Genomic DNA, 61431 nt, shown 5'->3' on the forward strand with positions numbered 1-61431 from the left:
CCAAATGGTCACTGAAATCCCTCCCGACTCCAAAACGCTGCCCTCCGGGGATTCTGTGACTCAGAACCGGTGACCTCGCTACCTCCCTACTGGAGAGGGAAAAGGAAAAAAATCCAAGACAGAAATAAGGGATGGTCACATCGGGGGAGGAAAGGGAACATTGGGGGTCACGAGGAAAACCAGGCACATGCAGTGCCCTGGCAGCCCAAGGAGGGAAGTTGGTGCCCCAGAGTCTGAGGCTTCAGGGAGGGCAACGAGGAGGAGGACTAAGAGACCTCCATTGGAGGCAGGACCTGCGGTTGGGAGGATCCGCATTCACTTCTGGCTGTCCGTACTGTCCCACAGCCATGGGACCTTGGGCAGGTCATTTCATTTTCCACTGAAAGTTTCCTCACATGTAAAGTGGGGATCAATATATATAATAAATAGTTGGAAAAATACTACTGAAAATTGAAAAATACACAACACGTATTGTCATTATGAGGGAATCACATGGTGATCCTTAAAGCATTACATATATATATGTTACATACATATACATATACAAGTTATTCTCATTGGTGACCTTGGAAAGAGAAATTTTATGGTAACAGGAGGATGTCAGAGATCAAGGGGTTAGGGATCCAAAGAATGGACAAGAACAAAAGACAGATCCTTTAAGGAGTTTAGTAATTAAAGGAAGACCCCAAACTTATTTTTTTAAGGTAGGGAAGGGGGACAGCTAGGTGGGTACAGTGGATAGAGTACTGGCTCTGGAGTCAGGAGGACCTGAATTCAAATCTGACCTCAGATACGTAGTATCTGTGTGATCCTAGGTAAGTCGCTTCACCCCGTTTGCCTCAATTTTCTCATCTGTAAAATGAGCTGGAGAAAGAAATGGCGAACCACTCCAACATCTTTGTCACCAAAACTCCAAATAGAGTCACAGAGAGTTGGACGTGATTCAACAACAGTAAGGAAGGGAAGATCTGAGCATGTTGGAAGGAAGAAAGAAAAGGGATTTTTAACAAAAGAAAGATCGATATTTGAACAGGTAATTGTGAGAGTGAGGTCTTAGAGTTTTGAACATTTTGTCCTAAAAGGAAGTGAACAAACACTTATTAAGTGCCTACTATGTGCCAGATACTGTATAGTCTCATTTGATCTTCACAAGACCCAATATGAGTGCTATTACTATTCCATGTGACAGTTTAGGAAATTGAGGCAGTCAGAAGTTAATGATTTGTGCAGAATCAACAGCGCTAGTAGGTGTTTGAAGTTTTTCTTAGGTATCCCTTCATGGTATTCTTTGGTAGTTTGATGAAACTTATGGACCTCATCTCAAAATAATGTATTTAAATAAGTCATTGAAAGAAACACTAAAATTGTGTGATGATCAATTACGAAAGACATAGCTCTTCTCAGCAATACAGGGATCTGAGACAATTCCAATAAACTTGGGTTGGAAAATGCCATCTGCATCTGGAGAGAGAACTATGGAGACTGAATGTGGATCGAAGCCCACTATTTTCACCGTTTTTTGCTTTTTTTGTGGCTTTCCCCTTTTGTACTGATTTTTCTTTCATAACATGACTAATACAGAAATATGTTAAAAATGACTGCATATGTATAACCCAAATGAGATTGCTTCCTGTTTTGGGGAGGAAAAGAAAAAAAATTGGAACTCTAAATCTTACAGGGATGAATGTTAAGAACTACCTTTGCATGTAGTTGGAAAAAATACCATTGAAACTTAAAAAAAAATTAATATATGAGAAACCAGGTTTTAACTTTGCAAGTAGAGATTCTTTCTGGAAATTAGAGCTGAAATAGGCTATTTTGAAAGGTAATAAGTGATGTCTATTTTTAAATTTATGAAAACACTAATATATATATATATATATATATATATATATATATATATATATATATATATATATATAGAGAGAGAGAGAGAGAGAGAGAGAGAGAGAGAGAGAGAGAGAGAGAGAGAGAGAGAAATGTGAAATTTCAGTTAGAATTATCTTGAAAAGAGAGCTATATTCCCAGGTGGAGAAGTCAATTTTGCCATGTGTGTGGCTTTAGATAAGTGATTTCCCCTGTTGTGGAGGAATTCCCTCCCTCTCCCTCTTCTAGAAAGTGAAGGGACTGGGTGCTCTTTAAGTTCCCTCTGGTTTCTTGTTCTCTGATCCTAAGTTGTGGGCTTCTCATAACCCCAGATCCCCAAGGGCGTCCTCCGTGCTTGCAGTACTCATATCGATGTCAAGGTGGCAGCAAAGCCTCATCACTGAATCCTCAGAGAAGGTTGAGACTCCCTCCCTGTATCCCTTTCTCTCCCCCCTGCATCCCATACATTTGTGGCTGGAGCCCAGAGAGCAGATACCTTCCTCACTCCCCAGTTCCAGAATCTTAGTTCTGAGATCACTGTTTTGCTCTCTGAGGTTTCAGGGGAAAAAACTCTCCAAGTGAGTCCCAAATACACAAGCCTGAAGTAGTTTAGCTGAGACTGTTTTGGCACAAAAAATCTTCCTGGTTTTAATATGATGGGGGGGGGGTGTTGAGGAGCAGGGAGAGATGGGCAAGGAGCCAGAAGCTTTGCTTGTTTCCCAGATTCTCTTTGTGGAGGGAATAGTCTCTTTGAGTACTTCTTCCTTTAGAAACGATTAAGGGTCTCTTTCAATGACTGGACTGAAAGGAGGGACTGTGGTCTGGTTTGTAAGTTTCTGGGACTTCAGTTTTTTGGGGGGAAGAGAAACTTAAAATTTGTTGTTGTTCTTCTTGTAATAGAGCGGGGGAAACCCAAATAGGAAAAATGTCTCTCATTCCCCAAACCCAAAACTGGGGCTTTGATTTCTTCCTCTTATCCCTTTGATTCCTTCCTCTTATCCTAAGGTCAGGGACCCTTTTCCGGACCTGCAGGAACTCCTTCAGGCCAGTCCAGGGTAGTGCCGTCTGGAAAGAGTGTTGGCCCCTGGAGTTCCGTCTGAAAGGGATCTGAGAAGTTATTTAGCCTAGTATAACTCCCTCGTTTTACAAATGAGGGAAATTGAGGCAAAGAGAAGTTAGATCTAAGTATAATAGTAGAATTCATATGGAGCTCTTCTGCCTCTACCTAACTTCCCCAGAGTCTGAGAGTTTGGGTTCTAATCCTGGCCCTCCAGAGTCCTCAGTTTCCTTCTCTGTAAAATGAGGGGACTGGAGGACCTGGGAGATCCGCTCTAGTTCTGTGTGATCGTCCTCAGAGGAGCCGTCGCGATGGGATCCAGCACGATTCTGGGGTGTTCTCTGCCTGTCAGCTTCGGGGTTCCTGCTCCCTAGAGCTGCCCCAAGCGCCTCCTTGCAGCCACCCACCGCTAGGAGGAAATCACAGCGGCAGCCGTGGTGAAACATAAAGTTTATTCAGCTAAAAGTGACGCAAAAATTCTTCAAGAGCTCTTTGGCAGCCGATTATCTGGAAATCAGACCATGTGAGGGGCCTGGAGTACAAAAAGCTCCCCCTCTCCATGGGCAGCTCGCGCGCTCCAGGTCAGGCGGCAGAGTGACTTCAGGGCCGAGGCACTTGGAGAGCTCCCCGGGGAGAAGGCGCTCCGGAGCAGCGGGCGCCCGCGCAGGTACTGGCTCCCTCCGCCCCGCAGCCCTCCGCTCTCCCCATTCCGCGGGCGCTCCTCCCCAAGCCCCCTCTCTGGATCGCCTGGGAGAGAGGCAGTAAGTGGACCCAAAGATCCCAGCGCTGTCCCTGGCCGCTTTTCTGGGCAGCCTTAAGTTTCCAGAGTGCTCCAGGGACAGGAGAGGAAAGGAGAGAAGATGGGAGGAGAAGAAAAGAAAGGAGAGGAGAGGAAAAGAAAGGAAAGGAAAGAAAAGAAAAAAGGAAAGGAAAGAAGAAAAAGGAAAGGAAAGGAAAGGAAAGGAAAGAAAAAAGGAAAGGAAAGGAAAGGAAAGGAAAGGAAAGGAAAGGAAAGGAAAGGAAAGGAAAGGAAAGGAAAGGAAAGGAAAGGAAAGGAAGGAAAGGAAAGGAAAGGAAAGGAAAGGAAGGAAAGGAAAGGAAAAGAAAGGAAAGAGAAAAGGAAAGAAAAAAAAGAAAAGAAAGGAGAGAGGAAAGGAAAAGAACCGTAAGCAAAGGAAAGGAAAAGAAAGGAAAGGGGAAAGGAAAAGTAAGGAAAGGAAAGGAAAAGAAAGGAGAGGAGAGGAGAGAAAAGGGAAGAAATGGAAAGAAGAGAAAAAAGGAAAGGAAACAAATGGAAAGAAGAAAAGAAAAAATAAGAGGAGAGGAGAGAGGAGGGAAGCAGGGTCAGGGGCTTGGCTGGGGGATGCTTGCAGCTGCAGGTGTCTCTGTAATGGGTGAAACGGGGAAAGGGACACTGCAGAAACAAGTTCTCGGTATGGTTGGGGCACTGGGAGAGAAATGCTTTCCGTCTCGTTTGGCTTTGACTTTGACTTTGCACCTTAAGGGAAAATTTAGGTTTTCTGTGGTCGCCTGTTGCCTCACCCGGGCTTCGCCAGGGACCATTGGACACAAACAAATGTCCGAGCGCTGAGAGAAGTGAATGAATGCTGGGGTCAGCTCCCCGAGTCTGCATCCCCCGAGCAGGGGTCGGGCAGGGAGGCAGCCTGCTCCCAGCTTCCTCGGGGCATTTGGACTTTCTGTCAAATTCAAATCCTTGTTCAACACGGCTGAAACTGATGAACTTAATATGGATTTTTTTTTTTTTCCTATAAAGCCAGAGTCTGCGTGTTGTGGGTAGAAAGTGCTAGACCCGCAGTCAGGGGAAAACTGGGTTTAGATCTTGTGCAGAGGCACGACTCACTTTACTTTTCTGAGCCTCAGTTTCCTTATTGACAGATAAGGCTCTCAATGCCTGGAGTAACTCCCGGGATCGTTGGGAAGCTCAGAGGAGGCACGTGAAAGCTCTTTGTCAGCTCTCAAATCGCGTGCATGTTATTATGAGTTTGTGGGTCTCTTTAGGAGTTTACAAAACTCCCTGAAGCCAGAGGGCTCCAGGCCGTTGCTTCCTTTCCCCCTGACCTACTGCATATTAAAAAGAACATTTGCTGCTCTGGGAGGGATCGGTCCCTTTATTTTGAAAGCCGAAGCTCAGGAAAGCTGAACCACTTGCTCAGAGACGGCACTTGTAAGTGTCAGAGGCAGGATTTGAATCCAGATCTTCCTGTCGCCAGATCCCACAGTCTCCCACAGCTAGGCTGTCTTTTTTTCCTTGGTAAATGTGTATATGATCTGTTTTGACTGGATGAACCAGGTCAGTGGATTATTTATGAGTTTGCTTAGCTCCCTTTGTGGCGAGAGAAGGGCAGCTGGTCCATATAGTGAATGGCTTTTGCTTTCCATCCCTTCAGGAAACGCCTAAGAAAACTAACGCGGGGGGTTCGTGGGGACCGTGAAAGGGCAGGGGTGCTGAGCCCCGGGGAGGAGCGGTGTCTCCCTCGGCTCAGGAGGGACGGGGTCTAGAAATGTGCACCCAGTTCCCTGTTAGAAGCTTTTGGACCAAGCCCGTCGGGTCAAAAGGGCCATGATCTTCCTCTGAGAGTCTCTGCCACAGGGAGTGACCCGCCTGCTCGTGACTGTGGGCGCAGAAAGCCCACAGCCAGGGAGATGCAAGCTACTTTGTGTGTTTTCTCAGGGAACCAGGGTGAGAGATGGTTTTGACATGGCTCCATCAATGAATGTCCCTGCCTCCTACTAACTGGGTATAAGCAGTCCAATTAGGAAACCTCAGGGATGTTGCCTGCCAACAGTGTCATCCAGATCTATTTTTCATTACTACTTGCTCTGTAAGACTCTGAATGTGCTGTGGGGAGCAGGGAAGGAAGGGCCCTGTGGGCAGTTGTTGAGGGGCATGAGCAGGAGCAAGGATGAATATTCAGTCTCGCTGTCCCCCTGAGCAAGGGAGGGCAGATGGGTTTCTCAAAAATCTTCAGTGAAGACCATTCATGGTCAGGGGCCTGCTGAATTCCTTTCAGTAAATATATCAGAAGCTCCCACTCTTACTGGAGAATGTCTCTCTGTGTGTCAGGCACTGATTAAGTTTAAAAAAAAAAAAAGCAATCCTTGCCTTTGGGGAGATTGCAAAATATTTATAAATTGATGCAAAATGACTTCAAGAGGAAGAGTGGTACCTGGGTGGATCTGGGAAGGTTTGCTGAAGGAGAAACCCTAAAGGAAAGTGGGGCTCCTGAAGCAAAGGAAAGAAAAGGAAAGAAGAAAAAAGGAGAGGAAAGGAAAGGAAAGGAAAGAAAAAGGAAAGAGAAAAGGAAAGAAGAAAAAAGGAGAGGAAAGGAAAGGAAAGAAAAAGAAAAAGAAAGGAAAGACAAAAGGAAAGAAGAAAAAAGGAGAGGAAAGGAAAGGAAAGAAAAAGAAAGGAAAGACAAAAGGAAAGAAGAAAAAAGGAGAGGAGAGGGCAATGCTGCATGGGATAGAACAGTTAGCTTGGAATCAAAGTTCTAGCTTCAAATTCTGCCTCAGACACTTACTAGCTGCCTGAGCCTGGGGGAGAGGGTCACCTTACTTTTGTAGGATCCAGTTGTAAAATCGAAGTGCTTTTTAACTCTATATATATGGACTGATAAGGATGATGAAATAGGGGTGAAAAGGGAGTGGACTCCAAGCATGACACTAGGGAGTACTTGTGCAAAGTTATGGAGGGAGGAGATGTTGTGTTGCACATCTGGCTGTTTCATCATACTTCCTTTGGGGTTGGCGCACTGGAAACTCTTTCCTACGGCCACCTGGCCAAAATATCCTGAATGTACCAAGTCAGTCCAGGAGGTACCTAGGAAATGAAATCATGCAAGGGTCGCCTTAGAAAACAGCCCGGGAGGTTTGGCTCTTGCTGTGTTGAGAAGCTAGACACAGCAGGGAGAGGTTACAAGTCTTTGCCTCTATGTAAAGATGTCTGGGCGACAAAAGTTCCTTGGGAAAGTCTGAAGACAGTGTGTTCTGAGTAAATGGTTTTCAGGGTGTGAGTCCTTGTTCTTCTTGACTTTCCATCCTCTCCCATCCTCTTTCTTTTGGTACTTGGCAACCACAGAATCCCAGCTCCACAGATATCCACAGCAGGATTGATAGTACATCCATGTAGGGATGCTCTGAAGGGGTCCATGACCACCTTGTAGCCCCTTCTTCAGATGTTGTGCTGTCTCCAAGAGCAAGTCAATCTCTGTACTATTTGGTAGGACATTCTTTTAAAAAAAATTTTTATTATAACTTTTTATATACAAAACATATGCATGGGTAATTTTTCAATATTGACCTTTGTAAAAACTTGTTTCAACTTTTCCCCTTCTTCCCCCCATGCCCTCTCCTAGATGGCAGGTAGTCCCATACATGTTAAATATGCTAAAGCATATATTAAATACAATATATGTATAAATATGTATTTATACATATAAATATATATTACATATACATACATATTTATGCAGTTTCTTGTTGCACAAGAAAGATCAGATTTAGAAAGAAGGTAAAAATAACCTAGGAAGAAAAACAAAAATGCGGCAAACAATAACAGAAAGAGTGGAAATGCTATGTTGTGGTCCACACGCATTTCCCAGTGTTCTTTCGCTGGGTGTGGCTGGTTCTGTTCATTTCTGTAGAACATTCTTAAGCCAAAATCACTCTACTCCAAATCTGGAACCAGTGGTCCCAGCTTTCCTACATAAAGTAAGATTTACAAAGTGCTCTCCTCCCAGTAGTTCTGCAGGATGGATAAAGCAGTATCCAGTTTTTTTTTTTTTTTCAGTAAGCTCTATCTGTGACTACTTGGCTAGTAAATATATTAGTCAAGGTTTGAACCCAGGTCTCCCAACTCTACCCTAATATGCTCCTTCCATTGTACCTTGATGTCTAGAATATTTGAGTGTACATTATTTATGGAGCCTGGGTAGGCTGCTTCCCTCTTGGGATCTCAACTTCCTCTAGCTTTCAACTGGCTAGAGAGGGAGAGATTGGATTTGATGAGCTCTAAATTCCCTTCCCCCATCGAAAACCTCCAATCTCACTCTCTGATGTTCTTTTCTCAAGACACACAATGATTTTATTTGGTAGAAATGGGCTGGACACAACAAACAGTTCAGGGCGTTTTATTTTCCTTCCAGATCCTGCTAATTCACTTTAACCTAGTAACCATGGCAGATTTCAGGGTGTGGGTGGAATGGGATCAGGTGCTGAGCACACCACCAGAGAACTGGATCTGGCTCACTTAGGAACACCTATGATGTGTGGGAATCAGCCGACGGGCCTTTGTCCCTGGTGGGTGTAGAGGTACTTAGCACAACTTTGTGAATAAATATAAAGAACTGACCAGTCCATATATTTTCTTCTCTGCTTACAAAATCGCACTCTCTACTCAAATACTTTACTCATTTATAGATTTGACTCAATATCAGCCAAAGTGTCTTCAGGATCCTCAATGGAACTTGAAAGTCATAACAAAATTAATACATAAAAGGAGAAGGGAAAAACTATCAGGGGAAACTATTTAAAAACAAAAAACAAAAAACAACTGTGGTTCGGCATCAGCGGGCAAACTGTTGCCCAAACTGGCTGTTGTGTCTCAAAATGTACTTTAAAAAGGTTATTATAAAAATGGCTAATATTGGACCAAGATTTTTTAAGTAAAGGAAAAAACTATAAATCAATGGAACTTAATGGAAAGTCCAGAAACAGAACCCAATACACATGAGATTAGTGTCTGAGAAATCAAAGCCTGAAATATAGCAAGTATGGGAAAGCTTATTTAATAAAAAACTGTTGGGAAAAGGGAACATAGTGTAAAGTGACATACATTTTATGCCACATCATCTCTGATTGGCTCAATTATCTAAATATTTTAAATTACCAAAAAATTAAGAGAAAAAGGAATAATCGATTAATTTCAACCGCAACAAGGAAGAACAAATTTATTGGCAAATAGGAAAAATGTTGGAGACAAAATTGAGGGAGCTGATTATAAGAAGATAAAAGGATTTTGTATGACAAAGCACATCTTTACAGTAGATGGATTAGGAAAAATATTTGAAGTAAACAGCTCTGATAAAAATCTGACAGCATTTACAAGAAATTAATACTGACTTATAAAAGTAAAACTCATATTTATAGGAATATCCCCACATTGATGCATTCCTTCAAATGGAGAAATTATCAAAGGATATGCTAAGGCAGTTTTTGAAGAAGAAATACAAATTGGTAATAACAATTAATTAGATGTTTGAACTAATAATTGGGAAAATGAAAAATCAAAACTTGAAGAAACCACTTTCATTACCATCCAATTAGCAAAAATAGCTCAAAACAATAAGATTCAGTATTGGAAACAGACTCCCTATTATATTATTGGTGGCTTCATAGATTGCTATAAACGTTTTGGGGAGAAACCTGGCTACATACACGAAGGCAGCTGGTTAATCATTCTACTCCTAGGACTTTATCCTACAGATATTATTTTTAAAAAGAGGGGGGACCCATTTCTTTGAAAGTAGCTTCTATATTTATAAAAGAGAAAAAATTGAAAACAATCCTTCTATCCAGTGTATCTGTAGTAGGTGAATGTAATGGGACATTATAGCACCATAAATGATAAATATGAAGAATTTAAAGATATATGGAAAGACTTTCATGAAATGATACAAATCTAGCTCAGAGAATGACAACAACAAAATTAAAAAAAAAAACAATAAGAGTGACCAAATTTTATAAGTACACAGATGGAAAGGGGATTAGAAAGAGATACAGAACAAATAAATCACTTGCTATTATTTTGTTAAATTTTATATGTTTTCTAAGCCATTGGGCTTAAATAATTTGGATTTTAAGAATTTGTTTAGAGATATTTTCCATATTTTGATTGTGAATTTTATGTGCTTGAGAGGATTACTAAGTTTATAAGAAAAAAAGTGAAATTAAAAACACTCTTACCTTATCTCTAGAGGGTACTCCCAAAACAATTATGTGAAACTTATTCAGTTTTTATTTTTCTAATATTTTTATTTTAAATGCATTTATTATGATTAGTTACTTTAAAACTATTCACTTGCTATTAATTGCTTCTTGCTCCAGGAAGGTCTGCAGATTGTTTTTATAAATCTTATCCTAGGAAATATGGAGACATGCATGACCCCCAGAATCTCACAAGAGCTAATGAGGTGGCCTGGAAGGAGCCCTGAGTCTGGGCTCAAGGAGATGGGTTCAAATCATGACTCTGCCTCTTTTATTCCCTCTGTGACCCGGGCAAGGATTTCACTTCCATTTCCTTGCTCACAAAACAAGGGAGTTGGACCATATGATCTCAATGGGTCTCTTAGACTTGGTATCTCTGATCATTTTGATTTAGTTTTTTTCCTTAGAATTTTAGTCCAAACTTCAGTTTTTGTTCCTCTGTGCGTGCAAAGAGAGACCGATGTCATGCAGTGGGGAGATTCTGTCTGGGAGAGGAACACTAGAGAATCCAGGGCTTTGGGTCATCAAGTGTTCTACCACCAGCTAGCTCTGTGGTTTTAGGAAAGTCCCCTCCCCTCATTGGACCTCCTTGTTTTCCTCCTTTGTAAAATGGGGAGACGATGTGCTAGATGAATTTAAATCCAGCCTCAGACACTTACTAGCTGTGTGATCCTGAGCACGTCACAAAAATCATTGTCTGCCTCAGTTTTCTCATCTGCACATTGGGGATAATGATAGCATCTATATTGTTGGGAGGATAAAATGAGATATTTGTAAAATACTTTTCAAACTCTAAAGTGCTATATAAATTCTAGTTATGATTATTATTTTGAACTGAGAGCCACAAACCATTGGATCTGGCCAATTAGGATTTGAACTCAGATCTTTTTGACTCTAACTCTCAATCACTACACTTGGCTCTCTGAGTTCTGACATACTACAATCCTTGTAGATCCATAAGATTTGGGGCTCAGGGAGTGCTTAGCCATGATTTTTCCAATCCCTTATTTTGTATGAAGACTCATCCTAGTTTTTAGATATAATGGCAGAAGAGCTAGCAGCTGAGTGGGGGAAGAAAAGGCCTCTGAGTTCTGGATCCCGATACGCTGCTGTCCTGCATCAATATGTATTTATTGAATGTCAACGATATCCTTTCAAAGTTTGCCTGCTGTTTTTCAGCAGTCTGATGGGGCGACAACTTAGACAGGGATAAGACCGGTGAGAAGGTGCCCATGGGAGGCTGTTCCCTAACTGTAGTACAGGACAGAATTGTGACAGTGAAGGCGGTGAGTATCACTGCAAATAATCAGAGAGGTGGCGTTAAACCGTAATCTGAACGACAAGACTGGATGGGCTTCTGGGCTAAATATTCATGGAGGACACAGTGAACTGTAGGAGAGCTCCCAGAGCAGAAAAGGGGACAGAAATGTTAACATCATGGGGATGTGGGGAAGAAGCCATGCTGGACCTGGGGGGATCTGAGGTCTCCAGATCACTGACAGGGGGATGGGAGGAACAGAAAAGGCTTCCCACAGTGTTGTCACACTCAAAAACAGTCTGAGCCTCGGGATCTAGGGAGAGAAGGGGAGCAGAAAAAGGAAAAGTACTGAAGAGAAGAGAGGAGGAGAAAGAGAAAAAGAAGAGAGAAGGAAGAAAGAGAAAGAGGAGAGACAAGAAAAAAAGGAAAAGATGGAAGAGAGAATGAGAGAGAAGAAAAAAGAGGAGAGATAGAAAGAAAAGAATGAAAAAGGAGGAGAGGAGAGGAAAGGAAGACTGAGAAATGAAGAGAGAAAAGAGGGAGAATAAATAGATGAGGGAGGAGAAATAAGAGAGAGAACAGGGAAAGGGGAAGGAGAGAGAAAAAAGAAAGAAGGGAGAGGAAAGGGAAATTGAAATGAGAAGGATAGAAAAAGGAAAGAGAGAAAGATAAGAGAAGAGGAAGGGGGAAAGAAAGGGGAGAAGAGAAGAGAGGATGAGAAACAGACACTCAGACCAAGGCCAGGCTCTAGGTTAAGAACTCTAGCTGAGGGAAGGAGTCTGGATGCTGATAGGTAGAAAGAGCCAGAGTTTATATGGCGTATGTGGGGAGAGCAGGGGTTGGGGGGCACAGGGAGGGGAGCAGAACAGTTTAGTGTTTGTGCTTTAGACCCTCAAGGTTTGCAAAGAAGCAAAGAATCTGAGAATTGGGAAAGCCCTGGAGGGTTGTCCAGTACAACTGTGTTGAAAAGTTTCCAAATAGGAACATGTTGTTTTTTTACTCCTGACGTGGATAAATGGTTTATGTCATGTTTCTGCAGCTAACGATCAAATTCTTAAAAAAAAAAAATCCGACAACACAAAAAAAGCCCAAACAAACCCAAAATGTTCGTCTCAGTTCTAGGCAACCGTTTCTTTCTGTGTCCGACGCTGTCTTCCTGGGGACACATAATGGCAGGGTTCCTCTAGAGTGGAACACTCTCTTTTGTGAGTTTCCCAGACCCCCTGGCAGCAGCCCAGGGATCCCCTCTCAGACTGGTTTTTAAATGCAAGAGATTATGATTACGAAGGAGACTGGTTGAATTGAAATGAAGTTATTGGAGTTGTCAGTAGAAATAAGTTCAATGACCCTCGGTTTTTAGATCTGTACACACACACACACACACACACGGAGGGGGAAGGAGGGGGGAGGAAGGGAGCGAAAGAGAGGGAGAGAGGGAGGGAGGGAAAGAGTGAGGGAGGGAAAAAGACTCAGAGACACAGATAGAGACAGAGACAGAGAGAAATACAGAAAGACATAAAGAGGCAGAAAGAAGAGAGAAAAACAGAGATAGACACACACACAGAGATACAGACAGAGAAAGAAAGATACAGACAGAAACACAGAAACAAGAGACACAGAGAGTGACAAACACACACACCAGATACAGAGACACGGAGAGAGAGGCAGAGACAGGGGGAAAAAACCATAAAGAGAGGAGCAGGGGAGGGGAGTGGGGAGAGGAGAGAGACAGAGACAGAGACAGAGACAGAGACAGAGACAGAGACAGAGAGAGACAGAGACAGAGACAGAGAGAATGAAAACAGATGAGTTATCTTTCTTCAATTCAGGATGGAAGCTAGGGGGAAATCTCTCCCTCTTCTCCTTTTCCCCTTCTCCTTTTTTTTTTCTCCTCCTCTTCCCCCCTTTCTCTCTCTTTTTTCCTGCTCTTTTCTCTCACTTCTCTCTACCCTCTTCTTCATTCCATGGTGAGCCAAGAATGACCCTAATTATGGCTGATAAAATTAAGGGGGCTGCTTGGGATCCACCTACATCCAGGAGGAGAAAAACCATAAAGGGCTAAAATGAAAAGTGACAGAAGCAAGGACCAGCTGGTGAACCTCCAAAGCCCTCAAACACTCCCACGAGTCCCCTTCTGAATTCCCACCAAGGTTTTTGTCTCCATCTCCTCCTCTAATTAGATCGGCATTTCCTCAAGCACCAGCATTCAGGACAAACAATTCCTTATTCAGTCCCATTATTTCCTCCATGTTGTTTAATTACCAGTATTGTAACCACCATTTTCTCCTCTTTTGCAACAGATCCACAGTATTTCATTAATATAACAGGTTCAAGAAGCTTTTGTGGGCTGGCCTGGGAACCCAACCATGTATAACATTGTTTCTATGGGAAAGTGCATTCTGGGCTTTCAGAAACTACTTAAAACTGGCCTTTTGAAACACTAGACAGACATTTGCAAGTTAGGAAGCACCTGTACTTTACAGAACCACAGCAGTTTTGAGTGAAAGGGAATCAAGGAATCCATAGAGTTAGAGCTGCAAAGGAGCTCACAGGATCATAGTCCAACCCCTTCATTTTACAGATGAAGAAACTGAGGTGCAGAGAGGGTTGTGATTTATTCCAAGTCACAAGGGAGTGTCGAGGGGACATTTGAACCCACATAGTCTGATGCTAGAGACAGCGTACCGTGATCCTTTAGCCCTGCTGGGTTAAGGCAGAAAAGACATTCACCAAGCAAAACACTCAACAAGTCATTTATAATTTGCTTAAAGACCTTGAAAGAATGAAACCCATGAAACCCATTATATCCTGAGGCCGCTCATTCTGCTTTTTTGGTGACTCTCATTATTAGAAAGTTTTCCTGGTTACTTTTTAAAGCCTAAGTCCATCCCTCCGCCTACCCATTGCTTTGGGTTTGGGGCCAGTCCCTCTTTCACATGAGAGCTTTTAAAATACAGGTTTGTTTCCAGGCAAGTGTAAAAGGCCATTTGAAAAGCGGTGTCAATCTTTTTCAGTTCATAATGATTATTGAAATAATAATTCTGACAGATCCCTGGGGTTCTGCTATGACCCACTTGATGTGTGAGCATACATGTGTCTGTATTGTGTATGAGGAAGGGAGAGAGAGAGGGAGAGAAAAAGAGAGAAAGAGTCGGAGACAGAGACAGACAGAGACAAAGAGAAAGAAACAGAGAAAAGGAGAGAGAGACAAAGATGGGAGAGACAGAGGGAGACAGAGAGAGACAGAAACAGAGAAAGAGAGAGATGGAGGTGGGGAAGGGAAAGGGGAAGAGAGAGAGAGAGAGAGAGAGAGAGAGAGAGAGAGAGAGAGAGAGAGAGAGAGAGAGAGAGAGAAGGAGGGAAGGAGACAGAGAGCTATGGTGATGGACTAGGCAACAGAGGTTAAGTTTATCTCTTGTCATCTTCTGACCAAACAATATCCTCCCTAGCTCTCCAACCTGTCCCCTCCCAACTGGACAGGATACGTACGGGTTTACGGAAGGCATAATGTTCAGAAATCATTGATCACTCACACGGGACTCAGGCAGTTTGCGTTTCCAATCCCTATTCCCCAGTGCTGATCATATGCATGACTCCTCAGGAGTAACAAATCTGTGTAAAATACAAGTTCCTCCTTGCTCCTTCCCCCAGGAACGTACGAGGAGAACGATCTTTGGACTGGGAAAAAATAACAAAAATAGTTATCAGAGAACTCACACCCAAGATAAGTGAGACGCCGGAGCTATTCACACAGTGTGAACTGCTCGCTGGGGTGCAGGTGGTGAGCTCTGAAATCTCGGGAGAACGGGAGCAGGGCCGCAGGACCAGAGACTGACTCTCTCCCTTTTCAGAAGGGAGAACAATTACAAGGTGTAATATAAAGAATGGTGAACTTGACATCATGGGGCCCGAGTTCAAATCCTGTCTCTGATACCTTATTGCCTCTATGTCAGTCACTCTTGTTGGGTCTGTTTCCTCATCCATAAGAAAATGGGGGGAGGTACATCCAGCTCTAGATCTATTCTTCTATTTAACTCCTTGGGTCTTGTTTTCCTTATCTGTAACATGAAGACTAGGTGAAATTATATGAGGCAACCTCTAAAGTCTCTTTCAGTTCTTGATCAGTGATCTCATGATCTTATAAGGGGCAGAAGGAAGATTTTTGGTTGTGTCGGGAAAAATGGCAATAAGTTGGAGCTGTTCAAATGGAAGGTGGTGATCTTGTGTGGGGAGGAGTAGACAGGGAGTTTCCCATCCCTGGAAGTCCTCAAGCAGGGACCTCGTGAGCACATATTGGGGTTGTTCTAGGGCAGGAGTTCTCAATCTGCTGTAGGTTGAGTGAAATTAAGCATTTTCTTCAATTATTTAGACTTCATCAGACCATCAAAGAGGTCCAGGACTCACAAAACAGGTTGGGAACCCCTGTTGTAGAGGGAATATCTTTCCAGTTAAACTCCATGACTTACAAGATCACTGCTAAGTCTAAGATTCTGGGATTCTATAGTTCAGGAGCTATAAATATCTAAAAAAAAGCTAAGATGAGTAAGGCGGTGTGTGAGAAGTACCTCTGGGGAAGACGTCATGGAGAAGGTAGGCCTTGAGTTTGTGTTAACAGGATAAACCAGTGAAGATTCAAGCAGAAGGAACTGATTGGGCCAGCCTGCAGAGATGGGGCCATTGTAGGTATGGGCAGGGGACAATTAGTCTGGCTGAATCTTAGGTTTCACCTGTGGAAAAAGGGAAGTTAACATTCCAATGCTCACCTAGATCACTGGTATTAGTAGGGAGAATACCGAATGGAGGCCTATGTCCTCATTCTAGCTAAGGTCAGCAAGTCTCTTAACCCTATAGACCTCAGTTTGCTGCGTACATGGAGAAGTGAATACTAATTGGACAAAAAATGGGAAAGTGTTTTGAAAATAAAAGCAAAAACTAACAGCAAGTGGGGAACCCGTAGGTACTTCATGATTGTGTCCCCTTCCAGAAAGAATAGAAAGAGGCCGTTGTGATGGCAAATATCCAAATGGTTCCCAGGCCAGACCAATACCCTGTCTTATAGGCCCAGGCTTCCTTCTTTCCTTCCTTTGGAATTGAATGGCTTCTCTTCATTCTGATACAGTTTTACCCACATGTCTAATCTAGTCCAATACAGTCCAACAAACATTTATTTATCTATTATGTTCAGGGGGCTGTATTGGGCTAATAAAAATACAAAGACAAAAAATTCAAGGACAACTCCAAGGTTGCAAACTTGGAAACTCTAAATAGATGTTGATGCCCTCAACCAAAAGGGAGAAATTTGGAGGAGAGGGGAGAGAAGAATCCATAACATAGGAAATGGCTTCCAGGCAGTTGCTGATACAGGAATGGAAAGAGACTGAGGTAGACACGGAGGGGGGTCTCCAAAGCCTTAATGCAGTTTTAAGATTGCCTTCCTGTTTTACTTTTATTTTTAAAATATTTTCTCATTTTTTTGGTCCTTTTGGCATTCACTTCTTCATTTAGAGAAAACTGAGGTCTATAGGATGAAGGACTTGCTGATTTTAGCTAGAATTAGGATGTAGGTCTCAATTCAATACTTTTTGTGACATTTTATATGTGTGTCTGGGTCTTAGGAGACCCAGAGTTATAGATCCAAACACTGTGAGCACCAGAATTTACCCCCATCCCCAGCATGCTGTGGCACTTAAGACATATTAAATGATCACTCTGAAAAGTTGACGATAAGACCCAAGGGAAGTCTGGGCTTTTTGTTTGAGCAGAAGGTTCCCACAACATAGGAGGGATCATTTCCCACTCATTTTCTAAGTGAAAAAAGTGGAGCTCAAAGTTATTTAAATGCCTTGCTCAATCACACATGTAGCAATTATTTTTCTCGTCTCATTATTGTCTTTTGCATTTATATTACAATCATTGCTCCTTAATCCATCCCTACTATTAAGTTCCCCTCTATAATAACAACAAGAAATTTCAAACCCAAATAAGTGACTGCAGCTGATTGTGCATACTACATTTCTACTCATAGTCCTCCATCTCTTTACTGAGAGAAGAGAAGACATGGAAAAAGTGGTAACCATTTGAGCAAAGGTCTTTGATTCTAAATCATCATGCTGCCTCTATACCACAGGACATAGAGAGCTTCTGGGTCTACCCCAAACTCATTGCATTAAATTGAAAAACTTCCAAGATGAGAAATTTGGGGGGTTTCTGCCTGCTTTTGTAATATTTTGTTGACATAAATCAATTTCTCAGTAAATGGCTAAATTCCCAGGATTTTTTACCCAAGATGCTGAAATGAGTCCAAGTCCCCAAAGATGATTCAGTATTTTTTCTTGTTCAGATATTCCTTGCCACAGGCCATTTTCCTCTCTGATATCAACCTATGTGGAGGTCATGTTGGGATACCAAAGGTCTATTAGTGAAGCACAAGTTCCAGGAAAAAACTCCCCAAAACCAAATGTTTCAAGTATGGTCCAATCTACATGCTTGTGGTCCCACATAATCTAGAAAAGTGGGAGACTCATCACCAGAAGGCTAGCCACCAGGGAAAGGCACTCACAAAGAATGTCTACTAGAAAGATTATGCTTTTAAGTCCATGAATTTGAACTAGTTTTGAAAGAAACTAGGGATTCTAAGAAATGGAGGTGAGAAGGGAGGGTATTCTAGACCTGTGCCGAGGCAGAGATAAAGTAGTTATTTGTGAGACCCAGCAATTCACTCATCTTGGTGAAATCATAGATCCTGTATGTACTGAATAGTCAACCTCTCTGAAAGGCTAAAGAAGTAATATGGGTATTTTTACCGTGTTTAACACATATTGAATTAACTGCTATCTAGGGGAAAGGTTGGGAATTGGAATACAAGGTTTTACAAGGGTCAATGCTGAAAAACTATTTTTGCATATGTTTTGAAAAGAAAAAGCTTCAATAAAAAAGAAATAAAACCATATAATTATGGTAGGAAAGATAAAAAAAGAAATAATATGGGGCAAGGAGATGGCTAGCATTCTGAAGGTTCATTTCTGCCTTTCTTGAACTCATACAATAACCTAAGTTTAGCAGTTTCTTAGTTTATCCATCATCACATTCTCTTGTGCCCATAAAGACCAATGTGCATTGTTCTAGGACCGTCCTTCAGGAGAGAGCTAAGCCCTCACCGGCAGACTGTTTATATGCAGAGTAATTCTGGGTGGGGGGATGGAGGGCTGGGATGGTATTCTAAAGGAAGGTGGTGCTTGGATAGAGCTTGCAGAAAGTGAGGGATTCTGGGAAACAGAATCGAGGTGTGAATGTGTTCCTGATGGGAGACAGAATGTCATTTAAGAGGAACAGTCCAGTTTGGCTGAAATATGGTGTGCATTAAGGAGAGTAATGAGCAATAAAGTGGGTAAGGCAGACTGGAGCTAAAGGGATTTAGAAGCCAAAAAGCAAAGTTTGTATTTTCTCCTGGAGGCAGATGGGAAACATGAGAGTTTTTGAGCCAAGGAATGATATAGTTAGAGCTGCACTTAGGACAATTCCTTTGGCCATTCTATGGAGGATGGATTAGAGAGGAGAGAAGTAGGAAGATAGTTAGGAGACTATTCTAATAGTCCAGACTAAGAGTGAAGAAACCTGTTGGAGAGAAGGAACAGATGCAAGAGATGAGGAATCAATGGGATTTGTCAAGGGATCACACAAGAGGTAAGAGGCAGAGTGAGGAGATGAGGAGGACTTTAAGATTAGGAACGTGGAAGAATGGAAGTATGTGATAGCCTTCAGGGAGCTGCAGTTTGCTAATGGGAGAGGAGAGTTTGGATGGAAAGGTAATGAGTAGAATTATGATCGTATTGACTGGAGTTGTCTGTTGGAATCCAGTCAGGGAGGCTGTAGAATCAATAGACTTCTTATTTTGAAATGATCAGCTAGGAGGCCATTAAGCTCTGCAGGTTAGGGCTCAGAAATACCACAACAGATCTATATGAAATCTTCTCCTCTGTCAAGTACTGTCAAAGTCCTGCTTAGTAAAAGAATAAATAAATAAATAATAATAAAAAGATTCCCTGGGAGTCAGTGTCTAAAATCACGGTGCTCTTTGCTCCTGGTTCTATAATAGCATTGAAATGAAGGATAATCTGAAGCCTGAGGGGGACATTAAGCTAGAAATGTGGGATGTCCAGACACGCTTTGACAAGCAGGCAGAAACGATCTTGCTTTATATTATGCAACAGAAATTGTTGGGGGTTTTTTAGTCTCCTTCCTAAAGTTGGTGCTTGTTTTTGTCTCGAACACAAATTCGCTTGTTTAATCTTCTTCAGGTGCTCTGTTAAGCCAAGGGCAAGTGAGCCTATGGCCCTCTGAGCACTTGGCATTGAAAGAGACCTCTGAGCTGAGCTCAGGCCTGCCCCCTTGGCTGCTTTGGCCCCACTGTTCCATCTGGAGGAAGAATGGTTCCAACATGGTGGGACTGACTCTGCCGTTAACTCTTTGTGTAGGTTCCCACAAACCCACTTCATCTCTCTGGACCTCAGTCCGTCATTTGTAAAATGGAGATGATGATGTTTGTCATGCTTTATCTCTATTTCAATAATAACAAAAGGAGAGGACCTACATGTATGAACAAGGGCTCGGTAACACTGTGGGCTGTGGGGACCCGAATATTTTGATTTGGGGTCACACAGCCGCAGTCACTGGACTGGCACCCACAGGATCAAGGACACAAAGGTGGGGTTAAGAACCCCTGAAGAAGCTTCACCTGCATCTGCATTTTCTCTTAGCTCTGAGGCAATATTGATCTGTGAGGTTAAAGTATGGGACTGGGATAGAGGACTTGAAGGCCTATTTGAGATGTGCTGTCTGAAATAAGGCAGAGAAATATAATCCTGGGCATTTCCAAAGGGCAGGGCCTGCTGATGACTAATGATGGTTCTGTATTTATACAGTGATTGCTCACCTGTGAAAAAGGTGGGAATTCAGGTTCATATTGGCAAAGAAATGAAATCAGCTTTCTTTTTTGCAGGAAATTTGCACAGAAGACATGTCAAATGAGGGCTTATTCCATTGAAATGAACTGGATTCTTGGCAGAACTACACTAATTAGGCTGGGCTGCTTCTGAGGAGCCTTGTAAAGAGAGCTTCTCACTGTTGACATTTCAGATTGTAGAGAAGAGGTGAATAGAAAGAACCTGACAATAATGTAAGAGATGATGCCCCTGAACAAGGGCTTGTTGTGACTTGCTCCCCGTGACAGTGACCTTAGACCTAGAAGAGATCAGAGTTCAGCCAGCCCTTGCCTTATCTGTGGTCCTCAGAAAGGTTGCATACCTTATTATCATGAGTTATGCTGAGCCTTCCTCCAGGAGTCCATGCACTCTGACCTGTGTGTATCCATTAACATGTGGGTAGAAAGAATATCCAACAATGGTTGAGGATACACAGACTGTGTCCATGGAACCAAGTGAAGTTTTATATGGAGTCTGGATCAGCAACCTGGCCCTCATTCACATCAATCCAATACAATTCATCCCAACTTAATCCAACAAACATTTATTTTTAAAATTAAATTTGAATTGTATCAATTAACAAACCTTTATATTTTCACTCCCTCCCCTACAATAGAAAAAAGAAGAAAAGAAAACAAAATCCTTTTAAAATATGAATATCCATGTAAAATAAATTTCCAAACTGAGCATGGTCAAAAATATCTAATTTTATAAATTTAGTCCCTTGCCTCTCTTTTAGGAGGTGAGTACTATTCTTCACCATTGGTCCTCTGGAATAATGTTGATCACTAGATTGATCAGAGTTTTTAAGTTCTTCAAAATTATTCATTTTGACAGTGTTGTTACAGTTCTCACTTCACTCTGCATTAGTTCACATATGTTTCTTTTTTATTAAAGCTTTTTATTTTCAAAACATATGCATGGATAAGTTTCTTTTTTTGCTTTGAAATTTTTTTATTTACAAAACATATGCATGGGTAATTTTTCAGCATTGTCCCTTGCAAAACCTTGTGTTTCAAATTTTCCCCTCTTTCCCCTCTATTTACCAAGCTCCAGGGGGAGAATCCTTCTCTTGGTATAAAACACTTAAAGTCAAATGTCTTCCTTCCATAGTTTCTTTTATCTGTGTGCTTTTACACATTCTCCTTGAGGTGAGTGATAATGACACGTACGTCAAGGATCCCCGAGGAGAATGATCCACTAAGTCTTATAGATAGAGACTATCTGAGGAGATGGGAAGAAAGGAAGAGAACAAGAAATAGGATTGGCCTGAACAAGGTTGTTGGGAGGATCAAATGAATGTGTGAAACCCTCAATAAAGTACCATCCAAAGTCTAATGTGAAAGTGTAATCAAGAAGGTACAAAGTTCTATGTAGTTTCAAGATTCTGAAGGGAAAGCTTTTCCTAGCCTATCTCCTGAGATCTCCTCCTCCAGTTCTCCGGGTTCCCTTGTCTTGGATAATCCTGAGAGGGATGGGAGGGAGAAAACTAGAAAGGGGGAGAACTCACTCAGGATCAGAAAGTCTGGGAAGACTTTCCTGGAGAAGACAGAGACTTAAATTATTATTTTTTTAATTCTAGGTGCCGAATATAGTGCCTTACAATATAGTGCCTTACATGTAGCAAGTATTGAACAAATGTTTGTATAATTGAATCAAATTGTAGCTACTTCAGTCAACTATTAGAGTCAGTGGTGGTTTATAGACACAGGAACTTTGTAGCTGCTCAGAACAAAGCCAGAAAGCCAGGGATGACTCTCCTTAATACCATCTGCCCCAGTTCAAGATGAGGGTACCAAATAATGAAGAAGCAGAGGATGAGGCACAGGGAACATTAGGCCATTAGAATTGATTGTCAATATACTTTTAAAGGTCCAGAAGAATATCGTACATGGTATCCCAGGAGAACACCAGTCTATATTTATTTTTTTTTTACCATCTATCTTCCTTTTAGATCATAAATGAAATCTAAAAACATAATTTCCATCCTAACTCTGTAGGTTCATCCATTAAACAGATATTTATTGAATATCCACTACTATGGGCAAGGTACCATGGATGATATCAAGAAGAATAAGGTATAGTTCCTGCTCTCATAAAGATAACAACTAATAGGACAGATAAGTCAGATAAACAATTTATTAGTAGATTGGAGCCAGATCAGGCCAGGTTAAAATTTTACATTTCATCCTATAGGCATTAGGGAGCAACTGAAGATTATAAAGCCAGGGAATAATATGGAATACAATCGAGAAACCAGGTTCCAGTCTCTTCTCCACCCTTTGTTATTTAGAAAGCTGTAAGCAAGTTCCACAATGTTGCAAATACTCAATTTTACCATCTGTGAAATGGGGATACTAATACTCATAGGAGATCGGTGTGAGAATCAAATGTGAAACACTTTGTAGCCATAAAGTGCCATACAAAGGCCAGTGTGAAAGTGTAATAACAAAGGTTCAAAGTTGTGAGTAGGGAACCCTTTCCCAAGGTGTCTCCTGGCCCCTCTCCCTGGTTTTGTTGACTATGTATTTGTACTATATTTATCTCCTGTTACAGTCATTCTAATTGTTCTGGGAGGGGAGATGATAGGTTGGGCCACTTTATTGCAGATGAGCCTTGAGCTGTCATTTGAGAGAGAAGGGGGAGAAGTGCTAAATAAATGGAAGAGTTCTGGTTTTCATAGGAAATTTTACATTGGAAACTTAGGAGTAGGGGAGTGAGAACTAGGGGGAGGGGGCAGCAAGAAGGCCCTCAACTGGGGTGGACTTAAATCAGGTTACAAAAATAGAATCAGGGACCCACAGACCATTAGAAGTTGTGCTGGCGCGGCTCTAATATTTGACTGTGGCATTTGATAGCTCAGTTGAAATGCTAGTCATTTAATGTAGCTACATATCCTTGACATAGGTCATGGCCAGGCAAGGGAACCTAGTAGCTCCAATAACTTTAGATTTGGCCCAATTATAAACAAAATAGACAAAATACCAGTTAGTTGTGGCTCATCCTGTAACCTTAAGTTGGATCGCAAGTAGGCAATAAAAACAACCCTAACAACCAAATACATGAAATATCCTTTTCTGAATCTCCTCTATTCATAAAGAAATGAAGTCAGCATCATCTTGTCTTAGTGGTGGTCTTAGAGCTAGAGAAGTTAAGTGGCTTATCTGCAGGTTCGCTATATATGCCTTAGATGTAGAAGGTCACTAAATGAGCTCACAAATGAAAAATGGGACTGGAAGGGGAAAAAAAAAAAACAACAACAACAACAGAACGATCAAAACTGAATGCTGTGGAAATTATGGCAACCTTAGCCCCAAAGAAGAGATAGAAGAAGGCACCTCCCTTCCTTCTTGGCAGGGGTGGGTGAAGGGTGTGGGCGTGGAACCCTGTACCTGCTGTCAGGCCTTTTCAGTTTGTTAGTTAGTTTTACTGTATTGTTTTTCCTTCTCTCTATCTCTGTCTCTGTCTTTTTCTCTTTTAATTCTTTGTTATAAGTGATGATTCTCTGAGAAGGAGAAGGATACATTGGGAACTTATACATAATGTAGAAAGAAAAGTTATCAAAATTTTATTTTGATTTAGAAATTTAGGGGGGAAAAGAGGAAGGAGTTGGAGTGGAAGGGCCTGGGTTAAAGCCCAAGTTTTGCTTTGGAAGCTGTGGAACCATGAACAAGTCTATAAACCTTTCTGTCTTCAGTCTCCTTATCTGTACAATGGAGATAGTGAACGTAGTTTGTAAAATCTCTAACCCAGGGTTTTGTTGTTGTTGTTTTCCTGTTTTCCTGCCGCAGTGGTAGTCTGATCAAACTTCTCATTGACTTTGCTTCTCATTCTCAGAATGTTTTTAAATAATTGAAGGAAACCCCAAGTTTCATTTAGATGTTAGAGAAAATAAAGGTGTAATTTTTCCCCATACAAGTTCCCTGAATGGCCTCTTGTTAAGGATCCCCAATCTAGCTATTATTAGCATTAGTTTTGAATTGAAAGAAGTTTTCAAAAGTCATGTTGTCTACCCCATTCTGTCCTCAGACCCCTAATCTAGTTCAGATTCCATCCACAGCTGTTGAACTCTATGTGCAGAGCCAATCAGGTGGTTGTAGCTGTAAATCCCCAAGTCATCATATGCGATGAGCCCCTGCATGTGTCTTTTCCTGTCCCACTTATCCAAGAGAGGCTCCTCTATCTATTGTCACAGTTGATATTCTAGACAACCATTCACATTAGAGTATGTTTTCCTTGAATGGTATTACACAGTTTCAACTAAGCAGATGTGTGCTGACCCAGATACACCTTAAGAGAATTTTTAAAAATTCAACCCTAAAGAAATCAAATTAGCTGAAAGTCCAGAACTGAAGTTTCTCTCTCTCCCTTTTTCCCTCTCTCTTTCTCTCCCTTCCCCCTCCTCTTTCTCTCCCTCTTTCCCTCTCTCTTTTCCTCTCTTTCTCTCCCTCCCCCCTCTCTGTCTCTGTCTCTGTATCTCTGGCTCTGTCTCTGTCCATGTCTCTGTCTCTCTCTTTCAAACTTCCCCCAGAAGGCAGGAACAGTCCTGTCTTTGATTCTACCCTGCTTCATAGTAGAGCTAGGAATGCTGGCTGCAGGGCTTGCCCAGCCCTTCTGGAGAAAGTGCTTAGACTTGAGAGCTCCTTTGATGCTTGGTTTTTGCCGCCTCCAGGGAAAATAGAAATTGCCACTATTGGCTTCCTGCGTATACCTTCAGTAGGGGAAAATGGCGCCATGCCGTGGGCCCCCAACTCTACCTTCAAGGGGTTAACTCCAGAAGTCCTTCAGAGAGGGTTATAGACTTAAGAAGAGGGAGGGCAGCAGGGGAGTTCAAGGTGGTGGCTTTTCAGGGTTTTTCAGGGATACGGGAAACAAGAATGAAGCAAAAGTCAGCCAAAAGCTGCTCGGTGTTTGTCTGAAAGTTTTTCAAGAGCAAGACTAAATAAAGATCGAGAAGTGTATGGTAACCTCTCTAACCTTCAATTTCCTTATCTGTAAAATGGGGGAGTCTTAGGTCAAAAAGGGATCTAGTAGAACTGCTTCATTAAAAAAAAAAAAAAAAGGTAGAAATTGAGTCCTAGCTAGTTAAATTGATTTAACCAGAGCTACAAAGGTAGTCATTTTTAAAGATGATATTTGAACTCACATCCTCCTGACTCCAGAGCCAATTACCTTTCTGCTTTATGGCTGTTAGCCTGAGTGCCTGTTATAATTCCTCCCTTTCTAATTTCATATAGTGTAGATCACAAAGAACTAAATAGAGCATGACTTTTTCAACTCTATCTTTGGCTATGTTATATTTATTTTTCATATTGTTGTTCAGTCACGTCCAACTCTTCATGATCCCATTTGGGTTTTTCTTGACAAAGATTCTAGAGAGGTTTTTTATTTCCTTCTCCAGTTCATTTGACAGATGAGGAAACTGAGGCAAATAGGGTGAAGTGACTTGCCCAGGATCACACAGCTAGGAAGTGCCTGAGGCCAGATTTAAGCTGAGGAAGATGAGTTTTCCGGATTCTAGGCTCAGCATTCTATCCACAGTAGCATTTAACCATGCTAATTAATTATCCATAGATGATATAAAATATTTTTTCTAACTCTGTACTGTTATCTACATGTACCAGAGTTGAGGAAACTTTGTTTACATCCCATCTCTGCCTTCCTATCTGGAGTGAGCCTGGAAGAGTCATTTCAATTCAATACTTTTTGAAGCACAGTTTCCCCACCTTTAAAAACAAGGATAAAAATACCCATGATACCTTTATCTCAAGACTGCTATGAGACTGAAATGAGATGGTCTATAAAGCATTCACAAACATTCAAGTGTCTGTAAATGTCAGTAGCCGAGCTTACCTACTGAAACAACTGTCTGAGCTCTCCCCCTTCCTCCCCCCGCCCCGCTTTTAAACTTCCATATAGTCCTTCATCTCTCCTCTTGGTGATATTCATCTTCCATCAGTAAACTTAAAGAGGTTGAAAATGCTAGTTTCAATCAGAAACTAAAAGTTCTCCTGCTCTACAGAGATCTTCCAAACCCCAGGGATTTATTATATTAGCTTGCTCTAAAACCTTTTTTTAAAAAATTAATTTAAAACATTTTAAGATTAATATTTGAGATCTGTTTTACCTCTTCATTTCCCCTCCCCAAAGCTCCCCAGCATCTAATCTTTTTTCCCTTTTCTGTGTTTTTGAAACAGGACCTGAGGTCTAGTAACTGTAAAGTTGTGAGGGCATCCAAGAGCTGGAGGAGAATTCTAATTCCAATTGGCTGCAAATGAACATGAGCACCATCTGCTAAACACAAGGATGGAGACCACCCCGCTGGATTCTAAAAAAGGGCAGTCAGCCTGCAAGGATGGAGAAGACTGCCAGGAAAATGGCATTCTACAGAAGGGACTGACTGGTCCAGGAGACAAGGCAGAAGCAGGACAAATCTCAAATGGGTACTCAGCCGTTCAGAGCTCCAGGGAGGAAGGGGACGCCCAGAACTCCAACGCAGCTGACAACACCGCCCTAGACACTGAAGTCCACCCAGGGGAGCGAGAGACCTGGACCAAAAAGATGGACTTCCTCCTCTCAGTCATCGGCTATGCTGTGGACCTCGGCAACGTGTGGCGCTTCCCATATATATGCTATCAAAATGGAGGAGGTCAGTATCGGGAAAGGTAACGTGTAGAGTTACGGACATGAGGTCTCTGGTGAACCTGCGTCTCTTCTGCAGATTATTTAAGATACCTTAAGAAGTGAATGAGGGTCCAGGGATAATACGTGTACATTTGTACCATGTATCTTTAAACGCTTCCTCACAACAACCTTGTAAATTAGGCAGTGCAAGGGCTCACTGCTTCAATTTTACAAATAGAGAAAGTGACTCAAAGAGATGGAAATTACTCAATACTGCACATCAAGCAGTGGTGGTGTTGGGACTTGAATTCAGAACCCTTCCACCTGTACCATGTAGCTGTTTGAACTGGGAATTAAAACTCAAACTTGCCGGATTGTTTGTTAATTTTGCTAAAGGTCAGATCATTTGGGAGACCGTGTGTTTGAATAAGAGTTTAAAGCAAGTCCTGAGATTAGTTTCATGGTCTCCTTGGGAATCATCTAGAACAGGAAGCTGCTAAAACCTGAGCTAAATCTGGAGCCAATATGGTGGTATCCAATCAAGACAAGAGCCTTTTAATAAGCACCTACTATGTGCTGGGCACTGTTTTGAGATCTAGGGGTAAAAAGGAATGCAAAAGACAACCCCTGTTCTCAAGTTACTCAGTCTAATGGGGAGACATTATGTTTATTTATTTTTAATACACATTGTTTTATGATTTATGTTGGGAGAGAAAAATCAGAGCAAAAGGGAAAAACCATGAGGGAGATTTAAAAAACAAAACAAAACAGAAAAAAGAAGTGAACATAGCATGTGTTGATTTATTCAGGCTCCTTGGTTCTTTTTCTGGACACAGATGGCATTTTCTGTCCAAAGTGTATTGGGATTGCTTTGGATCACTGAACCACTGAGAAGAACCAAGTCCTTCATAGTTGATAATCACACACTCTTGCTGTTCCTGGATACAATCTATTCCTGGTTCTGCTTGTTTTGTTCAGCACCAGTTCATATAAATCTTTCCAGGACTTTCTCTAATCAACTTGTTCATCATTTCTTATCGAACAATAATATTCCATTACCTTCATGTACCCACAGCCATCCCTCAAATGATGGGCATCCACTCAGTTTCCAATTCTTTGCTACCACAAAAATAGCTGCTACAAACATTTTTGCACATGGGGGTCCTTTTCTCTCCTTTATGATTTCCTTGGGATACAGACCCAGTAATGTTACTGCTATTGTGTGCAAAGGGTATGTACAGTTTTATAACCTTTGGACATAGGTCCAGATTGCTCTCCAGAATGATTGAATCATTTCACAACTCCACCAACAATGCATCAGTGTCCCAGTTTCCCCACAGCCCTCCAACATTTATCATTATTCTTTCCCATGTTAGCCAATCTGAGAGGTATGAGGTGGTACCTCAGAATTCTTTTAATTTGCATTTCTCTGATCAATAGTGATTTAGAGCATTTTTTCATATAACTATAAATGAGGGGAGACATTATATAAGCAATTGTGTACAAACAAGGTGTGTCCAGATAAAATGGAGATAATCTCAGAGTTAGGGTGCTAAGATTAAGGCTTGTGACCAAATGAACTCCTTTAAGGCAAAAATGTCACCCTGTAAATCTTTACGTTCACTGCAGTGTCTAACATAATACCCTGCATGTAGTAGGTGCTCAATAAATGCTTGTTGAATGAAGGAGTGACTAGACCCCCACTTCTGGACTATAACAAAATGGAACCTACAGATGGACAGAAGTGAATGTTCATTTGTCTGTATTCTTCTTACCATATGTAGTTAGGAAGAATCAAGAAATAAAGGTTATCAGTTTGTCCTCCTCCTTTTCTGGACCTCTGGTGATAGGTTTAAGGTCAGAAGGCTTAGTGGGAATTTATCCATCTGTAATGAGTTTGCATTTCATCCTATAGGTAATGGGAACCACTGAAGATTCTGGAACAGGGGAGTGCTCTGGAATAGGATTTGGGAGATCCCATCTAGATTCCCTCTGCCTCCTTACCTCCTTCCCATGACCCTCTTAGTGACATTGACTATTTATTAAATTTTGCCAGAAACACTTCAATTGCCAAATAGAACAATGGGACCATTTAGGAAGAATACTGGAATATCAGAAATACTCACTTGGGATGAGAATCAACTTCTCTTTGTCCCAGAAAGGGTTTACCTTTGGCTTGGATTTTTTAAATAAGGGGATGGGTCTCTTGTATTTTTCCCTGACACTTTCCATTTAGGAAAGATTTTGAGAGGAAAGATGCTGTAGAAATACAGGGTAATTCTCCTTACTTATTCTTGTGCTAGACTCTCAAAATGTGGCCACCAGGACAATATTAGGTTCCTATCATTCTCTTCCTCTGAAAGCATCAATGAATGCATTTTTATTAAAGCTTTTTATTTTCAAAACATGAATAGATAATTTTTCAGCACTGACCCTTGCATAGCCTTGTGTTCCAAATTTTCCTCCCCTTCTCCCCACCACCTTCCCTAGATGACAATAGATGTTAAACATGTTAAAAATATATGTTAAATCCAATATATGTATACATATTTGTACAATTATCTTGTTGCACAAGAAAAATCAGATCAAAAAGGGAAAAAATGAGAAAGAAAATAAAATGCAAGCAAACAACAACAGAAAATGCTATGCTGTGATCTGTTCCCACAGTCCTCTCTTTGGGTGCAGATGGCTCTCTATCACAAGAATACATTTTTTTAATGGAAGGGAAAGCTATTCAGGAAAATCACCCTCCCTATCAAACTCCGGGCAAAGGCAAATCCTCTCTGTGGCTGTGAGCAATCCATCAGACTCCTGTTCTCTAGATCTCTATTGCACTGGCCTTGTGGACACCTGCATGTGCAGACACTGCCTCTGAGGGGTGGTCCCCGTTGCCAATGCGATGGAAACCAGGAAATAGAGTCAAATATTGATCACTGTGGAACTATGGCAATAGAACATTCAAAATCCCCAGATAGATGAACTCAGGATTTTAAATCCATTCTTTTCAGATCCAGATTCAAATTCTGATTGTGGCTGCGGTCTATTAGACATCTGACTTCCCACTTCCTAAAGTGCAGATATCCCTGTTTTTACCCAATGAAGGGATGGTTAGAGATGAAATTCCTTTTTCTTGTTGCAGGGGCCTTCCTTATCCCCTACACCATCATGGCCATTTTTGGTGGGATTCCTCTGTTCTACATGGAGCTGGCTCTGGGCCAATATCATCGAAATGGCTGCATTTCAATATGGAAGAAAATTTGCCCCATTTTCAAAGGTAAGTGAATTGCTGGTGCTGGTCCTAGGACATTCGAGGAAGATTTGTTTTTCCTTTAGCGGGGGTGGTAAGGGGGGAGAAGAGACCCCCCACGCCCCACAGCTTACAGCGATCCTGGGATTCCCAGGCTCTCATCGATGTGAATTATAAGGAGCAAGAAGAAGAATTTTAGATTCTTGATGTCTTGTGATTCTTTGCTTTTTTAAAAACAGTGACTTGTCAATAGGACCCAATAGATTGGATCAATGTTTGTGTGGCATCTGAAGGCTTACAGAATGCCTTATCTCTATTAACTTATTCCCGCTCTACTTATTCTCCTTATAAGGTACTTTCTGGAAGTCACCCCAAGGAAGTGCTCCCCAATGCCCTGGAGGCCTCCCTCTTGGTCTTTTATTATTTCCAAAAAGTCCCGGGAGTATCCTCCATCATGCTTGACCTCTACTCTGGGTCGGCCCACCTCCTTTGCTGGCCCTGAGCATCCTTACTCCTTAAACGTCCACCTGACCCCTGTCTCTGACCCCGCAGGGATCGGCTTCGCCATTTGCATCATCGCCTTTTACATCGCCTCCTACTATAACACCATCATGGCCTGGGCTCTCTACTACCTCATCTCTTCCTTTACGGATCAACTGCCCTGGACCAGCTGTGAGAACCCCTGGAACACCGACAATTGCACCAACTACTTTTCGGAAGGCAACATCACCTGGACTTCCCACTCCATATCACCTGCTGAAGAATTTTATACGTAAGTGCATGTAAGTGATTTTTGTTGGGGGCAGGCCATAGGAGGCAGCGAGGGGCTGTTAGTCCCTCCTCCATTTAACTCTCTCTTTATAGAGAGGAAAGCATGGGGGCAATAGGGCTGGCCTGAGGTAAGACTGTGAAACAGTTCCCCGCAGAGGGGAACGTGTGCCTGAAAAATTCCTGTTGTTCTAACTGAACTTGTCCTTCCATCTCTTCCTCCATCAAAACTTCTCTTTCTTTACTGCCCTTTTCTCCACTGTCTGAAAAAAATGTGATAAGCTAATTCATACAAAGATGATTGTTTTTAGTTTTCCAGGAATTGAGGGAAGGTAGTTTATTAACCCAATGATTTTAACCTTTAAGAGTAGAATTTCAGAGGCAGGATTTTCCAGGGTTGCAGTGAAGCCTTCCTAGTATCCCTTAAGTCACAACACATCAGTGACTATTACACATTTCTCTGAAGTTGGCCCTGGGGACCCCAAGTGCTGAGAAGGAAAGAAAGAGGTCAGGAAGTTCATCTGTCAGTTTTATTCTTTTTTCAGGTAATAGTTAATTGAGTCTGCTATTCCATTCTGAGAAACATAAGCAAAGTCAATCTGTGTTTTTCTGGAAGCCCAATGTCTAATCAAATCTTGAGTACTCTTAAGTGTACCATGACATGATGGATGCCCATTTCCCCCCCTTGGAATAACCTCAGAGCGACATACATACATACTCACATATTCATCTTTCAGTCATTTTCAGTCATATCTGATTCTTCAAGTCCCCATTTGAGATTTTCTTGGAGTTTTTTTTTTTTTTTAGTGGTTTGCTGTTTCCTCCCTCCTTCCTTTTCTCTGTGTCTCTCCCTCTCTGTCATCTGGCTCTCTCTGTCTCTGTCTCTTTTTTCTCACTTCCCCTTTCCCCTACCATTCCTCCTATCTGTTCCTTCTTCCCTTCCCTCCTCTTTTTTTCACATGTATGTACATACACATGTGTGTATGTGTGCACTCACAGAATGAGATGATTTCCTCCTCCTATTCCTCTAATGGGCTTTTCTGTCTCATTTCAGGCGCCATGTCTTACAGATCCACAAGTCTCAAGGACTAGATGACGTGGGGGGCATTAGCTGGCAACTGGCTCTCTGTATAATGTTGATCTTCACTATTGTCTACTTTAGCATCTGGAAAGGGGTCAAAACATCTGGCAAGGTGATCTATTGCTTGATGATCTAGTTCTTTTTTTATTAAAGCTTTTTATTTTCAAAACATTTGCATGGATGATTTTTCAACATTAACCCTTGCAAAACCTTGTGTTCCAATTTTCCCTCTCTTCCCCCCAACCCCTCCCCTAGATGGCAAGTAATCCAATATATGTTAAACATGATAGAAATATATGTTAAATTAAATATATCCATTCATATTTATACAGTTATCTTGCTGCACAAGAAAAATCAAATCAAATAGGAAAAAACTGAGAAAGAAAATAAAATGCAAGCAAGCAACAACAAAGAGTGCAAATATTATGTTATGGTCTACACTCAGTTCCCATAGTTTTCTCTCTGGGTGTAGGTGGCTCTCTTCATCACAAGATAATTGGAATTGGCCCGAATCATCTCATTGTTAAAAAGAGTCACAAATGATCTATTTCTTAATGATCTATCAAAATGTCCCAGAGAATCCTCATACCCTGAACCCGGGTTTCTTGCTACCCATGGATGACTAGAGCCAGGAGACAGCATTGCTTCTTTCAGAGGAAGTGATAGGAACCTAAGATTCACATCTTATGGCCACATCTTGAGAATCTATCATAAGAATAAATAAGAAATAAATTTGTATTTGTATTAATTTGTATTTCTATAGAATCTTTCTTCTCAAAATCTTTCCTAAATGGAAAATGTCAGGGAAAAAACACAAGAGACCCATCCCCACATATAAACCCCAAACCCAAGGCAAATTCCCTCCATGACAAAGAGAAGTGAGTCCTTCTGGGATTCCAGGATTCTTCCTATATGGCCCCACGCCATTCTATAGGGCAGTTGAAACATTTCTGGCAAAATCCAAGAAAACTAAAAAGTATTCCACAATGTTCAGACTGTGCACAGCAAATATAAAACTGAGAAATTATCTCAAGCTCAGTGATGGTCACTGACCATCACTTCCATTTTCCCCTACCCCAATGATGTTATCAAGCAGAAGGGGTAACATCTCCAGCCACAGAGGTCTTTAAGGATAGGAGATGTCTGTCTTTAAGGATGGCTGAGGGGTCATCTGCCTTCTCTTTCCCTCTCCTCTCACTTGCAGGTGGTGTGGGTAACGGCTACTTTCCCTTATATCATCCTGTCCATCCTGCTTGTAAGGGGGGCCACACTGCCAGGAGCTTGGAGGGGTGTCCTTTTCTACCTGAAACCCAATTGGCAGAAGCTCCTTGAAACTGGGGTAAGACAATGGGAACAGCAAAGAGGAAAAAATGAGGACTTTACTTGCCAGTCTCTCATTGCCTTGATGGAAGGTCCACTCTCTCTGAATAAGTCCCTATGGTCCACTACTATGAACCCTAGAGAGCCTAGAATCGGGTGGGGGAGATGGGAGTGGGTGATGGGCAGTGATGTTTGAAGCTCCAGGACAGGTGGGACTGGGAGCTGGAGTTGGGATAATTCATCTTGAGCTGGACAGGAACATGTGTCATAGATAGCCTTTACTGGGTATATTTGTAGTGCTCCCTTCTAAGACAACTTTCCATCAGTCCCAATGGACTGGATCTTGGTGAAGGTATGTATCGGTGCTCTCCCCCCGATTCTGGCTTCTCTTCAATCCATTCTTCCCCTTGCTTGCGTTTCAGGTCTGGGTGGATGCGGCGGCTCAGATTTTCTTCTCGTTGGGTCCTGGCTTTGGTGTCTTACTAGCCTTTGCTAGCTACAACAAATTCAACAACAACTGTTATCAGTGAGTGTCTTGGAGCGTTGGGTATTTCGCCACTGGAAAAGCATCTTCCCATCCTGTGGGGCCATGGAGTCGATGGGGAATTCTAGGAAGAACTCCTGCCTTCAGAATGACGTGACAATGAATGGTCCCTTTACCATTAGGGGATGGAGAGTGAAAGGCAGGGAATATAAGAATTCTGATGTTACTTTTTATTAAATTTTAAAAACTCAATCTGGTCACTCTTGCCGAGGGAGACTTGAGCAGATGTCAGAGGGTAAGCATGAGGGAAACACCGGATGAGGAGTTAACTTTCTTCCTGTGTCACTTCCTTAGACTTCAGTTTCTTCATCTGTGAAATGGACTGGACTCTTAGGCTGGTTTTTTTCTGGTCTTTTCTGGCTCTGAATCTGTAATCCTGTGAATGTCACAGACAGCAATCCCTGGGAGGAAGTATCATAGAGTGGAAAGGTCTCTTCCTGCCTCAGATCCCATAGTCTGTAATGTTCTGCTTTTTCAGAGATGCCCTGGTGACTAGCATTGTAAATTGCATGACGAGCTTCATGTCTGGATTTGTGATCTTCACTGTGCTCGGTTACATGGCGGAGATGAGGAATGAAGACGTGTCCGAGGTGGCTAAAGATACAGGTAGGAGACTGGATTCCATTTATTCTCTATGTCCTTAGTTGGGTCAACTTGATTAAGGCTAAGGAGACTGGTGGGGGGAAGGAGAAGAAGGCTAACTTGCTCTTTTACTCCCTTTAGTTATATAATATGTAATTTATTATTTGTAAAATACTATTATATGATGTAATGGATTATCTGCATATATGGATATATGTTTCAAATGATACCTCTTTTTAAGGTTTTCCAGGCTTTAGAAAAACAACATCTTTGGAAATGTTGAATACTTTCGTGTGTTCTTGATTTAAGGGTCAAAAACCTGGGTACAAATGGCAGCTGGGGACAAATGATTTTGGAGAAGCCATTTCCTCCAGCTTCCATTTCCTCACTTGTAAAACATGGGGGTTAAAATAATAGCCTTTGAGTTTCCTTCCATCTATGATTTTTAGCCTGTTTGACATCACCATCTAAGTACCCCACCATCATCCTCACTTAACATAGTCCAAATTAATCATTTTATTCTCCCTGTGAAACCAGTTCTTGATTTCCTTCTTTTTGTCAAAACTAGTCCCCCAAGCTTAAAACCTCAGTTTTCTTTTTTCTCATCTGTAGGACTTTGTTCTTCATCCAACCAAGTTCTTTTTTTTATTAAAGCTTTTTATTTTTCCAAACATATGCATGGATAATTTTTAAATATCGACCCTTGCAAAACCTTGTCTCCCAGTTTTCTCCCCCTTCCCTCACTCCTCCCTTAGATGGCAAGTAATCCAATATATGTTAAACATCAACCAAATTCTTTTGGTTCTTCTTTAATCCTTTCCCCTTCTCTTCAGTTCCCATTGCACCTCATCTGCTCTAGGCCTTTGTCATCATACAATACCTCCTACCCAGCCTCCCTGTCAGAGGAAGATCCCTTTGATAGCTGAATGGAGGATGGACTGGGGTGGGGAGAGATTTATGGCAGGGAGATCCCCTCCTCCCAAAACAAGTTATTGTAATAATGTGGACGAGGGTGATGAAGGCCCACGTCAAGCTGGGGGGCAAGTAAGTGTCAGGGGAGAGAAGGGGGATTATGCAGGCGATGTTCTGAAGGTAAAATTAGCAGACCTTAGCAACAGGTTGGATGTGGGGAAGGGGCTGAGACAATGAGGAATAAGGGATGATACCAAGGTTTTGACATTTGAGAAGAGGCAAAAACTGGCCCCCCAAAAAGAGCATATCTGATTATTAGACAGGAGAAAGCACAGGGACATTCTTGCCAATGACTTGGGTGAACTGGACTTTTTTACTTCTGGAGCTTCTCCATCAAATACAATTCATTCTGTATTTGTTGGTACATTGCTCTGGGAAGAAGTTTAAAGCTGCTCTGAGAGCTTGCTCCCCCAGCAGGGGTCTGTCAGTCCCCATGGGGCTCACTGGCCCAAGAGGGAAGGGATCCAGCCTAAACCATCTGCTCTGACCCTCTCCTTTTACAGACAGGGAAACTGAGGACCAGGCAAGTAAAATGACTTGATTTAAATCCAGCTCTTTGGAATGCAGGGCTCTCCCAATAGGCTACGCTGACTTTCCAACCTTCCCTCAGATTTTTTAAGCTCCAAGTTTCTTTCCTTCATATTGGTTGGAGGCCTTCCATCCATGGCAGAGAAGGCCTGGTGACTATCTCCTTTTCTACTTAGGGCCCAGTCTCCTTTTCATCACCTACGCGGAGGCCATCGCCAACATGCCAGCCGCCACCTTCTTCGCCATCATTTTCTTCTTAATGATAATCACTCTGGGCTTAGACAGCACGGTGAGTGGGCTCTGTGGGGGAAGAAGTCCTGGCAGGGGTGGGGTGGGGGGCAGGAGGGAGGGCATTTATGCAGAGACCCTTCACCAGGAGACTCTATGAAACCTTGGAGGGCTTATCCACAAACAAATCTCCCAGGACTCGGAAAATCCTTCCCTGATTTATCTTTTCTTGCTGTTTTTTTTTTAATCTTTCCTATATAATTTACCCTTTCCCAATCTATCTCTCTTCTATTCTCCTCGAGAGGCGAATAGAATGCTTTTATAACAAAGCATTAGAAAAGAAATTTTTAAGTTTGGGAAAACCAACAAATTTGATGTCTCCATATCTATGCTCATCCTTCCCTCTTTGCAGAGTAATATAGTTCTATTTGAATACACAAACACATATATATGTAAACAAATGCATATATGTATATCTACACACCTGTAGTTCTCATGTTGTGTCTGAACATATCCACACCACATGTATGACTCTTTATATGCTTATGTGCACATGTATTTATTAATGCACACATGCATGTGTGTATATTTATTAATGTCTGTTGTTTGGACTTAAGCTTAATCAAATGATGACTGCTTAGTGACGGAGGGGAAGCCCTTCCCCGTGCTGATTCTTGGGGATCAGCTGTGGCCAAGTACCCTCCTTTTCTCGGCCAGTCACCCAGTCTCTCACTTCCCTGGGCTGAAGCTGACCGGACATGAGCTGGCTCCCATGCCTACGCCCAAACCATTATCCCCATACCAGAAGCTATCAGGCGTCAGGGGCCCCAAGTGGCTCCCCAGCGACTTCTCCTCCATGGGGTTGAGGGCTTATTCCTCCAACGGACTTCTCAGTTCGCAGGACTTGAGGGCGTGATCACCGCGGTGCTGGATGAATTCCCCCATTTCTGGGCCAAACGCCGGGAGTGGTTCGTGCTTGCTGTGGTCATCACCTGTTTCTTTGGATCTCTGTCCACCTTGACTTTTGTGAGTACTGACTGCCCCTGCCCCTGAGCCTTTCCTGGGCAGGCCCTGGAGTTAACCCAAGTCAGACCTTCACAATCTGAGTTCCCAGTGGGAACGATCAGAGAAGCCATTTTTAACATGAGCGAGTTGGCGACTTAATGGGGGCCTCTATCTTAACTTCCAGGGGATGATTGATTCCTGCCTTTTTACAGACTCCTTCATTTTCCTCCAATGAATACAGCCCTTTTACTTTAGCACATGAGAGGGTTAAAGTCCTTTAAAAAGTTAAGGAAAAGGTTGATCTCTGGAATAAAGCCCAAGCAAAAAAAGGAAGGGATAACTATGGAAAAGATAATGTGTCTGGAGAAAGAGCTGAACTTGGAGTTGGCAGAGAACTGGTTCAAATCCAATCTCTGAACTTCTTAGCTGTGTGACTGTGGAAAGGTCTCTCCCAGACTTGGTTTCCTTATCTCTAAAATAGGGATAATAGCTGTATTGCCTATTCCCTAAGGTAGTGTGACAATCAATCAACAAATATTTATTCAGAACTTACTATATGCCTGGCATGGAGCTAGGGATTGGAAATACACAGAATAAAAATGTACAGAATAAAATAATCCTTGATAAGATAAGCAAATTGCTTTGTAAATCCTAAAGGTATATATAAATGGCGATGATGATGATGATGATGATATGGGGACTTCTGGATACTAAAATTAATGTCTCAATTGAAAAGTCAGAATTTCTTCAGGGAAAAAAACTTTATTTTTTATTTTCAAAAGTATTTTATTTTCCAAATACATGTAGTTTTCAACATTCTTTTTTTGTAAAACTTTGTGTCCTAAATTTTTCTCCTTCCTTTCCTTCCCAAAACAGCAAGCCAACTGATATAGATTAAATATGTGCAGTTGAAAGAAACTTTCATTAACCCTTTGATTACTGATAGGTATTAATAGCTGTCTCTAATGACCAGATCTCGTTTTTTTGTTTCCAGGGAGGGGCCTATGTGGTAAAGTTGCTGGAAGAATATGCCACCGGACCAGCTGTTCTCACTGTGGTGTTTTTAGAAGCGATCGCCGTGTCTTGGTTCTATGGTAAAAATACTCTTTTAGCCAGTTGGGAGTCCTGTTGAGTAGAACAGGGAGGGCTCTGTTGCCACAAAATGAGTGATCACAGAAGGGGTGACCTCCTATTAATGCATCTGGAGGAGTTATCTTCACTGACTACTTTCTTAGAGAATTGAATCCCTTCTTCCTGGCCACAAATGGCTGATCTTTTTACTAGGTCCCGAGTCAGGAGGACTCATCTTCCCAAGTTCAAATCTGACCTCAGACACTTACTAGCTATTTGACTCTGGGCAAATCCCATAACCCTCACCTGTTTCCTCATCTGTAAAATGGGCTGGAGAAGGAAATGGCCAGTATCTCTGCCAAGAAAATGGCATAAATGGGTCATAAAGAATGAGCCACGAGTAAACTACAACATGGACACTGTGTCATGTCTCATTACTTTCTGCAGAATAAGATGCTTAGAACTGGGGTATAGATGGACAACTCCATGAGTACAAGGTATTCCTTGAAAAATTTCAACAGACATAATCAAATGAATCTTTAATCGGTTACAAATTAATCAATAACTACATAGATGAGTCCAACATAGCAATACCTGACCACCCACCAATGACCTTACACTCGGCTACAGAGGCAGGGACCAGCAAACTCAGGGGGAAAATACTCCCTCCTCCTCCCCCTCCCCTGCCACTCACACACACACGTGCTCTATCTATATCCTGTTGAGACTCTGGTCCATGAGTGTGCTGGGGAACAGGGGCTGGAAAATCCATGTAACATGACTTTTCCTGTCTCTAGGTATCAACCAGTTCTGCAGCGACGTGAAAGAAATGCTTGGTTTTAGCCCCGGTTGGTTCTGGAGGATCTGCTGGGTAGCGATCAGCCCAATATTTCTGCTGGTGAGTTATGATTTCCCTATGTTCTTCTTTGCTTGAGGAATTGACTTTAATGCTCTTTTTTTTTAATCTCACTTTTCTGCTTAGAAATCTATAGTGCTTCTTTCTTACCTATTATACTGATTCTAATATGATTCTGTTGTGTCAAATCAGTCTCGTCTTTGACTTATGTTTGAATCCCCTGTTTGCCACAAATTGCTGATGAGAGTCTGTACAAAGCCCCTTTCTCCTCAAAGACTCAATTTTCCCATCTGTAAAATGAGACGATCCCTCCTAGCTCTAAATCTAATTCTCATCTTTCATTCCTTCCCTGCATAGGCTTTCTTGCATCCATCAAGGAGGTATTATTGCTGTCTTGTCCATGGGACTTTGTGGCCTAAGAAATACCTAAGTCTAGGTTCCAGTTAAAAACAGAAGTGATTTATGGTTGATAGATTACGAGGAAGGGAAAGTTCATTCCTCTCAGCTTCTGTAACTCATGCTCTCACACACACATATTTGCACATACTCAAATCCCATGTGGATTGTAGTTGTGTCTTTCATTCTAGAATTCATTTGGGAGGGGAAGGCCCTCAGAGCTGGCCGGGACTGGAACAACTGCTGTTTTATACTCACTCTGAACCATCAACCAAAACAATGAGCAAATCAGGCTTGGCTGGGGACCTATTCTGGGTTAATCCATGAGAGCCAGAGTGAGTTGGGTTGAAAGTAGCTTCCATATGGAGAAGTGGGAGGAGGTATGACCAGCGACCTGGTTGAGAGAGGGGATCCTGGTGGCTGGCGTCCCCCCCAAATCTCAGTCAGAAGGAGCCTCAGGAATGGCCCAAATTCTCCTTTTATAGAGTAAAAATTACTCAGAATAGGAAAGTGGATGGCCCAAGGCCCCTGGAACTGAACAGGAATCCTTTCTATTCAGAGACTACAAGTAGTCAAGGAAAGGCTCTTGTCCTTTCAGGAATCTCCTCTCCTTTATGACTATTGAAGTCCACTTCAGACTTGGTTTCTGCTCTGAGACATCTTTCTGTAGAGGGCACTGCTGGTTCTCAGCAGAGATTATTTCTCAATCTTTCAGAGGAAGGTCTTTTGATCTTCCTCGGTCCCTTTAGCTCTTGAGGATTAGGGCCACAGCCAAACACAAACAGTCTCCTACATTCTAGTTTTTATCTTACTTTTATCTTAGTTTTAATCCTCTTGATGTGGACACGAATCCTTCTGATCAAACAGTCCTTTCTGTATCTTTGCTTTCCAAGCAACTCTGGTCATTCTATGCCATGTATACCAACTCACACAAATTTTAACTCAAATCCTGTAATGACTGACACGTCTTCATGACTTTGCAAGTTGCCTTTCTCTGCTCAGAGAGCGCCCCTTCCTGCTCCTCTCCCTGACTACCTCCCCATATCTTCCTCAGATTCTGGCTCAGAATTTTAGGGAGCTTACCATAAATGATACCCCTCAACTGACTATTCCTCTCTCCTGTATTGCCTTAGTGTTTTATGACCTTCACTTGCATGTCAATGTGTGCATTTATTCACCAATGTTTATAGCTAAAATAAAATTAATTTGTCCCCAACAAGACTGCAATTCTTTGAAGAAACTGCCCAAGTCTTGTAATTTTTTTATATGCTCAACAGTATCATTTCCAGTTCTTTATACACAGTAGACTAGTTTGCATATAGTAGAGAATGCTAAGACATAATTTCAAGGGCCTTTGGGGGAGATTTTCTAGAAATCTGAAAGGGGGATAGATATTTTTAAAGGAAAAAAATATAACTGATGCTTATACCAAAAACCAAAGAGCTACCAACAAAACAACAGAAACTACCAATTCCTGTTTCTTCATTTCTAAAATGCAAGCATCGAGGTTATCCTTGATGAAAACCCAAAAAAGAAATCTGCAGGTTTTGGAAAACCAGCATTTGCTACTGTTTATATTTTAATAATCCACATTTCATTATTACACATAATGAAGAGATTGAGAGAATGGAAGATCTTCCTGTTCTTGAGACTTGTAGATTTTGCATTTGATGTGGGAAAGCAAAAAGGAAAAGTTGAAGGCTTTCCTTATGTTTCATACATATTAAAATTATGAAAGACTCCATAAATCACTTTGTTCATTCTACTGGGTACTGGAATCAAACAAAGTGAAGCTAAGGAGATTCAAGAAAGAAGGAAGGAAGGAAGGAAGGAAGGAAGGAAGGAAGGAAGGAAGGAAAGAAGGAAGGAAGGAAGGAAGGAGGGAAGGAAAGTGAAAGGAAGGAAGGAAGGAGGGAAGGAAAGTGAAAGGAAGGAAGGAAGAAGGAAGGAAGGAAGGAAGGAAGGAAAGTGGAAGGAAGGAAGGAAGGAAGGAAAGTGGAAGGAAGGAAGGAAGGAAGGAAGGAAAGAAGGAAGGAAAGTTAGTCTAACTATCTATAATGAAAAAAGGAAGATAAAATATATCCATTCTCCAGACTACTTGTAACTACAGAAGCAGTGAACAGAAGAGGAGCAAACCTTCCTCTGAGCACATGCCTTATGCCTTCCATCTCTGACAGAAATGTGTCACCTCAGGGAAGGCCACAGGATATTTCCCATCTGTCCCAAAACAATGCTTTCCATCTATGTCAGAACAAGGTAACTTCCACCTCCTCCTGCCAGCTTGATCTCCTAACAACTGAGGGATGGAGAACTTCTGCAGCATCTTTTCCTTTGACTTTAGGCTTCCCATCTCCTGCTGCACCCCCTTTTCTGACTAATCTTCATCCTTTGGAAGGAATAGGAATGAATTGCGACTTCCTATCTGCCTATCTGACCAGATGCCTCCCACCCCATACTGCATTTTAATCTCCAGCCTCCTTAGGGAAGAAAAGCGATGTGTTATTCTCACACTTGGTCATACCCCTCATCTCCCAGCAATTCTACAGTTCCCTGCCAATGCTTGTTCCTGCCCTCCCATGCCTGGAATGCTCTCTCTCCTTTGCCCCCATCTATTGATCTCCCTGACTTCTTTAAAGTGCTAACTAAAATCTCATTTTCTATAGAAAGATTTCACCAAACCCTCTTCAATCTAGTGTCTTCCTCCTGCGCATTGTCTCTTATTTATCCTATGCACAACTTGTGTTGCTTATATTTGTTTGCATGTTATCTCTTTATAATCTTATTAGACTATAAGCTCTTGGAGGCCAGGGGATTGTCTTAATAAGTGTTTATTGAGCGATTGATGGAATAAGTTGGTCCATAATAATGTAATTTCTGAAGAGGTGAAATAGGTAAAAAATGAGCTGGACCAGAACCAAGTAGAAGGAAAATAGTAGACTGCATAATATTTAGGAAACTGTGCAGTCTTTTCAAAACCCCCAGTGTGTCCCTGCCACAAAAACCTATCTCTTTAATACCTCTATTTTCCTAGTGACATTAATGGGACCATGAATCATGGGGTGCCATAGTCTTGGAAGAATTGAAATTACAAGTAACCCAAAAGGGAAATGGAAACACTCTTAGTAGTTATAAAGATTCCCAATGAGAATTTATTTATTTTTAAATGTAGTAAAAATATATCAAAGTTGGGGCAGCTAAATGGTTCAGTGGCAGAGTATCAGACCTGGAGTCAGGAAGACTCCTTTTCCTGAGTTCAAGCCCAGCCTCAGAGCTGTGTGACCCCGGGCACCTATCTGCCTCAGTTTCCTCGTGTAAAAATGAAATGGAACAGGAAACAGCAAACTATCAGTATCTTTGCCAAGAAAACCCCCAATGGGATCACAATCAGATATGACTGAAAAATGACTGAACAACAACAGCATCAAGGTCAAGTAAGACCAGAAAAGGAAGTGAGCTGGTTGTAAAGTGAGAGAAATAACAGGTGGACAGCATGATCATTATACACTGGACGCACCAAAACAATAAAAACAACAATGATGACAACAGAGGAAGGTTCACAGCCTTAAGAGGATTGATTAAAAAGACAGGGATAAGAATTATAAAGGATGAGAGGCTGCAGAAAGGTAGTAATCTGCATTGATGGGGTATTCATAATAATGAAATTACGCATTCATCACAGCAACAAATAACTCTTGGCTGGTGGGCAGACTTGGGGTGCGGAAGAATATGGTGGGAAGTTCTCAGCATAATTCACATGATGTCCCTACAGTCTCTAAAAGTAAACAGTATAATGCCCAATTAACAAGAGACAAATCCATTTAACCACCTCTCTGTTATTTAACAGATCACCACCCTGGCCATTTTTATTGCCATCTTGGATAAACAACTGGTAGCGTACTAAAAATATTACTCCTCACTAGCTCCCTATTTTGACACTGAAACTAAACAGCAAAGAGAACTTAATATAAGAGATTTGGGAACACTGAAGCAAAAAAGCAGATTATTTGAGAAACTAGAATGAATAGAACAGAATGGACTGGCAGTGACTCTTAAACAAAGGACTGTCTCTTGGTTCCCAAATGCGTCTCCCCAAAAGGTATCTGCTCCAAGAGAGAATGAGAAGAAACAAGAGAGTGGCACATGACCCTGGCCTGGCTTCCAGTTTGAAAGCTTCCCCCTTCTGAACTCCAGAAAATACTGCTGGGGAGATTAATAGCTATTTAGTCATTTCCCATTTTATTATCTGAAGACAAGGGGGGAAAAAAAGGCTATAAATAGATGTTTAACCACACAAATAATTTACATTACTGTCTTCTTTATGAGCATGAAATAATAAAATTATATTAAATTAAGGCCAATAAGGCTTCAGCATGGTGGTTACTAGGCAAAACTGATATTTACACTCTCTCTGGAAAGCAAACTAAAATAAGAAAACCCATCAAATGGGTGTTGGGGGTTCACTGTGGAAATTTTCTGGGTCAAATATTTCACTGAATTTTCAAATGAAAATTACATTAGGTTGCTTCTTCCTCCTGTAATTTCTTGGGTTATGAGGACCCATGGCAGAGAGTCATTCATTCAAGAGATGCTCCATGGTGGAGCTCAAAAGCAGAGTCGGGGGAAAGAGCCCCTTCCCTCACTCCGCACAGTGAGGATCAGGGACCTCTGAGCCCGGGAACAGAACAGAGAGATAAAGAGAAAGGGTAGAAAGTGGAGAGAGGGAGAAATAGGAAGTCACAGGGTTTAGAATGAACCTGGAAAATGAATCTGTGATACGAGGATGGGCCTTCTGCATCCCAGATGGGCATTGATCCTGCTTACCAAGGACTCCATGGAAGGAGATCCTGTTACCTCTCTTAGGAAGCATTTCAAAGGTTCACAATCTTCTCTGTCAGTCAATTTATCTTAAAATTTAAACTAATTCTTGTGGCTTGAGAAAATATTTGTTATTATAGTTATGATTTCTTCTGCTGCTGCTGTCAGTGAAATCAGAAAAGCTTGTCATCTTAGGAAAAGGCCTTGTAGCCTCAAGAGGTTAGTTATGTTCTCTCCAGACCCAATTATACCACTTCCTTTTATTTTTCCTGGTGGGCCCTACATCATCTTCAATGTTTTATTGTGAATTTAAATTTTTTATAGGGGATAGGAATAGGGACTTAGCCTGTGATTTCACTAAGAACTCTCACATGACACACTTTATCAATGCAGATTGGTTCATTCTCTATGTTAGAATCTTAAAAATAAAAAAATTGTTTTTATGAGACAATAGGAATTAAGTGACTTGCCCAGGTTTATCCAGATAGTAAATGTCAAATATGGGAAACTAGATTTGACTCCAGAGCCAGTGCTCTTAGAATTGTGAACTTAGAATCTTTTTTTAAGCTTTGTATTTTCAAAATATATACATAGATAGGTTTTAACATTCATCCTTGCAAAACCTTGTGTTCCAAATTTTTTTCTCTCCCTTTTTCCTAACCCCTCCCCTAGATGTCAAGGAATCCAATATAGTTTAAGCATGTGTAATTCTTCTATACATATTTCCACATTTATCATGCTGCACAAGAAAAATCAGATCAAAAAAGGAAAAACTGAGAAAGAAAACAAAAAGCAAGCAAACAACAACAAAAAATACTATATTGTGATCCACACTCATTTCCCACAGTCCTCTATCTGGGTGCAAATGGCTCTCCCCATCACAATACCACTGGAATTGATCTGAATCACCTCACTGTTGAAAAGAGTCCATCAGAATTGGTCACCATATAATCTTGTTGTTGCTGTGTACAATGATCTCTTGGTTCTACTCACTTCACTTAGCATCATGAACTTAGAATCTTGACGAGTTGTAGAATGCTGGGTTGTTAATGATTTGTCCAGGAGCAAGATTTAAAGCTTACGAAGAAAAGATATCTCATAATAGCTCAGAAATATCTTCTAACTAGTCAGGCTCTAGCTGTGATCAAATTCTCCTCCTCCACACTAGGGGAGTTAAGCTGAAACTAATATTCACCAAAAAATGAAGACTTGGGAGAAGCTGTATATAACACAAACTACTTATCTCCTTTCTGACCATTAAGTTGTTCCAACAGCTGTTTATTATTTCAAAGGTCATTTATTAAATCTAATCCAAGGACTCTAGGGAAATTAAACCAAAGTGAATCAACTCTTGTTATCGAGGATCTTTAAAAACCCCAAAGAGATAGACGAGATCTGCATATGCTGGGATATGGTGGGAATGTGGAGGAGAAATTTTATTTATTTTTCTTGGAAGCATAGAACCTAAAAGAAATGTGGACTTTATATTATGTTATTTATTATTTTATATTTATATTAGCCAAGACTGAATTTTGGATGAGAATTTGGCCATACTTTAGGAAAACTGAAGTCTCTAAAGATGGTGTTAAGTGAAAATGGTGATTTTTGAGTCTAAGAGTTCTGTCTGGGGCTCAATAATTGTTTGGAGTTTGTCTGAAAAGTTTCCTCTCAAAACCCCACCTATTCCAGGAGTTCCATTATCCCTCCACTGCTGCAGGTAGCAGGCTTTCCTTCCATGACTGCCCTTCTTTATACAGGTCCTCCTTTAGGTTCCATGTATGGGGGACCTTTCCTGCCAGAGTAGTGTGCTCAGTTTATCTACCTGATATTCCCTATGCCCAAGTTTTTAATTATCTATGATCTCATTGAACGTTCTTGACATCTCTCTTCTAGTTCATCATCTGCAGTTTTCTGAGCAGCCCCCCAGAACTGCGGCTCTTCAATTACAATTACCCTCGCTGGACTGTCCTTCTGGGCTACTGCATCGGGACTTCTTCCTTCATCTGCATTCCCACCTATATCACTTATCGGTTGATCGTCACTCCAGGGACATTCAAAGAGGTAACACTTCTCTCATGTACAGGGGAGGGATGGCTAGGAAGGGAACAGTCCTTGTACCATTGTCTTTTTAAGGGAAATGTCCAAATGGTATTAAATTCACCGAGAAGAATTGAACAGTATATGTTGTTATACCATGTTTTTTTTTAAATCTTGTTAAGCCTAACTACTAATTTCAGAGTATCCTAAGGCAATCTAGAGATTTGGGGGAAGAGTAGAAATTCTCTTAATCAGATCATTGCCCCACTTTCAGATCAGATTTGAGTACAGATACTTGATCTGGGATGACCAAAGTATGATGACACAAAATTTCTGGCTTATACATAATGAAAGAGGGAGATGGACTATCCCTCTCCCAACAAAGAAACACAATTGTTTTCCCAGATGAGAGTCACAATATCTGAGGCAAGGTTGTGGAAGCCACAGTTATCCTTCAACCAGATGCAGATCAGTAACTCAAATAACCATCTCCATGCAGAGAGTCATCCCTTAGGAAGACTGCTGTGAGAGAGGCGATTTTCAATACGTTCTTAATGTTTAAAGAACATTGAATTAATCACGTGATTTGTTCAGATTGTTTATTTTTGGCAACATGTACTAGTAGTTGACTCCAACAATTAGAACACTAAAGGCCTGAGAAAAGGGTCATGGGTTAGTACCTGTAGGAGTCATTAACAAACATCAGTCTACTCCAGAGAGAGACCCTCTGAGTCCCTAACATAATTTCCATCAGCTGTCTTGAAGGTGGGTGCCATTGCTGGTCCCAGGTGTGCTGGACAATACTTGAAGAATAGATCAGCACAAATCTATTCACACTTCTAGTTAAAAGATCTACTGATAGGAGTCGTGACTTTATCTGTATGACTTTGGGCGTGTTATTTAAACTTTTTGAGTATCAGTTTTGTAATCTATAAAATGGGGATAACGCTTGTTCTCCCCATCTCACGGGATCATGTGAGGATTTGTATCAAGAGTTTCACAAATCTTATTGCATTATATAAATGTCAGCCACCATTATCATTATCATTATCTGTGAAAGTCAGTACATTAAAAATCAAATCCCTGTAATGGGGACACACTAGAATCATTCCCAATAAGATCAGGAGTGAAACAAGGTTGCCCACTATCACTATTACAATTCAATGTTGTATTAAAAATCAAATCCATTCAAGAGTCAAAGTGAATTAGAACAGAAAAGAATGGACAGAGTCAAAAAAAAAAGTTCATAGGATCATAGAATTAGAACTTGTCTCCAAGGGGCCCCGAGGTCAGCCAGTAAAGTGTAAGCTTTTGAGGGGAAGGACTGTCTTGCTTAGAACAAAATACATACTTAATAAATGCTTGTTGAATGATCTAATTTTTGTCCAATGCCATTTTACAAGTGAGGAAACTAAGTGACTTGTCCAAGTTTATACAGATAGTAAGTAAATGCAGTATTCTTTCCATTGAACCAAATCAGTTAATGTCCTCACAGAGCTTACAGTATAGTACAGCAATATGACTTATACACAGGCAATTATAATGTAAAATATCATTCATAAATGGTGGGTTAGATCATATAAAAGAGGAAAATTCTGTCTTGAATAAGAGACATGCTAAAAGTTAATCCTTCGGCTACTCAATGACAAGACTTTAACCCCTTTCATATATTCCTAATAGCCAAGAACACTTGTAAAAATTTTTTCTCCCTCTACTTACATTGGGTAAACCAATGGACTCCTGAGCCCAGTCATGCATAATACCAAAGTAGCATCCATAAATTTAAGCTTTTTTCAAACCTCTAGGATTTATTTGTTTTTTGCAACTAGGTGGTAGCATTTAGAGGCAAATTCTACAATGTAGTAGGGATAGTACTTTGGAGGGAAGTCATCATCTGGGACAAAGGTTCCAGAGAGAGAATATTCATCTTATAGAGGAAATCATGTGACCAGATTTTACTTGAGAAAATGTATCCCTTGATGAGAGCCATCTACACCCAGAGAGAGGATTGTGGGAACTGAGTGTGAATCACAACATAGCATTTTCATTCTTTTGTTGTTGTTTGCTTGAACTTTATTTTCTTTCTCATTTTTTTCCTTTTTGATCTGATTCTTCTTGTGCAGCAAGATAAGTGTATAAATACGTATACCTATATTAGATTTACATATATTTTTACCATGTTTAACATATATTGGATTACTTGCCATGGGGGAGGGGGGAAGAAGGAAAATTGGAACACAAGGTTTTGCAATGGTCAGTGGTGAAAAATTATCTATGTATGTGTTTTGAAAATTTAAAAAAGCTTCAATTTAAAAAAGAGAGAAAATGTATCTCTTTAGAAGGGCAGTTAGGTGGCCCAGTGGATATTCAGGATACTGGGCCTGGAGCCAGAGACTCTTCTTCCTGAGTTCAAATCCAGCTTCAGATACCGATTAGCTATGAGGCAAATCATTTAACACTGTTTGCCTCAGTTCCTCATTTGAAAAATGAGATAGAGAAGGAAATGGCTAACCAGTCCAGTATTTTTGCCAAAAAAATCCAAAAGGGGTCACCAAGACTCACATATGACTGGAATGACCGAACAACAAAAATACCTTTGGTACTACTTTTATGACTAGATTTCACCATTTAAAAGTATTTGACCTTTGCATATTGACTCTTAGGCAAATTATCTTGTAGTATCTATTATTAGACATTTAATCTAATTAGCCATTATTTTCTTAGTGAAAACAATTAAATTTTCAGAAATTTTTCCATCAGAATCATTATAGTAGTCATTATTGAAGGGAATGAATGATTAAATAATGAAAAAAACATCCTAAAAAGTCCTTCCATTCTCTACCATTAATATAGACTGGGATCTGATGATTGAAGTTAAACATCTGGAACTTTTAAAACTTTTTAACTTGGGTAATTGGGAGCCTGGTGATGGCGTTGTCAGAAAATAGGAACTTGCAAGGGAAATTAGAAGGGGAGGGAACATGGTAGTCTTAACATAAGTAAAATGAGAGCTCTCTAAAAGTGTGAGAGACTATCTTAGAAGATAGTGCCTTCCCATGGGAGCTCTGCAAACAAAGGCCTGATGACCACATGAGCTAGGTGATGCAGTGGCTAGAACTGGAGTCAGTCAGAAAGATGTTGTGTGACACTGAGAAAATCGCTCGCTTCCCTCAGTTTCCTGAATTGTAACATGAGGATAATAGCTCCTCTCTTGTGAGAATCAAAAAAAAAAAAAAATCTCCAAAGTGTTTGCATATTAGGCATTTAATTAATAAACACTTATTCTCCTCCCCCTCATGTCAGTTATGTCATAGAGGGGATTCTTGGGTATGGACTGAACTATAATGGCCCTTGATGTCATAGGATCATAGATCTGGAAGGGACGTGGAGACCATCTCTAGCCCTACTCTCTTACAGATGAGAATAAGGGTGACCCAAGAGGAAACTTGCCCACGTTCAGGAAGTTAGTTAGCAGCAGATGAGTTTTGACCCTAAGCTATCTGACTTCAAATTTGACATTCTCACTTCCGAGCTTTGCTGAAAAAACTTTGGCAGTCCCTGAGGGCCGCTGTAACAGGGCTGAATGTTTGGGGAGTAAAGGGAGGATGTGGTACAGATGGTCATCTTTCCCCACTTCATATCTTAATCTAGGGTTGCCCTTGTCCCCCCCCCCATATATATGCATACACATACATGTACCACCACTGTACTACTTAAGCTCAGCTTTAAATGAATAAAAGGGATGTCTGTTTATAAAAGCTTCTCAATTCTGAGCTTTACCAAAAGGAAAAATTGGATGCCACGGAGCTCCTATTAAGCTTACGCTGGGGTACAGAGTGTAGAAGCTGGTGTTCAGAGGGCAAGGTTTTAACTTCAGCCAACCACTCTCCTCTCTTTTTGGACTTCCATTGTGTGAGGTAGGAACACAATATGAGAGACATTTGTATCACAAAGGGTACAATTTTATGAGCTGTGTTTGCTGAGAATGGAGCTTTTCCAGCTTCCTGGGGTACTTGCCCCTAAAAGGAAGAGAAACTCATAGGAAGTGAAGATGGAGAGGTCCAAGCTGGCCTAGAATTGTCCTGAATATTGCTCTGGTTAGGGCATTCACTGTTCACAGGAAGAAGGTTGGGTGGTAAGAAATCATCATAAGTCCTGCATGTTTTTCCAATCCAAAAAGGAGACAAGGACACATAACAGAGGTTGTCTAAATAAATGTTTTACTGACTAAAATCAGTGCTTTCAGATTTAGCTCTGTCTACTAGAGATGTACACTCTCTTGGTCAAGGAAGATTTTACTTAAGTAATTTTATTAAGCTCATTGTTTTTTTTTTTTTCTCTCCTGTACACTGATGCTGAGCTTAAAGAGTGGTTTATATATTTTCCATTCACAGGCACAAGTATGGTTTAAATCAGTCATGACAATGTTCCAATGGAACTCAGATATTTCTAGGGTGGAGGGTCTCAACATTTTCTCTGTGACGACTACTGAGCATGGGGTCGATTGGAGACACTGGAATTAGGATTTAGAAGTGATTCAGTTCCTCTAAATTTCATTTTTATTGTCATAAATGTTGCTTATTTCTTCTGCATTGGAACTAAAACATTTTATAATTTCATCTTGATTTTCCTTATTGTTACATTTATCCCTATTACTTATTTCCTTATGTTTGGGGGTTGCTATCTTACTCCTATTTGAGCGATTTTATTATGTCACTATAGAACACTGGTGGATCCAAAATTACAAACTGGAAATTCCTATCAAAATGCAAAGAATATTACAGCTTACTTGGGGTTTAAGTGCCATTTAAAAGACTGCTATCAGAACCAGGAAAATATTGCACACACAGAAATATCGTTCAACAAAGAATTGTGAATGATTTAGCTATCCTGAGCAATATCATGATCTAAGACAATCCCAAAGGGCTAATGATGAAGCATACTATCCACCTCCAGAGAAAGAACTGATATTGATTGAATACAGACAGAAGCATACTATTTTCCACTTTTCTCTCATTTTTTTGAGTCTTCTTGTACAAAATGACTAACATAGAAATTTTTACATAATTGCAATGCAACACCTACATCTAATTGCTTATTGTCTCAAGGAAGAGGGAGACAGGAAGGAAGGAAGGAAAGAATAAATAGAATTTGGAACTCAAAACTTTACTTTTTAAATTTAAAAAAAAAAATAATAACATTTTATTTTCAAAATATATGAAGACAGCTTTCAATATTCATATTTGCAAAGTCTTGTGTTCCAAATTTTTCTCCCTTCCTTCTCCCATTCCTTCCCCTAAACAAGTCAGCCAATACATGTTAAATATGTGTAATTCTTCTATACATATTTCCACATTTATCATGCTGCACAAGAAAAATCAGATCAGAAAGGGAAAAAAAAAGAGAGGGAGAAAAGCAAGCAAAAAAAAAAAAAACCAACAACCAAAAAAAAGGTGAAAATACTACTTTGTGGTCCAAATTCAATCTCCATCACAAGATGTAGATGGCTCTCTCCATCACAAGTCTATTGGAATTGGCCTAAATTGTCTCATTGTTGAAAAGAGCCAGGTCCATCAGAATTGATATTATTGTTGCTGTGTACAATGTTCTCTTGGTTCTGCTCACCTCTCTCAGCATCAGTCATGTGAGTCTCTCCAGGGCTCTTTGAAATCATCCTCCTGATAATTTCTTACAGATCAATAATATCCCATAACATTCATATCCCATAACTTGTTCAACATTCTCTAACCAATGGGCATCCACTCAGTGTCCAGTTTCTGCCACAAACATTCTTGCACATTTGGGTCCTTTTCTTTCCTATGAGATCTCTTTGGGATACAGACTCAGTAGAGACACTGCTGCATCAAAGGGTGCACATTGTTTTATAGCCCTTTGGGTACAGTTCCAAACTGTTCTCCAGAATGGTTGGATGGAGCTCAAAACTTTAAATAAAAGTGTTTAAAAACAATCGAGGAAAATGGCAACAACAGGCTTGCTTGATACAGGATCACCACCAACCTACAATTTGTAAAACAAAAAAACCCCACGATATCTTGCAAAATGCAATAAAAGTGAAGCACAATAAAACAACAAAAAAGTTCTGTTCTGCATTTTAATATGTGATGTTTGTTACATTAAAAGGCTTTTTAAAAAATACCTATTTATTTTCTTCTAAACAGCGTGTTCTTAAAAGTATCACTCCAGAAACACCTACAGAGATTCCCTTCGGAGACCTTCGCTTGAATACTGTGTAGCAAGTACTGGACAAGAGGAGAAAAGCTTCCCTATCAATCCCCACCCTCCATTCATGACCCATTACCCTTCTTCCCTCCAAGTGAGCTGAGTTTCCAGCTGAGCCGAGGAACGAGAACTTTCTCCATGGAGACCCAGCTTCCATGGAATCTCACGACCTCCAGCCTTCCGATCCACCTCCTTCCGTGAAATCAGCTCGGCACTTATCAACCTCAACTCCACTACGGCTAACCTGGTTCATTTTGGATGCGGGAGGATTTGTTGCATGTATGTGGCTGCTACCGTATGAATGGGAGAAAGGGATCACCTAAACCACTAGTGGACAAATAGCGTCAGTTAGGATTACATGTAGTCTCGAGTCTGTGTGTGTCTTCTCCACGTGATTATTTGTATTGGACCATACTGTGTTTGCTTCTAAGGGTTTCACTGTCAAATGAGTCTATAAACTGTGTAGGACATCACAGGAATTGTTCCGATAGCCATATATATATATATGTTCTCCGAGTAACAGAATCTGTAGCTGGAAATTAATGGGACTCTCCAATCCCTCTGGGCTGAGTCTTGCAGAGGAAGTTGTAGAAAGCTAACCTGAAAGGTGCTATGTGTGTGTGTGTGAGTAGGTGTGTGTGTGTGTCTGTACACTAGTCCAGTGTACACACAGCTGTCTCCTTTCTATTACTCTAAAAGTTTTCTGGCACTTTACAAACCATATGTCATCCTCGTTTTTCTTATATTAACAGATTTTACACTCACAAACATTTAGTTTTGCATTCGTTGCTCCAAATCTATAGGTCCCACAAACTATCCAATTTTTTTCTTGTACTTCTGATGTGCATTCTGGGGTGTGAGAGCACAGCCCACATCCCGTACATCCTTCGCCCTTTGCCGGTCTGTCAGGACTTTAGCATTTTGACCCTCACTGTCTCCCTCTTCTTTTTTTCCTCACTATACTTTGATAATGATCTTCTGGCTCATTTACTCCTGTTTTGATCCCATTTAAATTATATGAACTGTTTTGAAGGTAGAAGGTAGAACCTTTTCCTTCAATACTTCCTCTTGTTCTCATAGTGATTAGGAATAAAAGGAGGGATCCCATGAGCACATTCTATTATTTACCTTATTATGCTTTTCAGAGATGATGCAAAATAAAACAAAACAAAATTCTATAATTTTACATGAGATGTGTTAAGGTCTAATTCTGGCCCAGGTGCTCATCCCTGAACTGAACAAACCAATTCTTCAGTGGCCTCCCTTTTCTATTTGCCTTATATTTCCCTTTTTTTTTTTTTTTTTGAGTTGTTTCATCCTGATTTTCCCTAATAGTCCTTCATTTCCTACTGTTGAAAGGAAAGGCCTCAGGCAAAAGCTGCCCAAATGGCTTTAAAATCATAAAATATAGGGGCAAAATCCCACTTCTAATCAGGTTCTCTTCATTCTCCAGGGCTGCTTGTCATTAAGTAGGGCATTTTTCAACCTTGCTGTAATTGCCGAATCATCTTTGGGAACAACAGGAAATTCACCTGATGACTCCTAGATATTTACTCTACCAGTAAAGAGAGCCATCTTTCAGCTGTTTCTCTTATAATCCAATTTGGTGATATTTGTTTTGGTTCAAACTGAACGGTTAACACACATTCTGCCTTCCTGACTGCCTGGCAACAGCCTAGTCAAGCAGGGAGTGAGTGGAGAGATCGACACACTTCAAAATACATTTTAAAAGTGGGAGAGACAGAATGTTGGGATGCTTTCCTGAACATTTGTCTCTGGCCTGCGGTCTGAGGAGCACATCAGAAAGCCATCCGAGCTTGTGTGCAGAAGCACCCAAACGTGTGGACGAGAGTTCTTGATTTCTGGATGTGTATTTGTCAGGAATATAATATAAAAGAAGAGTGGTTCAATGTAGTAAAGTCAACAGATTGGCAAAGGCAAAAAACCCCCAACAAATTCTAGTCACATCAGGTTTTTGGTGAGAAAAATATTTTCCTGATTCATGAGGACTGATAAATTCACCATTGCAACGACCTTTTCCTCTCCATTTCAGGCCCTGGGATGATCCATGGGAAATGGCTGCATATTTTGGGATGGGTAATTTATGAAAAGTTGCTTAGGGGAATTTTGCATTAGTAAGTAAAATAGTAATGTAAAACAAAGTGTCTTATAAGAAGCCAAATCTAATGTAACATTTAAGTAAAGGCAAATTTTAAAAAAACCTTTTATTTGAACTAGAAAAGTAGAGGTTCAGATTAATTTTTGTTTACTATGAAATCTTGCAATAGTCCCTAAATTTAAATTAGACCCCCCCCTCCCAGCTTTACCATTGGGAAAACCCTACCAAATCTCTGGTCAGTAAAATACCTGCCCAAAGCCATGAACTGGATGCCAGGATTGTCATGGCTCTAAACCTGATTTTAGAACCTAAGTCAAAGACATTTTCCAGCATAAATACTTCTCCCCCAAAAAATCTTTCAACTGGTTCCATAATTCAGTATTAGAAAAATGGCTTAAAGGAAGGTTCTTGCTTTTTGCTTACACATAGCAAAGGACTTTATGAGGGCATTGTACCAAAGCCAGGACAAGGATTTGGAGTCCACCCATTGCAGGACAATAAAACCTGGAGCTAAGCGGCAGCTTAACTTTACACACATCCTGGTAAAGCTTACTAACTCTGTTACTCGATGTCGAAACACAAACTGATGCTGGCTACTTTCCGAACTCTACTCATCAATCAAGTGTTGCTGGAGGTAGAATTGCCAGCATCATGTATCTCAGTTGAGCAGGAAGACTATGTGTGTTGAAGGTACAGGGAGTGAAGGAGAGGGAAGGAGGGAAGGGAGAGCAGCTGGTTCATGAAGAAAACTTTACAGTGATTGCAGAAAAAGTTTGCATAAATGCAGAGAAGTCAAAACAAAATAACCCCAAGTGACAAGTTGTCTATTCTTAAGCATCATGGAACTCACAAATTATATCTTAAGTACTTTAAGTGCTTTTAAGCTCAAGTTCCTTCCAACTGTTAGGAAATAAAAATTTTAAATCCAAATAAGGGAAAAAAGCAAGACTGTTTGGGGTGTATTCCTGCCTCATACAACCTATTCCTCGAAAGTCACTGGAAAGCTCCAGCCTTTCCTTTTGGTTTCCCCATTCGTATCAAAGATTCAATGAAGAGTTTTATTAAAAATTCTTTATACTACTTTTGCTCCTTTGGGAAGAATCTTCCAAATCCCCTGGTCTCATACCCTTGCCATCACAGCTATGGTACGAGCTTTTTCCTTTATTGCTAATCTGTGTTTCCAGAGTTTAAAGATAATGAAACAATCTGGCATCTCATAAAATTCAGCCACACTCCATTAGGAGCTGCTAAAAACTCAGTGACTTCATAAGGAGGAGTTCATTTCTCAGTTCCTCTTGGGATCTGAACGTTTCTAAGGGAGGGTGGGCTTGGAACTTTAGTATTCCCTAAATGATTAAACAACCACTACCACCATTTGGTTCAGCAGACACCTACTCTGATGGAGAAGGAAAACACTTCAAGAGGAAGTCCTAAGTACTTTCTGTGATTCGTTTTGTAAGGTTGGAGTCCGTTCAGTCGATATCTCTCTTTTCAGAACTGCCCGAGTTGAGCCGTCCTGTGATGTCCCTTTCCTGAAAAATTACTCAAGATTATCCCCAATTAAAATAATCTTCTAACCCCAAGTAGCACAATCTAAAGTTAAATTGCCTTACATGCACTGTGCAAGTTTTAAAAATCATCAAAATACGTATTCCTGGAGGGCTGACTTCCATTTGGCAAGATGTCAGTGGCATTTGCCTGACATAAGGGAAGAAATCAGGCAGTTTAAATTCAGAAGAATAGGATGGCCAATCAGTTAAAGGCAAAAGAATAGAATAAATAATAACTCATAGTGCCCTCCAGGCCTTTGATTCTATGCTTTAGGATTCCAACAATGATTGTGAATTTAGTTGTAGTCATTTGGAATTGACCATAGTCTACAAGATTGCCTTTGGGTAATAGCATCCCAAGGATCTCCTCCTCATCTTGCTAGTTCTGAATTCTCTCTAATACTGTCTAAGAAGAGGAAGGACATATTTACATATAAAGTCATTCCTTCTTCCCCCAACCCCCAAGTAAACAGATATTTCACAGACCTCAATTACAGAGTCACAGCAGCAGCAGGCCTTGAGTCTACTTTTCAATATCTGGCAAGTTTGAGATTGACAATCATATAAGTATTTAGTCATAGACTGTCTTCCATGAGGCCATCAGGAAAAACTACTGTTCCACAGACATTCCAACAAGGAACATTTCAGGATTTAGCAAAACTAAAGCAAGATAATTTACTTTTTTTTTTTATACTTAAAAAAATAATACCAAGAGTTAATAATACTAACAAACAACAATTCAAAATATACAGTACCATACCACTGGTCAAATTCTTAAGTAGAAGCGTAGCCCAGTTTAAAAATATATATATATATGCATACATATATGCATATATATATAAACTTATATTCCCAACAGAGATCTAATAGGAGCTGAACGTTTTTTTTGCAAAAAGTTTCACCCTAGATAGATTCCTCTAAATTGTCAACTCTTTGACCCACCGAGAATGCTTCAAACTATTCATTATTTTTCAGAAACTCTTCTATTGTTTAAAGTCAGTAACCTGTGAGATTCTTCAAATTTGGAATGCTATCTTTAAGCAAACTAGAGAAAAGCTTCTCCTTTTTTCTGTCTCATCTTTTTCCTCCTCCCACCACTAACTTAAGCCTTGAGAAATGTTCCTCAGTGTTTACCACATTGAACAGGGGTCACAAAGAAACTTCCAAAAGATCTGGTTCTTTCTAAAATGAGGGCCATGTTTATTTTTCAAACTGTAGTAGCTCACTTAACCTGGAATTTTAGTTGTACAAACCCTGAACATTTTCCATTTCATGTATATGGTACACATGTATTAATTTATGCAGCCATTTAGTTATATAAATGTTCCAAAATAGATAGGTCAACAGTATGTGCCTTGTTCTGTTCACTGTCATTGTAATAAATTTAAAATCATAATAAATGAACAGGTTTCTGTCTATTATTTTCTCCGAAAATTAAGCTCTTTCAGCCAAGCAAGCAAAAAATTTCATTTTTAACCAAAACATGTACAATTGCTTTCCTTAAAATGCAAACCTGTTATTCATAAATATAAATTTAGGGTTAAAAAACATCTTAATTGGGACTATTACATTATTATTATGATCAAAAAGGAATTATGGTCTTTTTTTTGGGGGGGGGTATATGTCTTTTTTTTCTCTACTAGGTTATAAACTTGCAAGCAGGGATGTATCTTGCTCATTTTCAGATCCCCTTCCTGTACCTAGCACATAGGACCATACACATAGGCCTGGAAAGTATCTCAAAGGCTACTTATTCCAACACTCATTTTATACATGAGGAAACTGGTCTAGAAAAGGTCAAATTCCCATACCCTCGGTCACACAGATAGTTAAAAGCCCTGAGATGGGTTAGAACTCAGGTTCTTAGTTTCCAGAGTTGGGCTTTGTTCACCATGACAAATGCTCCATAAATTAGGATGAATGAACATTAGAATTATATTTAACCTTTTCCATGGATACAAAGCTTCTTTAAAAAAAAAAATTCAAAGGAGAAAAGCACTAAAAAATCCAGGGGATTTAGAAATTAAGTACTACATCTTACATACAAATATAAGCCTTCAGAGACTTATATTCTTTTAAAACGAGACAGACATTTTCCCCAAAAAACAAAACTATCACCCATCGTTAATGTACAGGCTTTGTATATCATTGTTTAGCAGAGACCTGGGAAATTCAAAATGTGATTTAACTTGGTTCTGGAATATGTTTTAACTGAAAAAATGTTTTGTTTTAGAGTGGGCATATGGTACCGTGTACAGTAATAAACTGGTGCATTTATTCAAAATACTACAGAACCATAGTAGGGTCCTTGCCCTCAAGGAAACTTATCATTGCAAGCCGTCAAATCATTCTCAGAAAGGGGTCACTTAAGAACTGCCTTCTTTACCAAGTCTAATCGTGTACCGGGAAATCCTGAATTCAACGCAGAAAGTCTGATTCCTGGGCTGCGCTTTCACTAGTGGCTGCTGTTTTCCCCACAGTAGAAAGCCCCGATCCTAGGGAAAGGAGGAGCTACTCAAAAGCCAATGACCCGGCTAACTTTAGCAGACTCAGGGGTAACCTATTCTGTTCTAGGACTTCCTCTCTCTGTCTGCCTCAAGCCATCAAATACTGATTGAACATATGGACCTTGCGGGCTCAGTGAGGTGGGGAGGAGTCAAGTTTGGGCAAAGCATCTTCCACCCAGGGAGGGGCAATGATCCACAGAAATCAAAGCAGAGACTAGCTGCCTTGCCAGGAAGCCAGTCTAGTCACTTTTCATCATCCCAGTGTCAAGACAGTTTTTCTGAATATACACAAGAATAACTGAGAATACCTCCCGAATTTAAGTGTTTTAATGAAAGTAACTTAATGTGTTGGACGGATTAGATAATCCTGGCAGTGTAAAGAAGAAAAGTATATATTTAACATATATTAGATTACTTGCCACATAGGGGAAGGGGCGACGGAAAGCGGGGGGGGGGGGGGGGAATCTGAACACAAGGTTTTGCAAGGGTTGATGGTGAAAAATTATCCTTGCTTATGTTTTGAAAATAAAAAGCTTCAATAAAAATTTTTTAAATGAGAAAATAAACACAACAGATAAAAGGAAAATGAATAAATGGATAAAATCTGGAAGAAGAGAAGGAAGAAGGGAGGAGAATTTTTCTTTACAAAAAGGATAGGAAGACATCCTCACCTCCTAGGGCCTTCATCATGACCTTGTGCTATAGATATGGCACTGAGACTTAGATAACTCAGTCATACTGAGTGGTGAACTTGAAACCCCAAATCAGCTCCCCAGTCCACTCTGCCATGTGGCTCTCACCTGTCTATTGGCCATATTTAGTACATGGAGAACTTACCTGTTCTGGCTGATGGGAGGTCTGCTGAGATCCAAAGTGAGGGTTTGCTTGGCCGTAATGTATAGGTAGTAGCTTTCTCACATCGCATTTAGCAATCTCAATCAGAACAGAATAGTAAAGGGCATTTGGCCAAGAGTCAGGATGAACCCAGCTAGCTTTTTACAATGCTCCCCCAAATTTTTCATTTGTTTGATTCTGTTCTTGTCATTTTTCTTCCTTTCTGGTATTAGACGTATAATAAAATAATCCATGGGTGAGGGATCTAATCCTTAATACACATTGGTTTTCATTTAAAAGTCAATGTTCTTATCAAGTTTACCTTACTGAAACACACACATGTAGGGAAATAAGGCAACATTTCATGATAAGTTGGCTAGCATGACACACAGGAATGAGTTTTAATGAGAGGACTACTTTTCCATGGCACATTTGCACTACTTTAAGAGTAGAAAGCAGGACTTCCCAAAAGAGACTACCTGGTCTGTGGTTATTTTCATTATGGATGATGTCTTCATCCTTTCTGGCTCTAGGGGTGCTGGGTGGAGCACATCCCCTGAGGCAAGACTGTCAGAGCCCAGCCCTGTTCTCCCTTTCCATAGGGTCTATCATTCTTGATGGCACCTCCTGGCCACCGCAAGTTCTGGGAAGACTTCAGATACAGGTGCACTGGCCTGTGAGCCCTTCCTCTCTGGCTGGGAACACACCTCCCTGGAGAAGGGTGCGAGGAGCCAGGCTGGCTGCCCAATCTGCCCTCGGGGAGGCAAGAATCCTTGTCTTGACTCTAGGCCTTCCTGCTGCCCGTCCTGGAGCGTAGAGGTGAGATGCCTCCGCGCCATGAACATTCTCCCATCAGGTCATGCCCTTCACATCCCACTGACTCTGACCTCCGTAGAGTGTCACCCAAACCCCAGTCCTCGCCCAATTCTTCATTCTCAATCCCCTCAACACTCCCATCCCAAGTTTCAGACTAACTACCCAATCCTTCCACTGTATTCTCTGGAATATCTGTTCCACAGACAACAAGCTTCCCTTCATCTCAAATGCAGACCCCTCCTCAGGTTTTTCCGATAGCTCTTACTGAAACCTGGCTCCCCACTGATGACCCAGCCTCCCTGGCCAGGCTTTCCAGTACTGGTTACCACGTCCCTCCTTGACCTGGGGGTTACTGGCTAGGACGGGGGGAGGTGGAATACTCTTTAATCCCCATTACTGCTTCCTTCCTCCATCACTCAGTGACCTATTTTTGAGGTTCGTGATATTCGTGCTTAACAATCAAAATCCTGGTAGCTGCTGTCTGCAGACCTCCGGGGTTTCTCTTTTCCTTTTTGAATGGGTTCAATACTTTGCTAAGAAATTTTCTCTCCTTCCCAACTAAAGTCCCACCACCTGCAGAAAACCTTCCAGTGTCTCTTGTGCCATTTATCCTCTGCAGAGTGTGCTTTGTTATCACCCTGTCTCGCCCACTGGATTGATGGGAAGAGCCTGTCTTGCCTTGTTTTGAACCTTAGAACAACACTTAGAACAGTGCTTGGCACACAGTAGGTGCTTTAAAAAGTGTTTATTGAGTGAATGGCTCAAAGCGTAACCAGTATGGTCCAATCCATTTCCACAAACGGCTCTGATGACTCTTTCCAGGATCACAGCCTTCTCTCCCATCAAGAGGCAGCAGGGTATAATAAAGAGCTGGGGCTTAAGAGTCTGGACCTCAATGAACTTGCATGATCTTGGTCAAATTATTTAATTCTGACTAGCCTCAGTTTCCACCTCTGTGAGATGGGGTCAATAATATTTACACTATCCCAAGTTAGGACTTATATGTTGAGGTCCTCTAACCCTAACAACGACCTTATAAGTTAGGAGGGTCAACATCATTCTCCCCATTTTACAAATAAAGAAACTGAGTCAGAGAGGCTGGCCAGTAGAAGCATAGGGTTTAT

At 40.9% G+C, this 61431-nt stretch overlaps 1 protein-coding gene across 1 annotated transcript; it reads left to right on the plus strand.

The window, feature by feature from the left end:
• The first annotated feature begins 3023 nt into the window (after positions 1-3023).
• On the plus strand, positions 3024-57554 carry SLC6A4 (solute carrier family 6 member 4). The gene is made up of 14 exons (XM_051992241.1): positions 3024-3590; positions 26365-26816; positions 29931-30065; positions 30591-30810; positions 31861-31999; positions 33092-33226; positions 33630-33733; positions 34230-34357; positions 36010-36122; positions 36956-37087; positions 38061-38160; positions 38935-39035; positions 46098-46265; positions 52421-57554. Exons 2-14 carry the CDS (start codon positions 26474-26476, stop codon positions 52493-52495), a joined length of 1893 nt encoding a protein of 630 aa, XP_051848201.1. The 5' UTR covers positions 3024-3590; positions 26365-26473; the 3' UTR covers positions 52496-57554.
• The last annotated feature ends 3877 nt before the right edge of the window (positions 57555-61431 follow it).

Source organism: Antechinus flavipes, chromosome 4 (assembly GCF_016432865.1).
Source record: "Antechinus flavipes isolate AdamAnt ecotype Samford, QLD, Australia chromosome 4, AdamAnt_v2, whole genome shotgun sequence".
NCBI lineage: Eukaryota > Metazoa > Chordata > Mammalia > Dasyuromorphia > Dasyuridae > Antechinus > Antechinus flavipes.

Excerpts from the sequence above, each read along its gene's own strand:
- SLC6A4 (XM_051992241.1), top strand. The coding sequence starts at position 26,474 with ATGGAGACCACCCCGCTGGATTCTAAAAAAGGGCAGTCAGCCTGCAAG. Across the intron at positions 32,000-33,091 it reads GGGTCAAAACATCTGGCAAG|GTGGTGTGGGTAACGGCTAC; the intron begins GTGATCTATTGC and ends TCTCACTTGCAG. Across the intron at positions 38,161-38,934 it reads CGCCGTGTCTTGGTTCTATG|GTATCAACCAGTTCTGCAGC; the intron begins GTAAAAATACTC and ends TCCTGTCTCTAG.